General features: G+C 42.8%; 2 protein-coding genes, 1 long non-coding RNA gene and 1 pseudogene across 4 annotated transcripts; 3 read left to right on the top strand and 1 right to left on the bottom strand.

Moving 5' to 3' along the window:
- The first annotated feature begins 14,466 nt into the window (after positions 1-14,466).
- Positions 14,467-37,897, top strand: LOC120052734 (splicing factor, arginine/serine-rich 19-like). Of its 2 annotated transcripts, XM_038999817.1 has the most exons (9): positions 14,609-14,629; positions 15,009-15,104; positions 15,205-15,876; positions 15,992-16,095; positions 16,226-20,005; positions 20,145-20,227; positions 32,588-32,875; positions 34,142-34,270; positions 36,729-37,897. In XM_038999817.1, the coding sequence occupies exons 3-9, from the start codon at positions 15,782-15,784 to the stop codon at positions 36,876-36,878; spliced, it is 4,629 nt and encodes a 1,542-aa protein (XP_038855745.1). In that variant the 5' UTR covers positions 14,609-14,629; positions 15,009-15,104; positions 15,205-15,781; the 3' UTR covers positions 36,879-37,897. The 2 variants fall into 2 exon arrangements, with proteins under 2 accessions (XP_038855746.1, XP_038855745.1); XM_038999818.1 differs by lacking the exon at positions 15,205-15,876 and having other exon boundaries at positions 14,467-14,629; positions 36,729-37,896.
- Positions 37,898-49,378: 11,481 nt separating this feature from the next.
- On the top strand, positions 49,379-51,720 carry LOC120051933. The gene is made up of 3 exons (XR_005477339.1): positions 49,379-49,422; positions 49,939-50,030; positions 50,228-51,720. It is a non-coding gene; the product is annotated as an uncharacterized LOC120051933 (long non-coding RNA).
- Positions 51,721-54,371: 2,651 nt separating this feature from the next.
- On the top strand, positions 54,372-61,847 carry LOC120051932 (serine-aspartate repeat-containing protein F-like). The gene is made up of 6 exons (XM_038998816.1): positions 54,372-55,355; positions 57,514-57,710; positions 58,133-58,201; positions 59,205-59,256; positions 59,410-59,446; positions 61,814-61,847. The coding sequence occupies exons 1-6, from the start codon at positions 54,833-54,835 to the stop codon at positions 61,845-61,847; spliced, it is 912 nt and encodes a 303-aa protein (XP_038854744.1). The 5' UTR covers positions 54,372-54,832.
- An 8,046-nt stretch (positions 61,848-69,893) lies between these two features.
- LOC120052151 overlaps positions 69,894-72,089 on the bottom strand; it is a 5,473-nt pseudogene continuing 3,277 nt past the window's right edge.

Raw genomic sequence — 72,089 nt, 5'->3', positions numbered from 1 at the left:
ATAGAAACCTTTTTTAAGCTTAATAAGTTTTGCAGGTTCCGATAACCTTTTGCAATAAAAATCACGGTCCTTAGCTTTGATATTATACCAACTATGGGGGTATGTAATCTCGCTGAGACCTACTTCCCAAGCCTCTGATAACTCTATAGGCTTTGGAAAATTGGTTGTATAATTCGAACTCTGATTATTACGATATATCTGTGCCGACGCATTACTGGGGAGAGTCAGGTAGAAGCCGCTGTGTTCCATGATGCCCAACTGTGTACACGCGACTGATGCGCTAGTTATCATGACTAGGGGTTTAAATTAATCCCCGTTGCCTCCACCACATCATGCTCCAATACCCAACTGTTGAACTTTTGAGGCCAGTTTTTCCAGCGGACCAGCAACCATTTTTTACCCTTTTCTCTCTTCTGATCTAGAATCTCCTCCACGTGAAAGACTTTGTCTTTACCCAACTGGACCTTCTGTAATTCCTTCTCATAAAAAGATCCCTCTATAAGATCCCCGTCATAATCTTTTAATTTGTAGACCGGGGGAATGCGTGGCAGACATTCTGTAACGGTAAACAACTCCGAGCTAAAGCCTTGTTCGTATTTTTTGTCGAAAACACCCCTCAACTTTGATATACGCACCAAGTCACCCACTAGGAATTTAAAAGTCATTTTTTTCTTACGGCGAAGTGGGAACAAACCATACATATTTTTAAAGACTTGAAAAGAGTTTTCCGAAGAGACCTCAGAGGGCTTCATACGTATACTCTTATGGAAGCTGTGGTTGTACCCGTTTACTAAATCCTGAACTATGTCTGTATATCTGTGGGTGTTGTGAGCTGTAAAATATCGCCACATCCGCTCTTTCAAAGTCCTATTAAAGCGTTCCACAACCGAAGCTTTCAAATCAGAGCCTGTAGCAAAATGTACTATATTATACTTATTCATTAGCTTCTGAAATGTTTTATTAAAAAATTCTTTTCCGCCATCCGTCTGCACTTTCTTGGGTGCGCCTCCTGCCTTCAAGATCGATTCAAAGGCCCTGGTCACCTCTGCCCCGCTCTTATTTTTTAACACCCTTACATAGGCTAATTTAGAGAAAATATCTATAACCGTTAGCATGTAGCGCTTTCCATCATTTTTATCGGCCAGGGACTGCATGTCACATAGATCCGCCTGAAATTGGGATAAGGGGTGCGTAGAAAAAACTCTATTTCTTGGAAATTGTTTTCTTACAGGTTTATGTAGAGTGTAGGCATCTTGCTCGGATAACCATTCATTCACTTTAGCATCGCTTAACAGACTACCTGTTTCTTCGACTATAGCTCTCTGTAAACGCTCTTTACCCCCATAAGACCCGGGGTTAGCGGGATTATAATATATGTTTTTCAACAGCTGCTCAGCCATCCTTCTTGCCTCTCTGAGGTACAATAACGTTAATGAGCCACTTTCATATAACGACAACATTTCAGTTTGTGAATTTTTATTTTAAGAATGCAACAAGTATTACGTATACAGACAATTCAGGATTTGTTGCAAGATACAAGTCCCAGTTTTCTCAACAATCACAGCATGCAACACCCTGTATATATGGTTTAGATTTACAGTTTTGTGTCGCTGAATTTTTAAAACACACACGTCTGATATATAAGTATATAAACAACAAATATGATACACATTCACATTAAAGGGTGGTTCAAACAAATAATGTAAAATCTTAGCCAAAGTTATTTCTAGTTCTTCAGAATCCTCAACAAGCCTTGATACCATATGTGTCCATTGTAAACTCTCGCCCGTATGTCGGACCTGTTTCATGATTTGCTCCATTTTCAGCAAACGCTCTACATTAGCCCAGGTATTGTGTGTCGTGTAGAACGATCCCTTGTTCACTTTATTTTCAATAATCTGATGCATAACATATGTAAGGTCTCTCAAAAGAAAAAAGGTATTTATTCGCTCAAACATCGTAGACACATAGTTACCCATAGCTCTAAATAACAAAATGTCACTCGGTCTCTTGGGATTTATTGAGCCAGAAAAGCATCACATCAGCCACCACAGCTTCCCGGTATTTGTTGTCGTCCACCAGGGTGTGTCGGATTTCTTTGAGTTTCTCGTGGATGAAGATGGCCTCCTTCAGTTCATGTAGGAAGGCTTCGGTTACCCCGTAAACTCTAGGGATAGACGGCACAATACCCATAGACTCCAGGGCGATGACCAGCGCTGGTATAAAACGGCAGGACCACAGTCTTTTCACCAGCTCCTCAAAATGATTGAAAAAGTAGTATCTAGGCGGGTCGTAGAGGCAAGGATGACGACGCTGGCTGGGATGATTGATCTCACAGCCGATGCATTTTTCTCGTATATATTCGCCAATCACCACGTCTAAAAGTGTAGCTACAGAGGCCTTGATGGTATCCACAAAAATAGTACTGGCCACCCCATCAAACACATCCTCAGGCTGTGTAAATGTCGGGGGTGTCACGGGTCTTGCCAGGGGTGCGTAGAGTGTAGGGCTTCGTGGCATAGAGTCTTTAGTGTCGGGCCCCCATGACGTAGTGGCTTCCTCGTAGATGGTCTGGAGATCCATGGTGTATGCTGAAATGAAGAACTGGCTGCTTTTTTCTTTTTATTGTAGAACAAGGCCATTGGGTATCTGGGGGGGGCGTGGTTAAAGCATCCGCTTACTTAGTTATCTTCTTGAGGCTCTTTTGCATCGTAATCTTTACGATTCGTATATATTATGCACTTCTTTAAATGAACAAGGCTCTGCCGCTGTTGGCTCTGTACAAAGAGAGCATCCAACGGTTGCAACATTTTCAATTCCGTTACATCCCAACTTTTAAAAGGAATAAGCAGACGCAGTCGGGTATCCCCAGTCAGGCCACCACCCCTAATGTTGTGGTTTCGGATTGCCTCGTTGCCGATATAGAACTCCACGCAGCCGCACGGTCGTCCATTCTGTCTTTGTATTTTCACCCTGTGAAATATTTGTCCTGAGGAGTCAGGGGTACCTTCCCAACGGGTCTCGTGGCCCGTGAACACACTATACCCCTTGGTGATAAGGCTCAGTTCAGGACACACAACCTTGCGAAAAACCGACCAGTCTTCAACACCATATTCCAAGCCTACAGTCTGGTCTGTATATTCTTCTCCTTCAGCTACCGTATAGAGGGTCACTCTACAGGCCAGGTAATCAAACCGATACCCCCACTGCTGACCATTAGACATCAACACTTGATCTGTCAGAGCATTTGCTGGAGGTATTTGGGTTCTATACACATTTAAAAAACGTTTTTTTGGCGCATCATATATTGCGGGTTGATACTTTGCCCTTGCTCTATGGGCAACCCGAGGGCCTGCTTCAGTTGTTACAGTCATCACTTCTTTGTCACCGATCCCAAAATCCATGTTTATTCTTAAGATCTTGTGCACTCTTAAACAGGAATTGTTCTGGGGCTTTATAAGGGGCATTAACCACCCCAAACCGTGAGAAACAGTAACAGGTTGACCTGACACCTGGTCACTTACTTACCCCCAACCCTACCCCCCTAACCACCACGTTGTCCTGACCTGAAACCCAAATATTGGCATGCACCCTTCTACACGCCATTGGGTCATAAATCATTACATAGGGTCATAAATCAGGCTTGGGTCATAAATCATTACCGGTTGACCTGACAACTGGACCCTTACTCACCCAACCAGCCCCCACCTAACCACCAGGCTGGCCTGACCGGCAGCCCTTGGGCATGCACACGTCATCAGGACATAGGGTTCACATAGCGTTCACATAGGTTCACATAGGGTCATCAATCAAAATTTTGACGTGTGACATCTACTTTAATCTCTCTGGCGAGGTACTGGCTAGCGGAGTAGAACACTTGAAAAAGAAAAGGAGAGCCGCACACTCCAGGAGATCAGATGCAATAATTGAATAACCTAATATCCAACGTTTCGACAGACATGCTGTCTTCATCAGGACAGCGTTTCTTAGCCAGTTGAAATCATGAATCAGCTGGCATAATTGTTATGGATACAGTACATTAGAAAAGTATTCAGACCCCTTGACTTTTTCCACATTTTGTTACGTTACAGCCTTATTCTAAAATTGATTAAATAAATGTTTTTCCTCATCAATCTACACACAATACCCCATAAGCAAAAACATAATTTTTTTGAATTTTTTGCAAATGTTTTAAAAATAAAAAACATAAATAACTTATTTACATAAGTATTCAGACCGTTTACTATGAGACTCGAAATTAAAGTGCATTCTGTTTCCATTGATCATCCTTGAGATGTTTATACAACTTGATTGGAGTCCACGTGTGGTAAATTCACGTCTGGAGGAAACCTGGCATCATCCCTAAGGTGAAGCATGGTGGTGGCAGCATCGTGCTGTGGGGATGTTTTTCCGCGGGAGGGACTGGGAGACTAGTCAGGATCGAGGGAAAGATGAACGGAGCAAAGTCCAGAGAGATCCTCAGGAACTCAGACTGGGGTGAAGGTTCATCGTCCAACAGCACAACGACCCTAAGCACACAGCCAAGACAACGCAGAAGTGGCTTCGGGACAAGTCTCTGAATGTCCTTGAGTGGCCAAGCCAGAGCCCGGACTTGAACACGATCAAACATCTCTGGAGAGACCTGCAAATAGCTGTGCAGCGATGCTCCCCATCCAACCTGACAGAGCTTGAGAGGATCTGCAGAGAAGATTGCGAAACACTCCCCAAATATAGGTGTGCCAAGCTTGTAGCGTAAAACCCAAGAAGACTCAAAGCTGTAATCGCTGCCAAAAGTGCTTCAACAAACTACTGAATAAAGGGTCTAAATACTAATGCCATTTTTTAAAATAGATTTTGCTTTGTCATCATGGGGTAATGTGTGTAGATTGATGAGGGAAAAAAATAATTTGATACATTTTAGAATAAGGCTGTAATGTAGCAAAATGTGGAAAAAGTCAAGGGGTCTAAATACTTTCCAAACTCACTGGAGGTGTGCAATAAATACAAAATGGGTGAGACAAATGCATCAATCATGACATGATATATAGGGAAAACAGCAGAACACATTTTATGGAAAAGGTTTTATGTCTAGTTCCTCGTTTAGACCTCTTAGAGACAGATGTTGTGGAAATGTATCCAAAAGGACTCTCGTCTCAGGAGGAAATTGTCAATATCTCCCCCCCATGTTGCATTTTCACATGTTCAATGCCCAAGCTGCGCTTTGCCTGGCAAAAATGCACAGCAAGGAACACTCCTGTGTTCCGTGATTCTTGTTCTAAGCGCTCTCTGCGTCTTTCCCGCATAAGCAAATCTGAATGCACACTTTGTGTTGTTGCCTTTGATTTGAAACCTCCTTTCCTGCTTACTTAAAGGTAGATGTAGAAAAGGCACAATTGTGAGGATAGTACATGAATTACTACGACAATTGGCCTACTTTTCTGAAATGTATACCTACCACCTTTCAGAGGGGCTGAAAATCAATGATATGGAGAGAGTCTTATTCAACAATTTTAGATAAAGTTATGTGGAAAAAGGACGGGGGGGGGGATACTTATCCCATGGGTAAAGAAACTCAAAAGGGGTGATGTATTAATTAACAAAAATTTTGATCTGAATGTGCAAATTGTCCAAACAGATTCGCAAAGTAGACGGATGATGTTTAGTATGTTATTGGACCATAAACAGACATGGCTCCAGTGGAGATTTTAGCATGTAAATCTTGGTAGGGCAAAACAATTTAAATGTGGGATACATGCCAACAAAGCCACTACACAACACAACACTAAACAATACATTAATTGCACTATAAAGGTGACAAACGGTGCCCACAAACTGTTAGGGCCTACATAAAGCTGTCCCAACAGCAGAGTCCCAACAGCAGTCCCAACACCCTACCACTGTTATACCTCAGCGGAGCCTTGTCTGGCAGAGAAACAGTCCATTCAGCCTCATTTAACTGCCTTTAAAAAAAACATAGCTAATATGGCTGACTTGCTTAAACAAATGTGGTTTCTACTGACAATTGAGATGTACAAGCTATGCCATAAGGGGATGACAAGCGGATAAGAGGCAATCAGAGCGAGTGACGTCGCCGATTGAAATGTTATTAGTGCGCACCCCGCTAACCAGCTAGCCATTTCACACCGGTTACAGAGGCGCATGGGCTACTAACAGCTTACTACACAACATACTTTCTTAGCTACAGTATACATATCTCTCTGGCATATTACATCATTTACGCAACAGCATACAATACATTTTTGGACTCACCTTGTTGCGCTGTGCTCACTTGAACAGGAAGGTGGCGCGGCAGTCCTTCGTGGGCAAATTTTGTCATCCAACTTTGTCATCAAAGTCTAGCATTCTCTGGATTGATGGTGCTTTCAAGACAATTGGGAACTCCAACAAAAAAAGTTTAATCATGATGACGTCATTGATCTTCAGGTCTTAGCTCTAGAAAGAAGCCTGAGTTCTGTATTTACAATTCCGAATTGGATGACCGTTCAAAAAATATTTTCCCAGTCAGTCGCAGCTCGTTTTTCCCGAGTTCCCATTTGTCTTGAACTCACAAAAGTCAGATTTTGCAATTCCGAGTTAACAGTTGTTTTGAGCACAGCACAAATCATGCTTTATTGACAACATAGCCGATGTTGAATGTTTATAATTTTAAACTAGGAAAAGAGACCCTTAATCTTAGACTTGGGACCACACATCCACTCCACTGAATAGCATGCTTATGGTTGCTTTGCAATGCTTGCAGTTAGCCACTGATTCCTTACAAACCATTCATTCATTGTTGAATTTGCGAGCACCGATACGTTTTATCTACAATTTCTCATCATATGACAAGGATTAAAAAGGATTTGCCAGTAGATTGTTGACTTGATTCATGATGACTGCTAGCTAAGATTTTGAAAGTATGATGTTGACATGTCCAATCAAAGCTACTGTAGATATGTGATTTGACGTCATTTTATCTGTGGCCAATGACCTTGAGCCTTCTTGGATGGGCACTTCTAATGTAACTCTATGGCAGCACCCAAGGGGCTTGAATTTTGTAGCTCTACCCTTAGACTTGGTGGTGACATAGTGTCCCCATGAGTGACAGAACACTGAGCCAATCACGGCACAACACTCCGGCACAACATTTGTTGATATACTCAGAGGACCGTCATTAGCATGTTTTAACCACTCCTACAAAAATGGTAGATATCAGATACTCAACAAGAATGTCTGATTTCATCATTACTGAAACAGGATCCAATTGGAGGCCCCTTACACTTCAGTGTTATGATGCAAAAATGTTTATGAATTAAAAAGGTATTGTCGGATATTATTCATCCTAAATCAGAGGTTTTTTACATGGACAATTTTCCATTGGTGGCGGCCGCCGGACCCAACGTCACCACCAACCGAAAAGCCAGCAATCCCTGATGCTTCATTTGGCGGCTTCAGCATTCTGTAGGAACCGACGATGATGATGATGATGATGATGATGAGAAGCATGTACGGAGAGTGAACATTTAATTTTTCCACAGCTGTGGAACATGACAGGAACAGTGTCAGAACCTGGTAACACAACGACATAAGACAATTAATGCTAAAGCGGGGAACAGAGCTGGGGAACAGACAAATATAGGGGAGGTAATTACACAGGTGATTGAGTCCAGGTGAGTCCAATGAATTGCTGATGTCCGTGACGAGGGAAGCAGGTGTGCGTAATGCTGGGCAGCCTGGCGCCCCCGAGTCCCAGTGAGGGAGAGCGGGAGCAGGAGTGACAAAAGTAGAAATCAAGTTGGAGATGGATGGGAGGGATTAAAAACAAACAAAAGATAAGGTGCATTGTGTCCGTATAACGTATAGTTTTTATAAGCTGGAAGTAGAAGCCTAAGTGTTTTTGTCCATAAGTTTATCCATTAGTTTACTCCAATTAGGGTTAGTAAAAAATAATAAAGGAAAATATATTTAAAAAGATATGTATGTGTACATGTATATATATGAATTGTGCAAACAGATTACTAAGCAAACAGATTGTTTTGTATACGAATAGAGACGTTGGAAGGATTTTGGTGTGTCTGTGTAACCATAGAAGTTGTCCCCGGTGTTGTGTATCTGATGACGTCAGAGTAGTATGAGTTGTTAAATTCCAGATATAGTCCGACAGGCCAAACATGTACTATTTCTGTCACTCGCGTCTCAGGAGCGAGTGATTCGGTCAGTATTAATTTCTAGAGCGAGGGCATAGATCCTCTGCTAATTAGGAGGATAGATCTATTCGTTGACCGCTCTTTGACAGCGTGGGTAGGCCACAGGCGTATCCCTTTTTAAAATTATAGCGCGTCCCGGTTATATAGGGCTAGCAAAGAAGAATGCCAAATGGGTTGAATGTGAGAGGTCAAGAGTAAACCCCCTTCCCGAAGTGTAAATTATCCTCTTGTGTACTTGAAACAGTATATGAACAGCTAGCTGTGCATGAGATGCTAAAGATAACAAAGGGAGAGCAGCCATTTTGTTTTCCCTGTGTCACGTTGAAATTCCTCCGTCTTGGGCGAAGGAAGTCCCGCCCCTCTGTACTTCTGTTTGATTTCAGCGATCAGTGACCCCTGGGGGTGAAGAATCGCCAGTAATTTATTTTATTTTATTATATCTATGTGACACCCAATGTTGTCTCAGATTTATAACAAGTGGTTACTCTTCTGATATCCAGCCAATCTCAAATGATTGGACATTGTTGTCTCATTCAATTTAACTAAGAAATACAATTGCCAGACTTACCTTTTTCAAATGGACATTTTGAGTAATATCCAAATTGATTTGTTTCTACAAATTAGACAATTTAAACTTTTCCACATTAACCTTGATACAGCTACGCTTTCAGGTTAATTAAAGATTAATTCCCAAAATAGCCTATACATGTTTGATTTCTCATTAGCATTGATTAATCAATAAAATGTGCTTTTGCAAAGCTCATTGAGTACAACTCCCCAGTACTACCCAGTACTGACGGAAGTCCCGCCTTCGCGGGAATCCCATGTGGTTTCAGCCCTAGGGACAAGTGACCCTGGTGGTGGATGTACCCTCACATTTGAACTACTTGTTACACTTATGATAATCCAGCCAATCTCAATTGATTGGATATCATCGTCTCATTCAATTGAATAAGTTAAGTTGTCGAACATACCTTTTCAGGTTCTTCCAATTAAATGAGACATTTTAAACTTTTCCATATTAACCTCGATGAACCAACTTCTCATGTTAATTAAAGTTTAATTCACAGATAGCCTATCCAGGTATGATTAAACATGGTCATTGATTAATCAATTCTATTTGCTTTTGCAAATGCATTCACGTCCAACTCCCACATTACTGATGCAGTATTGACTGTTCATTAAAGTCTATAAATAGATTAAAATCGTTTTGCCACTTTTAACGACTAAATACGCAAACTTTGAAAAAATAGGAACATTTTTCCTCTCAAATGTTCTAATAATGTGCAAGCTATCAGAGGGGGTGGTCCCCACTCCCCCGCTAATTAGTGAACCCTAACCCATAAAAGGATTGATCGCTGACCTCAACAGCAATACCAACCCTATCTATGCCATTAGCAGAAAAACAGTAGAAATCACGAACAAACGCTCACTAAAATCAACCATTGGATGCAGGCCTTGTAAAGGTTCTCTCCAGTTTAGCCCTGATGTATTGCCATCCAAGATTGGTTCTCTCCAGTTTCGCCCTGATGTCTTTCCATCCAAGATTGGCATCGATCCAATACCGCAGTGAACAAATGAAGCACGAGCAGGAAACGGTAGACATAAAAGGACAGGTGGAGAGAACCGGGAAACGAATGACAAAAGCAGAAAAGGGAATAATATTGCTAGCTATGGAACTGCATTTGAAAGCTGAACAATTAAAAGTTATTGCAAAAGCTTATGATGACGAACAAGCACAAACTTGTCAACAAAATCATCTTCTACAGGAACATAATACATTTCTAAAGAAACAACTCGATTTAGCCAAAACTAAATACGACGATGTCCACGCGAAACTCATCAGATTTATCTAGTTATCTACAAACAGCAGCGCGCAACTTGATAACATGCATGCAGTTTTGTTGAATGTTACTCAAAGTAACAATGTTCTAGTCCAAATGCTGCAGACTAAAGACGATCAATTAATGAACACCATGACTAAGTTGGATGACAAATCAGCAGAACTCATTGAAGTCGCTGACCAAATGAATGATGAGAGAACTCAGGTGAAGAAGATGGAAATATTTATTTCTAAGCAAGAGGAAATCTCATCACTGAATCTCTCGCTTCGTACTCTAGACCTCTAGCTGCAACGGAGCAAGTGTGACACTCACGTGTCCAAAATCAGTACTCTAAGCGCTCAAGTGGACTCTACTATGGAGCAGAATACCACCCTTAGGTACCATCTGGTGGAATTCCAGAACGGTCACTACCCAACCAAGCAACCGGAGCTCGGTACTCAAAGGAGTGAAGATTATAGAAGGTTTCAGACTGCCTCCCTCATGTGGCCCTCAGTCTTCTCCTCTTGGCCATTCGGCACAGAGTAATATGGCGCCTCTTCGACAAAAAAGCCAAAGCTTGGCTTCTTCTCTTGGCTATTTCCCCACAGGATGAAGTCGACCCCCTCCCCCCGCTTGGCACGGAACGCCTTGACAAACTCGTGAAAAACTTCCCCACCTTTGACCCCGTTCCAGGTCAGCCAAACAATACTGACACGTTCCTAGAGGATAGAGGATGCCTTGGATAGCTACCCAAACACTACGGGTTCTGACAGGTTTAACCTGTTGAAGCTAACGTCGAATAGACACACGTATACAGCAGCAACACATGCAAAACGACTACGCTGAACTTGCCACAGCTTTGAAAGTAGAATTCAAAGCTGTTTGGGAAAGTTTTTTAAACTTTCCCAAACAAATGCCATTTTGACCCCTTTCCCAACATTTTACAGAAAAAAATATCTGCTATATGAAATCTTCCCCTACATGTCTGCTTTTCAAGTACGAAGTCGGATTTCAAATCGGGGCTACCAATCTGTAAATAGAGCTATTTTCGTAACCCATCGCATGTCTTTCTGGCTTCGGTAAAACATGTAAGAAGTTAGCAGATTCATTCAATTCAAAACAACTATTATTTTGACCACTAAACCAAAGAGTTTGACAAAAATATATTGGATTAAAACTTCCTCTACTTCTCTGCTTGTCAAATGCGGAGAAGGTTTGTTCAGTATGCAACTTACGTTACAGCAGTTTTACTAAATGCACTACCATGTGTTTTTTAGAACTTAGCAGATTCATTCATGGGGCGGCAGGGTAGCCTAGTGGTTAGAGCGTTGGACTAGTAACTGAAAGGTTGCAAGTTCAAATCCCCGAGATGACAAGGTACAAATCTGTCGTTCTGCCCCTGAACAGGCAGTTAACCCACTGTTCCTAGGCCGTCATTGAAAATAAGAATTTGTTCTTATCAGACTTGCCTAGTAAAATAAAAATGCAATACCATGTGTTTTTTAAACTTTCCCAAACAAATGCCGTTTTGACCCCTTTCCCAACATTTTACAGAAAAAACCCATCGCATATCTTTCTGGCTTCGGTAAAACATGTAAGAAGTTAGCAGATTCATTCAATTCAAAACAACTATTATTTTGACCACTAAACCAAAGAGTTTGACAAAAATATATTGGATTAAAACTTCCTCAGAGAAGGTTAATTCAGCGTATAGGAGGTCTCCTCCTTGGGTTTTTTGTCTGCCGAAACGTACAAGTGTGACAGACTGACATGGCGGGTATGGGCACATGGTAATCAACTGAGACACCGGATCCTCATACGTTACGAGACTCGAGGAGTTTGCCTGATCCTAACCCACTATGTATCTACAAGGACGCTGGACGGAACTCCAAGGGCGGATGCATGACAACCGTAGAGGGCTTGCCTTCTGGGTTTTTGTCTGCTCAAACCAATGGAAGTTCAATGACTAACCACTCGACAGGGACACATAGCAACCAACTTGAGGGCCGGACCTCTAGTCAAATCCAGCTGGATTTGACTAGACATGGGATAATTGGGAGCTAGGATCCTGGAAGGGAATAACTCTTAATTATACTCATGATTGAAAACATCCAGGACAAAAAGACAGACGGACACGGAAGTAAATACATAGACAACATGGAGCCAAAAAAGAAGGATACGATGGGGAGTAACTCCTAGGTTGAACTATGCTTTCAACTTCCGTTTACAAACAGACCTTGAAAAACCTACCTAAACCTAACTCTAATCCTAACCTTAACCCTAACATTAACCATTCTAACCCTAACCTCAACCATCCCTTAACCCTAAGGACGGACGGTTTTAAGCCCAACCAACCAGGGCATTTCTACAAGTGGGCAACCATGGGGTCTACAACTTTGGCCGGGTGCGCCCGGACCCCCGTGGCCCGCGCGTCAATGCTGTGGAGTGCACCCATTCCCCTACTTCGGCTTCCAAGTGTCAGAGATGGAAGTGGTTGGCTACTGAAACTACTATGACCTGGAAAACTACTGCAATACTTAGGAACGCTGTTGCTGTACTAGTTTGAAGCCCAAAGGCCAACAAGCAAGGAGAACCACAGAACACTTTGAGACACATTTAGCATGGGTTTACACCAGTGCAAAGTATATACAGTAAAATGATATGGGGGTCAAAAATGTTTGAAAGTCAATTCACATGTGAACAATAAAATAGTGTGTAGTCCTAATTATTTGTTAAACATAAATGCATGATATTCAATCATCGAAACGGGAAAAATTATAATCTTCAGGAATAAATACACATGTAGATTTTACGGGAAAAGTATTTATTTTGAGCAGGATCTTTCAAATAGCATTTGGAAGGTTGTCATCCCCAAAAGGTTGTTACTTCCTGGCTTTGCTAGTGGGAGATTTCCGAGGAAGTGGACTGGTGTGAATTGTATTGGAAGGTTGGAAGGCCCAGCTGCGTTGTTGTAGGCACGTTATTGGGGACATGAGCAGAACTCCACAAGGGAAAATGGAGTCCTTAGAGAAAACAAGTACAAGATGGGTGTCAGGGATGGAGCGGCCGTATTATCATAAGGAGACGTGTACTTGGAAAACGGAGAAGGAATGGAGGGAAAAAGAGAGGGAGAAAATATCTAAGAGAGTGAGGGAAGAAGAGGGTGAGCTTGAGTCGGATAAAAATAGTGGAAAAAAGGGAGATGGTTTGTCAAAGAAGAATGGTAGAAAGTGTAAGCAGAGGGAGCTGAAGACAGGAGGAGAAATGGAAGTGAATGAGGGTGAAGTATCGGAGGTGGTAGGTGCGGTAAAGTTATCAGAGACTGAGGTATGCACCGAGGATAAGGATGAAGAAGAGTCTGTGACAGTAGGAGTGAAGTTTATAGAAAAAGTGGACTCTTGCCTTTTGGCTGATCCATTTGTGGTTTCACGGTGGGTGAAAAAAGAGTTGGGTCATGTGGAATCGGTGAGGGTAACTAGAAGTCATCTAGTGATAATTGTTTGTGTCTGTTGGGCAGAGGAAGAATGCCCTCGAAGTAAAACGAATGGGCGCAAGAAAAGTGAATTGTTTCGTTCTCAAGAAAAGGGCACGAATGAAAGGAGTGATAACTGGGGTAGCAGTAGATATAAATGTTTGGGGGCAAAGATTCCCGGTGTATGTGATGCTTGTCGTTCGATGCGACACAGATAGGGTGGCGAGAGTGGGGAAACAGAAGAGTCATTGTCTGTTATTTTGAGTTTTGAAGTTGAGTCTGCCTGACAAAGTGAAGTTAGGATATATAAGTTATCCTGTACGAGCGTATGTGCCGAATACATTAAGATGTTACAGGTGTCAAGCTTATGGGCATGTGGCAGCAGTGTGTAGAAGGAAGGGTCCAAGGTGTGAAAAATGTGTAGAAGGGCATGAGACAAAGGAATGTGTAGTATTGGGGAAAGTAGTGGAATGTGTTAATTGTCAGTAAGATTGGATTTTTAGCATTTATAGCAATGGTTATTAATTGTACTGCAGGGATGGATCAGAAGTGTCAGAAAATTGAGGTTGTGGTGGCAGCTGCAGAGAGGTATTTCGGTGTGCGAGACTTGACAGCAGAAGAGTTACAGGATGTGTTAAGTGGTGATGTCCCATCCTTTCAGTGTGATGACATGAGGTAGGAATAAATACATTCAATTAGTGGAGTAGGAGGGGTGTTAATTTGATTTAATATAATTTTGAAATTTGTGAGTATAGTGTTAGATGGTAGGGTACTTATTTAGTACATTTTTCTTTTTCAAGTAAAGTATAAGGGAGTTGTACTCCAGTCTAGTAGGTAGCGGTAATGAAACAAATTGGATGCCAACCGCCGTTAAACCGCATAGAAGAAGAAGAAGAAGTCATCCCCAAAATTAACCCGATCAACGAAAAACGTCAATTCCCGTCGGCCCTTGTTTCAAGTGAAGGGAAGTAAAATGTCGGCGATGGATGGGATGGGCCTCTTATTGTGCTTTTAACAATATCTCAACCTTTAATAGTGTATTTTAAACGCACATTTCACGTTTTAGAAAATAAAGGTTATTTGAAGATTGTGGATTTAAACGGACAAAACATATAACTGGATCTAAGGTATGTATTTGACTGGTGTAGCTAGGAGGAGAGCTAACGTTATCAAACCTGGCTAGCTAGCTAACGTTACTGTTATTTCTGGCAGGTCTGGCTAGCTAGCGACGAATCTGATTCCAGTGAAAACGTGACGATTATAACTAGTTTTCAGTGATCAAGTGTATTTGCTAGTTAAGTTAGTTTATGTAGTTTACCAGCCAGGTCAACTGGTGTTGCAAGCAACAGACGAGAGTGCGGCATGATCCAGGTATTTTGCAACAGCTAACGTTAGCTTGCCTCTGCCAGTTAATGCAATGGCTAATTAGATAGCTAGCTAACATCGCAATACACGACACTGCAAGATTCTTCAAAATTTGATTTGACTTAAGTTATGTATCATCAGACAAAGACTCCAGAGAAGGATGAAGAAAGGAGTAGGACGAGGTTGACGTGTTACCAAGGTGATAGGGAGAACCCAGATGACGAGCCTAGCGAACTGGTGAGTGTTATTGTGTGTGTGTTTTTTTTTAAAGCTCTTCCATTGACTGTAGCAGCTATTAATGTGTGTGTTTGTTTGTCTGTCTGTCCCCTTCATATAGGGAGCTGGCATTACTGCAACCCCCGAAACAACGAAGTGGCAGAGACGGGGGTCACACACTATAAAATTCTTCCCTTGGTCGTGAGGATTCGCGATACCACACTGTCTCGCGAAAAAGATGTAATTAGATTAGCTAGAACGAACTGTTGCTCAAAGCCGCCGCATAAACGTTTAGAGTCAGACATTCACGCTTGCCATACAGAGTTGAAATGTCAAGCCAATACATTTTGAATTGAGTAACATTGCTTGTCAACTTCAGAGCTGTAATGATTTGACGCTTTGGTTAAGGTCAAGTACAAATGCATGCTAGTAGTAGTCATCGCTCTTGTACACATTCTAGCTGATGCGAAATGTCATCACTGGTAGGATCTCATTGGCTATTGCTGATCACCGTTCTCAACTTGTCGTTAAACATCTCACTCTACAAGAGCAGTGCAGATTTTATGACAATAAAATCCAACATTTTAGAACATATCGGGATGTCTCAAAGACGGATCGGTAGCCCTCAGATTTCTTTTCTGACTCGCTCACATTAAACGAGCATCGGTGACAGCTGCGAGCTTCGAGTAGGCAACACCATGGGTATTTTGTCTCCGATTTCAAACTTGTCTGGGACAGCTAAATTGGGGTCAAAATCACATGCCTGGCTAAAGAGAGGATGTCAGAGTGAAAAGTAAGCTGAAATGTATGGAGAGTGAGACACCCTATATAATGAATTACATAACAGGGAATTTAGATGTGCCAGTTCCACTGTGCGTGGTTTCATGAGTGATGTATTTGTATTCCAGTTCTGACCTTGTAGTGGAGTTGACAGCTGAGGTGAGAGTGGAAGGCTCGTCACTGCTCAGTCTCCTGTCCACTGTCACCCCTGGTATAGGTAGCAGGAAGACAGGTAAATACTTTGTACCAACTCTAATACACACATACAGTACTCTACTTCCCCCAAACACACACACACACTTGACAGATTGTGGGCCCCAGGTAGTTGATAAAGGCCTAACATTTCTTGTCTCATCTTTCAGGGTTACTCTTTGATCCCCGGCCCTCAGTATCCCTCCTCCACCCACAACCCCAGGCTCCAGGGAGTTCTGGATTACAGCTTACCCCAGGACCAGCTCCCATCCTGGCCATGGACTTAACTCAAATCCCAGGCCTTAAAGGGATGCCTGCTGTCCCTCCTCCTCACGGGATCACAGAGACTGCCAAGAGCCCCCTGCCCTCCTCCACATCTTCCTCCTCTCCCGCCTCCCCACCTTCCTCTTCATCCTCCTCTCCTGGTGCCGTGGCAACCAGCTACCACAACGATATCCAGGAGGGAAGGGCCAACAGCATGATGATGGGTGACGTGGTGTCCTCCACTTCCGCCTCCCTGGCTCCCCCCTCCTCTCACTCTGATCCCTCTTTCTCCTCCTCAGATCCCTTGTTATGCCTATCACCCCTTGTGGGCACCGACGGACAAAAAGAGCTCGAGACGGAGATCTACGACCCATTTCACCCCACGGAAGGAGAGAGGGAGGAAGGAGCGGCGGAGGAGGAAGGGGAAAAGTACGACCCCTTTGATCCGACCGGCTCTCCCCCCTCAGAGAGAGAGGAAGAGGAGCAAGAGACGGGGGGAGGGAGGGAGAGAGGGAACAGCGTGAGCAGCAAGGGGAGCGATGCCAGAGGGAAGAGAAGGAAGGCAGAGACGGGGAGGACAGGAGGAGAGGAGAAAGACAATGCTCCTCCAGACTCCACGGACGCTTTCTCTGTTCCCCCGCTCTCACCGCGCTCCCTCCCTCTCCCCCTTCGGAGGAGGCTGGACCGAACCAAAGAGCCCCGGGTGAAAGTACGGGACAGGAGAGAGAAGGCGAACCACTCGGACCACTCTGAGATTGAGGAGGGTGAGATCGTTGGGGCCACCGAGAGGGATGGAGGAAAGAGGGAGGAGAGAGGCCGGGAAGGAGTTCTTCCTCTCGTCCTCCCCATCTCCTCTGGCAGTCCTTTCCTCCACAGGGGAGCCAAGCCGGAGAGGATCCTGAGGGTGTTGGACGGGGATAGCTTTGTGTCGGTGCGGGCTGAGGGGGACTGGGCGGGGCCGGTGATGCCTGGCAGGGAGGATGGGGAGCCCATGGAGGAGGAGGAGGAGGAAGAAGAAGAAGAGGTGGTGGTGGTCGGGGCGGGAGATCTGAGGAGGAAGCTGGTCAGCCGGCGTAAGGCGAGATACCGCTCCTCCTTCCCCTCTTCCCTCTCGCCTCAGCACCTCCCACCGTCTCCTCACACCGTCCCTCTGGCCCCCTCCCCGCTCACTGCCGAGAAGGACAAGAGCCGCAAGTCCTCCAAGAGCTCCAAGGAGAGGGAGCGGCGCAAGCGAAAGGAGTGCAAGGTAGAGGAGGAGGAGAGGAGGAGGAAGAAAAGGAAAGAAAAGGATGGTGGTGGTGGTGAGAGGAAGGAAAGACACAGGGAGAGGGGGCGGCGGAGTGAGAAAGAGAAGAAAACAAAAGTGGAGGAGAGAGGGAGGAGCAGCAGAAGCGACAGCAGGAAGAGGAAGAAGAGACGACGGAGCACCCCGGAATCTTCAGCACGCCCCCGCTCACAAAACACCTCAGTGCAGCAGGCCCACGGTGGCCGCTCCTGGTCAAACACTTCAGAGGACCGACACAGAGAGAGAGACAGGGACAGAGACAGAGAGAATAACAGAGACCGGTACAGACACAGAGATGGGGAACGAGATGGGGAACGAGACGGCGATCGAGACGGCGATCGAGGCAAGGACAGAAAGAAAGACGACACCCGGAGAAGGGAGAGGGATGGACACTCTAGCCGGATAAAGAGGGAAAGAGAGCGAGACGGCGTCCGCAAATCGACCAGCCGAGAAAGAGGCAGCTCCAAGAGGTCCAAAGGAAGCATAGAACCAAGGCACCGGGAAAGGGACAGGCACCAGGACAGAGAAAGGCACAGTGAAAGGCACCAGGACAGAGAAAGGGACAGGGAGAGACGTCGAGATGGTCGACCCGTGGTGCCGCCATCCATCCAGGATCTCAATGGCTCTGACCTGTTCGCAATCAAGCGCACCATCACGGTCACCACGACCACCACCACCACTCTCCCCGGATCCCCCCCACTGGCTCCATCCTCCCCCTGCAGCCCCTCCCAGGGCTCCGAAAAGCCCCACAAGAGGAAGAAGAAGAGCCGTCGGCGCTCGGACGAAGAGTTAGACAACAGCATTGGCCGGCGTGGGAGCCTTTCCCTCTCGCCGCCGTCACATTACCATGGCTATGACTCGGACCACTTCTCAGACAAACTGGAGATAGACATGCGCTCTCTGGACGGGGAGGCTCTGGATTCAGACTACCCCTCTATAGAAGACTCCCCTCCCCAGCTTCTGGAACCCGCTGCCCTCAGCGCCAAACCCAAGACCGCTACCAAACCTGGACGCCACCACTTCAAGAAGAAATCACGAACGGGCAAGAAAGCTGGTCAGTCCAAGTCGTCCTCTTCCTCCTCGGTTCGACCCAAAGGCAAGGGGCTCTCCACCTCCTCACTATCCCCAACCCAGGCCACCCCCGGCCTGGCCTCCGCCCCAGCCACCCTCCCCTCGGCCAAACGAGGGCGGAAGATAGGGAAGGAGAAAGAGCGTGGGGAAAAAGTAGGAAAGAAAGAGTCTGGTCGGTCTGGCAGGTCCAAGAAATTAAGTGGGGGTGGGAGGAAAGCCAAGCTGCAGTCAAAAGTGTCAGTGCTGGTGCGCGAGGGCGTGAGCAGCACCACGGGGGGCCCGGTGGGCTCGGGGAAGGTGGGCATGGAGCTCCTCGGGGTGGGCGGGCCAGTAGGGGGCTCTGGGTTGCCAGTGGTGGGAGGCTCCATTGCCGTGGTCTTTAGGAGGGACAATGAGAGCAGGTCTCCGTTCCTCAAGCCCTGCTCTGAGCCTCTATTGCTAAGTGGACGCAACAAGGACCTGGGGAAGGTGGGCAAAAGCAGTTCCCTGGCCGTTCCACCTTCCTCCTTGCTGGCTAATCCCACGGTGGCAGCGCTGAAGTCCAAGAAGGCCAAGCCCAGCTCTACCACCTCCACATCCTCCTCGGCGTCTTCGCCCTCATTGTCCCTAGCAACCAAGCGTAGGAGGCGGCTGGCGAAGAAGACGCGGGGAGAGAAAGGCTTAGCCAGCGGTTTGACGGACGTGGATGGCGCTATGGCCAACTGTAGCTCTGAGGGCTGGGGTGGGTCTTCCTCCGACATCCAATTAGGAGTGGGGGCTAAACCCTCCAGTCCGCACTCTGGTCCAGCTGGTCCAACCCCTTCCTCATCCTCTTCATCATCCTCTTCCACCAGTGTCCTCCCCCCGTCCTCCTCACCCCCCCACACCCCTCCGCCCTCCCTCACCGCCTCACGTGATGTTCGGGAGTCGTCTCCTGACTCTCAGACAGTGGACAGCAGCTGTAAGACCCCTGAGCCCTCTTTCCTACCCGAGGACTGCCCCGCTCAGACCCAGAGCACCCTCAACCTGTCCCCCCCCAGTCCCTCGTCCCTACCCTCCTCCCAGGGGGGAGGCCTCTCACAGTACGGCCCCTCCAACATGAAGCCCGTCCCTCTAGACGAAGGCCCCAAATCCCTGGCCTCACCCCCTTGTTCCTCCTCATCTGGCTCTGCCCTCGCCTCGCTCTCCCTTCCTCCTTCCTCCACAGACCCCTCCTCCTCTTCCTCCTCTTCTGTTTCTTCCTCCTCGGCCAACAAGCTGCCACCGCCGCCTCCTCCCCCTCCTGCTGCCCCTACCCTCCCCTGGAGTCTGCAGACAGGAGTGGACTGCACGGCCGGAGGAGTTTTAGCATGTAAGTCTCTGTCAGTAGCATTCATTATAATAATGTCAACAAGTGGAGTTTTGGTATGTTTTTGTGTATTCCTGTTGCTACTATGAAGTGTATATAATATGTATAAGGTTTTACTAACCCCATGCTCTCTGTATTTCAGTGACAGCTCTGCTGTTTAAGATGGAAGAGGCCAATATCGCAAGTAGAGCCAAAGCCCAGGAGTTCATCCATGCTACCAGCCAGGTGTGTGTGTCTGAGTAATTATATTCTGTTATCTGTGTGTGTGTGTGTGTGTTTGTGTGTGTGTATATATACAGTACTAGTCAAAAGTTTGGACACACCTACTCATTCCGGGGTTTTTCTTTTCTTTTTACTCTTTTCTACATTGTAGAATAATAGTGAAGACATCTAAACTATGGAATAACACATATGGAATCATGTAGTAACCAAAGAAGTGTTAATCAAAATATATTTTATGTTTGATATTCTTCAAAGTAGCCACCTTTTGCTTTGGTGACAGCTTTGCACACTTTTAGCATTTTCTCAACCAGCTTCATGAGCTAGTCACCTGGAATGCATTTCAATTAACTTATTAATTTATCCCAGATGCTAATACATGCATATTATTATTACTATTGGATATAAAACACTCTGAAGTTTCTAAAACTGTTTGAATGATGTCTGTGAGTATAACAGAACTCATATGGCAGGCAAAAACCTAAGAAATAATCCAAACAGGAAGTGAGAATTCTGAGACTGGTCAATGTTCAACTCATCGCCGATTCAATTCCCTGTGAGATATGGATCTGTTTGCACTTCCTACGCCTTCCACTAGATGTCAACCGTCTGTAGAACGTGGAATGAAGCCTCTAGTGTGATGTGGGGCCGGATGGGAGGAGTTTCAGTCATTGGTCTGGCAGAATGCCAGTTCCTGGTCACGCGCTTTCCTCATGATATCGCCTTGCATTCCATAACTTCTACAGACATGAAGGAATGCTCCGGTTGGAACGTTATTGGATATATATGATAACAACATCCTGAAGATTGATTCTCTACTTAGTTTGACCAGTTTTTTCGACCTGTTATATAACTTTTTGAGGTTTTCGTCCGAGTTCGCCTGCATTTGCGCGAGCGTTTGGACATGTGCACTAAACATGCTATCAAAAGTAGCTACTTAGACATAAGTAATGGACATTATTGAACAAAACAACAATTTATTGTGGAACTAGGATTCCTGGGAGTGCATTCTGATGAAGATGATCAAAGGTAAGGGAATATTTATGATGTAATTTCGTATTTCTGTTGACTCCAACATGGCGGAGAAATGTTATTATGTTTGAGCGCCGTCTCAGATTATTGCATGGTGTGCTTATTACGTAAAGTCTTTTTGAAATCTGACACAGTGGTTGCATTAAGAACAAGTGTAGATTTAATTATATGTCAAACATGTATCTTTCATCAAAGTTTATGATGAGTATTTCGGTTATTTGACGTGGCTCTCTGCAATTTCTCCGGATATTTTGGAGGCATTTCTGAACATGGCGCCAATGTAAACCGAGATTTGTGGGTATAAATATGCACATTATCAAACAAAACATAAATGTATTGTGTAACATGATGTCCTATGAGTGTCATCTGATGAAGATCATCAAAGGTTAGTGATTAATTTGATCTCTTTCTGCTTTTTGTAACTACTATCTTTTGCTGGGAAAATGGCTGTGTTTTTCTGTGACTATGTACTGAGCTAACATAATTGTTTGGTGTGCTTTCCACATAAATCCTTTTTGAAATCAGACATGTTGGCTGGATTCACAACATGTGTAGCTTTAATTTGGTGTCTTTCATGTGTGATTTCATGAAAAATAGATTTTTATAATAATATATTTGAATTTGGCGTGCTACATTTCGTCTGGCTTTTGGCCAAGTGGGACGCTACCGTCCCACATATCCCAGCGAAGTTAACAGGTGTGCCTTGATAAAAGTTTTTTTTTTTTTTAAGTATCCACCCCTTTTTTTCAATTTTCGCCTAAAATGACATACCCAAATCTAACTGCATGTAGCTCAGGAAGCAAGGATATGCATATTATTGGTACCATTTGAAAGGAAACACTTTGAAGTTTGTGGAAATGTGAAAGGAATGTAGGAGAATATAACACAATAGATCTGGGAAAAGATAATACAAAGAAAAAAACAACCGTTCTTTTGTATTTTATTTGTTCCATCTTTGAAATGCAAGAGAAAGGCCATAATGTATTATTCCAGCCCAGGTGATCTACATTTTGGCCAAAATCTACATTTTGGCCACTAGATGGCAGCAGTGTATTTGCAAAGTTTTAGACTGATCCAATGCACCATTGCAATTCTGTTAAAAAATTTGTATGAAGACTGTCCAAATGTGCCTAATTTTTTAATAACTTCATGTTCAAAATTGTGCACTCTCCTCAAACAATAGCATGGTATTATTTCACTGTAATAGCTACTGTAAATTGGACAGTGCAGTTAGATTAACAAGAATTGAAGCTTTCTGCCAATATCAGACATGTCTATGTCCTGGGAAATGTTCTTGTTAGTTACAACCTCATGCTAATCGCATTAGCCTTCGTTAGCTCAACCATCCCATGGAAGGGACACCGATCCCGAAGAAGTTTTAAGAAGTTAATGCGTTTGAGCCAAGCAATTGTTGTGACAAGATAGCCCTATTTGGTAACCCGCCTCTACCATCTGTTCTATTGGCCAACATGAAATCACCTGGAGAATAAACTGGATGAGCTCCGTTCAAGACTATCCTACCAACGAGACATTTAAAACCTGTGAAATCGTATTTTTCACAGAGTCGTGGCTGAACGACGACACGGATAATAAACAGTTGGCTGGGTTTTCCGTGCATCGGCAGGACAGAACAGCTACGTCCGGTAAGAAGAGGGGTGGTGGTGTGTCTATTTGTCAATAACAGCGGGTGCACGATGTCTAATATTAAGGAAGTCGAGGTATTTCTCACCTGAGGTTGAGTACCTTATGATAAGCTGTAGACCACACATTTTTTTTGGTAAATTTTTATTTTACCTTTATTTAACTAAGCAAGTCAACCAAGTTTATCTATATTTTTCGTAGCCGTCTATTTACCATCACAATCCGATACTGGTACTAAGATCGCACAAGAAAATGCTCATCCAGAAGCGGCGATCCTAGTGTACGGGGACTTTAATGTAGGCAAACTTAAATCCATTTTACGTAATTTCTACAAGCATGTCACATGTGCAACCAAAGGGGGAGAAACTCTAGACCACCTTTACTCCACACATGGAGACACACACGTACAAAGCCCTCCCTCGCCCTCCATTTGGCAAATCTGACCATAATTCTATCCTCCTGATTCCTGCTTACAAGCAAAAACTAAAGCAGGAAGTACCAGTGACACGCTCAATACGGAAGGGGTCAGATGATGCGTATTAGAGGTCGACCAATTAATCGGAATGGCCGATTTAATTAGGGCCGATTTCAAGTTTTCATAACAATCGGTAATCAGCATTTTTGGACACCGATCATGACCGATTACATTTCACTCCACGAGGAGACTGCGTGGCAGGCTGACTACCTGTTATGAGAGTGCAGCAAAGAGCCAAGGTAAGGTGATGGCTAGCATTAAACATATCTTATAAAAAACAATCAATCTTAACATAATTACTAGTTAACTACACATGGTTGATGATATTACTAGTTTATCTAGCTTGTCCTGCGTTGCATATAATCGATGCGGTGCCTGTTAATTTATCATTGAATCATAGCCTACTTCGCCAAACGGGTGGTTTAACAAGCGCATTCGCGAAAAGTCGTTGCACCAATGTGTACCTAACCGTAAACATCAACGCCTTTCTTAAAATCAATACACAAGTATATATTTTTAAACCTGCATATTTAGTTAATATTGCCTGCTAACATGAATTTCTTTTAACTAGGAAAATTGTGTCACTTCTCTTGCGTTCTGTGCGACGCAGTCAGGGTATATGCAGCAATTCCTAACAAAGACAGCCAACTTCGCCAAACGGGGGAGGATTTAACAAAAGTGCATTTGTGAAAAAAGCACAATCGTTGTACGAATGTACCTAACCATAAACACCAATGCCTTTCTTAAAATCAATACACAGAAGTGTATTTTTTTTTAAACCTGCATATTTATTTAAAAGAAATCCAGGTTAGCAGGCAATATTAAACTAGGGAAATTGTGTCACTTCTCTTGCGTTCTTTGCACGCATAGTCAGGGTATATGCAACAGTTTGGCCGCCTGGCTCGTTGCGAGCTAATTTGCCAGAATTTTACGTAATTATGGCATAACATTGAAGGTTGTGCAATGTAACAGGAATATTTAGACTTATGGATGCCACCCGTGAGAGAAAATACGTAACGGTTCCGCATTTCACTGAAAGAATAAACGTTTTGTTTTCGAAATGATAGTTTCTGGATTTGACCATATTAATGACCTAAGGCTCGTATTTCTGTGTGTTATTATGTTATAATTAAGTCTATGATTTGATAGAGCAGTCTGACTGAGCGGTGGTAGGCAGCAGCAGGCTCGTAAGCGTTAATTCAAACAGCACTTTCGTGCGTTTGCCAGCAGCTCTTCCCTGTGCTTCAAGCACTGAGCTGAGCTTATCAACTCCCGAGATTAGGCTGGTGTAACCGATGTGAAATGGCTAGTTAGTTAGCGGGGTGCGCGCTAATAGCGTTTCAATCGGTGACGTCACTCGCTCTGAGACCTTGAAGTAGTTGTTCCCCTTGCTCTGCAAGGGCCACGGCTTTTGTGGAGCGATGGATATCGATGCTTCGAGGGTGGCTGTTGTCGATGTGTTCCTGGTTCGAGCCCAGGTAGGGGCGAGGAGAGGGACGGAAGCTATACTGTTACACTGGCAATACTAAAGTGCCTATAAGTACATCCAATAGTCAAAGGTATATGAAATACAAATGGTATAGAGAGAAATAGTCCTATAATTGGGAATATTGAGGGAATATTGGGAATACTGGGAATATTGAAGACTCATGTTAAAAGGAACCACCAGCTTTCATTATGTTCTCATGTTCTGAGCAAGGAACTGAAACTTTAGCATTTTTACATGGCACATATTGCACTTTTACTTTCTTCTCCAACACTTTGTGTTTGCATTATTTAAACCAAATTGAACATGTTTCATTATTTATTTGAGGCTAAATTGATTTTATTGATGTATTAAGTTAAAATAAGTGTTCATTCAGTATTGTTGTAATTGTCATTATTACAAATAAATAAATACATTTAAAATTGGCTGATTAATCGGTATTGGCTTTTTTTGGTCCTCCTATAATCGGTATCGGCGTTGAAAAAATCATAATCGGTCGACCTCTAATTCGGATGCTACGCTACAGGACTGTTTTGCTAGCACAGTCTGGAATATGTTCCGGGATTCATCCAATGGCATTGAGGAGAAAACCACATCAGTCATCGGCCTCTTCAATAAGTGCATCGACGACGCCGTCCCCACAGTGACTGTACGTACATATCCCAAACAGAAGCCATGGATTACAGGCAACATCTGTACCGAGCTAAAGGCTAGAGCTGCCGCTTTCAAGGAGCGGGACAATAATCCAGACGCTTATACGAACCACTATGCCCTCAGATTAACCATCAAACAAGCAAGCGTCAATACAGGACTGAGATTGAATCTTACTACGCCGGCTCTGACATTTGTCGGATGTGGCAGAGTTTGCAAACTATTACGGACTACAAAGGGAAACCCAGCCGCACGCTGCCCAGTGACGCAAGCATACCATATGGGCTAAATGCCTTATGATGCTCGCTTCGAGGCAAGCAACACTGACGCATGCATGAGAGCACCAGCTGTTCCGGACATATGTGGGATCACGCTCTCCGTAGCCGATGTGTGCAAGACCTTTTAAACAGGTCAACATTCACAAGGCTGCGGGGCCAGACAGATTACCTGGACATGTACTCAAAGCATGTGTGGACCAACTGGCAAGCGTCTTCACTGACATTTTCAACCTCTCCCTGACTGATTCTGTAATTCCTACATGTTTCAAGCAGACCACCATAGTCCCTGTGCCGAAGAAAGCGAAGTTAACCTGCCTAAATGACTACCGCCCCGTAGCACTCATATTGGTAGCCATGAAGTGGTTTGAAAGGCTGATCATTGTTCACATCAACACCATTATCCCATAAACCCTAGATCCACTCCAATTCGCATACCGCCCTAACAGATCCTCAGATGACTTAATCTCAATCGCACTCCACACTGGCCGTTCCCACCTGGACAAAAGGAACACCTATGTGAGAATATTTTTCATTGACCACAGCTCAGCGTTTAACACCATCGTGCCCACAAAGCTTATCCCTAAGCTAAGGACCTTGGGACTTAAACACCTCCCTCTGCAACTGGATCCTGGACTTCCTGACGGGCCGCCCCCAGGTGGTAAGGGTAGGCAACAACACATCTGCTATGCTGATCCTAAACAGGGGGCCCCTCAGGTGCATGCTAATTCCCCTCCTGTACTCCCTGTTCACCCATGACTGTGTGGCCAGGCACAACTCCAACACCATTAAGTTTGCTGATGACACAACAGTGGTAGGCCTGATCACCGACAACGATGAGACAGTCTATAGGGAAGAGGTCGGAGACCTGGCAGTGTAGTGCCAGGACAACAACCTCCCCCTCAACATGATCAAGACAAAGGAGCTGATCGTGGACTACACGAAAAGGAGGGCTGGACGCGCCCCCATTCACATCAACAGGGCTGTTATGGAGCGTGTCGAGAGTTTCAAGTTCCTTGGTGTCCACATCACCAAGAAACTATCTTGGTCCAAAACACACCAAGACAGTCGTGAGGAGAGCATGACAACAAATTTCCCCCTCTCAGGAGACTGAAAAGATTTGGCATGGGTCCCCAGATACTCAAAGTTCTACAGCTGCACTATTGAGATCATCCTGACTGGTTCAAATCAAATTTTATTGCGAACATAGACATGGTTAGCAGATATTATAGCGAGTGTAGCGAAATGCTTTTGCTTCTAGATCCGACAGTGCAGCAGTATCTGAGGGGTAATATCTAACAAATTCCACAACAAAACCTAATACACACAATCTAGTAAAGGAATGGGATGAGACTATATAAGTATAAAATATATAGATGAGCAGTGACCGAGCGGCTAAGATGCAATAGATAGTTAAGGATACAGTATATATACATATGAGATCAGTAATGCGAGATATGTAAACATTCTTAAAGTGGCATTATTAAAGTGACTAGTTCCTTTTATTAAAGTGCCCAATAATATCAAGTCTGTAAGTAGGCAGGCGCTTCTGTGCTAATGGTGGCTGTTTAACAATCTGATGGCCTTGAGATTGAAAAACAGCTATCTCTCTGTCCCAGCTCTGATGCACTTGTACTGACCTCGCCTTCTGGATGGAAGCGGTGTGAACAGCGAGTGGCTTGGGTGGTTATTGTCCTTGATTATCTTTTTTGCCTTCCTGTGACATCGGGTGTTGTAGATGTCCTGGAGGGCGGGTAGGTTGCCCCTGGTGATACGTTGTGCAGACCGCACCACCCTCTGGAGAGTCCTGCAGTTGTAGGCAGTGCAGTTGCCGTACCAGGCAGTGATACAGCCCGCCAGGATGCTCTCAATTGTGCACCTGTAAAAGTTAGTGAAGGTTTTCGGTGACAAGCCACGTTTTTTTCAGCCTCCTGTGGTTGAAGAGGCGCTGTTGTGCGTTCTTCACCACACTGTCTGTGTGGGTGGACCATTTCAGTTTGTCCGTGATATGTACACCGGGGAACTTTAAAACTTTCCACCTTCTCCACTGCTGTCCCGTCAATGTAGATGGGGGGGTGCTCCCTTTGCTGTTTCCTGAAGTCCACAATCATCTCTTTTGTTTTGCTGACATTGAGTGAGATGTTATTTTCCTGACACCACACTCCGAGGGCCCTCACCTCCTCCCTGGAGGCTGTCTTGTTGTTGTTGGTAATCAAGCCTACCACTAGTGTCGTCTGCGAAATTTATGATTGAGTTGGAGCCGTGCATGGCCACGCAGTCGTGGGTGAACAGAGAGTACAGGAGAGGGCTGAGAACACACCCTTGTGGGGCCCCAGTGTTAAGGATCAGCGGAGTGGAGATGTTGTTTCCTACCTTCACCACCTGGGGCAGCCCGTCAGGAAGTCCAGGACCCAGTTGCACAGGGTGGGGTCGAGATCCAGGGTCTCAAGCTTAATGATGAGTTTGGAGGGTACTATGGTGTTGAATGCTGTGCGGTAGTCAATGATCAGCATTCTTACATAGGCATTCCTCTTGTCCAGATGGGATAGGGCAGTGTGCAGCGTGATGGCGATTGCATCGTCTGTGGACCTATTGGGGCGGTAAGCAAATTGGAGTGAGTCTAGGGTAACAGGGTGGAGGTGATAAGATCCTTGAGAGAAGTGAGTGCTACTGGGCAGTAGTCATTTAGTTCAGTTAGCTTTCTTGGCAACAGGAACAATGGTGGCCATCTTGAAGCATGTGGGGACAGCGGTCTGGGATGGGGTTGATTTGAATATGTCTGGTTGAATCAGCGCCTGGTATGGCAACTGCTTGGCATCCAACCGCAAGGCGCTACAGAGGGTTGTGCGTACGGCTTAGTACATCACTGGGGCCAAGCTTCCTTTCATCCAGGACCTATATACTAGGTGGTGTCAGAGGAAGTCCCAAAAAATTGTCAGACTCCAGTCACCCAAGTCATAGACTGTTCTCTGTGCCTACGCACAGCACCGGAGCACCTAATGTAGGTCCAAAAGGCTCCGTAACAGCTTCTACCCCCAAGCCATAAGACTGCTGAACAATTAATCAAATGGCCAACTGGACTATTTGCGTTGACTCCCCCCATAGCCACCTTACCCCTGCCTACATTTACAAATTACCCCTTGTATATAGCCTCATTGTTGTTATTTTATTATGTTACTTATAGTAAATATTTTCGCAACTCTATTTCTTGAACTGCATTGTTGGTTAAGGTCTTGTAAGTAAGCATTTGACAATAATCTCTCTACACCATTGTATTCAGGTCAGTATTCAGGTCGTGACAAATAATATTTGATTTTCAAGCAGATTTAAGTCAAAACTGTAACTAGGCCACTTAGGAACATTCAATGTTGTCTTGTTAAGCAACTCCCGTGTACATTTGCCTGGTGTTCTAGATTATTGTCCTGCTGAAAGGTGAATTTGTCTCCAAGTGTCTGTTAGAACGCAGACTGAACCACGTTATCCTCTAGGATTTTGCCTCTGCTTAGCTCTATTCCGTTTCTTTTTATACAAAGAAAATCCCTAGTCCTTTCCGATGACCAGCATACCCATAACATGATGCAGCCATCACCATGCTTGAAAATATGAAGAGGGGTACTCTGAGGTGTTGTTAGTACCAACATAATGCTTTGTATTTAGGACAAAGTTAATTTCTTTGCCACATTTTTTGCTGTTTTACTTTAGTGCCTTGTTGCAAACAGGATGCATGTTTTGTAATATTTTTTTGTACAGGATTCCTTTTCACTGTCATTTAGGTTAGTATTGTGGCGTAACTACAATGTTGTTGGTCCATCCTCAGTTTTCTCCTATCACAGCCTGCAAATGTTTTAAATTCACCGTTGGTCGAGCCTCCCGAGTGGCGCACCTGTCTAAGGCACTGGCGTCACTAATGGTTCGATCTCGGGCTGTATCACAACCGGCCGTGATCGGGAGTCCCATAGGGCTGCGCACAATTGGCCCAGCGTCGTCCGGGTTAGGGGAGGGTTGGGCCGGGGGGACTTTACTTGGCTCATTGTGCTCTAGTGACTCCTTGTGGCGGGCCGGGCGCCTGCAGACTGATCTCGGTCGTCAGGTGAAAGGTGTTTCCTTCCACACATTGGTGCTTCTGAGTTAAGCGGGCGGGTCATGTTTTGGAGGACGCATGACTCGACCTTCGCCTCCCGAAACCGTTGGGGAGTGGCAGCAATGAGACAAGATCGAAATTGGAGGGGATTCAAAATATTGTTTTATCACCATTGGCCTCATGGTGAAATCCCTGAGGGGTTTTCTTCCTCTCTGGCAACTGAGTTAAGAAGGACTCCTGTATCTTTTTAGTGATTGGGTGTATTGCTGCACCATTCAAAGTGTAATTAATAACTTCACCATGCACAAAGGGATATTCAATGTCTGCAAGGCATTGGAAAACCTCCTGGTCTTTGTGGTTGAATCTGTGTTTGAAATGCACTACTTGACTGAGGGACCTTTTCAGATAATTGTATGTGTGGGTTACAGAGATGATGATGTCATTCAAAAATAATGTTAAATGCTATTATCAGCCGGGCTAGACAATCTGGACCCTCTCTTTCTAAAATGATCTGCCTGAAATTGTTGCAACCCCTATCACTAGCCTGTTCAACCTCTCTTTCGTATCGTCTGAGATTCCAAAAGATTGGAAATCTGCCGCTGTCATCCCCCTCTTCAAAGGGGGAGACACTCTAGACCCAAACTGCTACAGACCTATATCTATCCTACCCTGCCTTTCTAAGGTCTTCGAAAGCCAAGTTAACAAACAGATTACCGAACATTTCGAATCCCACCGTACCTTCTCCGCTATGCAATCTGGTTTCAGAGCTAGTCATGGGTGCACCTCAGCCACGCTCAAGGTCCTAAACGATATCATAACCGCCATCGATAAAAGACATTACTGTGCAGCCGTCTTCATCGACCTGGCCAAGGCTTTCGACTCTGTCAATCACCACATTCTTATCGGCAGACTCAACAGCCTTGGTTTCTCAAATGATTGCCTCGCCTGGTTCACCAACTACTTCTCTGATAGAGTTCAGTGTGTCAAATCGGAGGGCCTGTTGTCCGGACCTCTGGCAGTCTCTATGGGGGTGCCACAGGGTTCAATTCTCGGGCCGACTCTCTTCTCTGTATACATCAATGATGTTGCTCTTGCTGCTGGTGATTCTCTGATCCACCTCTGTGCAGACGACACCATTCTGTATACCTCTGGCCCTTCTTTGGACAATGTGTTAACTAACATCCAGACGAGCTTCAATACCATACAACTCTCCTTCCGTGGCCTCCAACTGCTCTTAAATGCAAGTAAAGCTAAATGCATGCTCTTCAACCGATCGCTGCCCACACCTGCCCGCCCGTCCAGCATCACTACTCTGGACTGTTCTGACTTAGAATATGTGGACAACTACAAATACCTAGGCGTCTGGTTAGACTGTAAACTCTCCTTCCAGACTCATATTAAGCATCTCCAATCCAAAATTAAATCTAGAATCGGCTTCCTATTTCGCAACAAAGCATCCTTCACTCATGCTGCCAACCATACCCTCGTGAAACTGACCATCCTACCGATCCTCGACTTCGGCGATGTCTTTTACAAAATAGCCTCCAACACTCTACTCAATAAATTGGATGCAGTCTATCACAGTGCCACCCATTTTGTCACCAAAATACTACCCACCACTGCGACCTGTACGCTCTCGTTGACTGGCCCTCGCTTCATACTCGTTGCCAAACCCACTGGCTCCAGGTCATCTACAAGTCTCTGCTAGGTAAAGCCCCGCCTTATCTCAGCTCACTGGTCACCATAGCAGCACCCACCCGTAGCACGCGCTCCAGCAGGTATATCTCACTGGTCAAAGCCAATTCTTCCTTTGGCCACCTTTCCTTCCAGTTCTCTGCTGTCAATGACTGGAACAAACTGCAAAAATCACTGAAGCTGGAGACTCATATCTCCCTCACTAGCTTTTAAGAACCAGCTGTCAGCAGCTCACAGATCACTGCACCTGTACATAGCCCATCTGTAAATAGCCCATCCAACTACCTCATCCCCATACTGTATTTATTTATCTTGCTCCTTTACACCCCAATATCTCTACTTGCACATTCATATATATATATATATATATATATATATATATATATATATATATATATATATATATATATATATATATATATATTCTGCACATCTACCATTCCAGTGTTTAATTGCTATATTGTAATTACTTAGCCACCATGGCCTATTTATTGCCTTACCTCCCTTATCCTACCTCATTTGCACATACTGTATATAGACTTTTTCTACTGTATTATTGACTATATGTTTGTTTATTCCATGTGTAACTCTGTGTTGTATGTGCCGAACTGCTTTGCTTTATCTTGGCCAGGTCGCAGTTGCAAATGTGAACTTGTTCTCAACTAGCCTACCTGGTTAAATAAAGGTGAAATCCATGCAACGTATGTGACTTGTTAAGCACATTTTTGTACCTGAACCCCCTGAAGAGGTTGAATACTTATTGACTAAAGACACTTCAGCCTTTCATTTCTAAAAACATAATTCCACTTTGACATTGTGGGGTATTGTGTGTAGGCCAGTGACACTAGGTCTCAATTGAATCCATTTTAAATTCAGGCTGTAACACAACAAAATGTGGAAAAAGTCAAAGGAGGTAAATACTTTCTGAAGGCACTGTATACGTGTTACATATTTGTCTTGGATTGTTTTGAAGGTGTTCGATATCTGACCAACCGTTTCTCATCATAGCTTCCATCTCTCTCTCTTGCAGATTCTCTCCCAAACCAATCAGAACCATTCATCGCAGCATGCCCCTTCGTCTTCTTCCTCCTCCCATGTTCTTCCTTCCCCTGGCCCCACCCCTGCCCAGTTCATCCTGCACAGCGCTCTCCCATTGGTGGGCTGCACCAAAACCCCACCCAGCCACCTGCACCATGGCATGTCTTTGGGTGGTGGCTGTGCCCAGACCCCGCCCCCTCCCATGCCCTCTGGGTTCTCGGGAGGGTCCGGAGACTTCAGTGATATAGGCTGGGACAACGAGAGCAAGGACCCTGACAAGGTAGCACCATTAAAAAACATGTCTTTCTACCGCTCCCATATCTTCCATTTACTGATGTGTGTGTGTGTGTGTGTGTGTGTGTGTGTGTAAAGGAATAAGGTCATGTGACTATCAGTACAGTACTGCATAGTGTTGGCACAATACCAGAATGTTGACTTCATTACTGATACTAGGTTTAGTATCACGATGCTCGATACCAAAACAATACCGCGGCAAAAAAAGCCAAAGTTACAGAATGGCACATGATCCAGACAGATATGCTCAGCTACTGCTCTGTTCAAACGTTGGGCATCTTTTGAGTTCAATATCAACACATTTGTTTACAAACATTTTTTTCAGAGACAGCCATGTATGCATTAATTAATCAATTATGCAATCAGTTTGACTTTGTTTTTACCTATCTAACTACATAATGGTAATAATTTATTTCAATGGTAAATACATCTGTAGCATATCCACAATACAGGTGAATGCATATTCAATAGGAGTGTGTGCATGCATTGAGTTATTGAGCTTGTTTTTGGGTGATTCCATGGGGCTACAGATGACAAACCATTTCCCTTCCATTTTGGCACATTTTATTGTATTCATCAACAGCATTTGCATAGAAGTAGCTTTTTTCATAAAAATGTTTGTCTCTTTAATGAGTAATGATGTCATTCACGAGGCAGTCAGTTCGCTGAAGCAATAGATCATCTTTTGGAGAGATGAGAAAGAGACCAAATAAGTGAATCCATAAAGTTTTTATTGGCAATCAGCTATGAAATCAATATATTATGCCTTAGTTTGCATATCATCACAAACACAGTCTAGGGTAGTGAATTGATGTTAGCTTTAGCTGTCACCTAGCAAGGAAAGTTAGCCTACAAAGCTGGACACTATCGGTATATTCTTCCATTGTAAAGGGTTCTAGCCTGTATCGACTTTGTTTTGCGAACAGTAATTAACAGTTTCAACATCTACATGCCTTGTCGCATTATTCAAGTCTGTTAACTTCTGTGCAGTATGAGTGGGAGCTTATATGATGCAGCCCAGACTCCCAGTGCAGGCTAGCAAGTGGAGCAGGCACTGTGAGCTCTATAATAAGGGGTCGACTGTGCTGATAAGAACGGCTTGATCCGTGAGACACATTTGACAGAAGTACCGAAAGTAACAAATTCTACTGCAAAACAGTTTTTCATGTTCTGGTATCTAAAAAGTACTGACGTTTCGGTATACCGTGCAACACTGGTACTGCACCTCTTATTTTATTTATCTCGCTCTCAGTACCTGAAGAAGCTCCACACTCAGGAGCGTGCGGTGGAGGAGGTGAAGCTGGCCATTAAGCCTTACTACCAGCGTAAAGACATCAACAAGGATGACTACAAGGACATCCTGAGGAAGGCAGTGCACAAGGTAACCCAGCCCTCTAACCATAAACCTGCTTTAGCTGCATTACTTTGTTATTACATGGTTTAGCACAATGTTATTAGTGTTATTACATAGTTTAAGTACGCTGTTATTACGTGGCACAGTGTTGTTACGTGGCTTAGCACAGTGTTGTTACGTGGCTTAGCACAGTGTTAACTTTGTTATTCGATGGTGTAAAACACCTTATTCTATGAATGACTTGATAAATGGTTGGATAAGCAGTTGAATCAGGTGTGTTAGTGCTGGGCTGGAACAAAAAAGTTGCTGCTCAGCAATGGTCAGGCTTTTGGGTTTAGGCTGTAGTGTCACTCCGTAACGGAGTGTAGGTGCATTTTGTTCCATAGGAATAACAACCTGTTTGTGACATTTTAAGATTGGCTAACACAATGTTAAAAGATTGGCGTAATTATTAGACTGAGTGGTGTGGTGTCGATACAATTACTTTTGACTTGTTTGTGAATGTTTTATAGAATTTCCACAAACACGTGTGGGCAGTTGTTGGAAGTAGACTTCATAAATAAGGCCAGAGGGAGTGTAGTATATTTAAGCAGTAAGGCCCGAGGGGGTGTGATATATTGGCCAATACACTGAAGAAAAATATAAACACAACAGGTTAAGTGTTGGTCCCATGTTTCATGAGCTGTAATATAATATATATTTTTTAAATAACATATGCACAAAAAGCTTATTTCTCTCAATTTTGTGCCCAAATTTGTTTACATCTCTGTTAGTGAGCATTTCTCCTTTGCCAAGATAATCCATCCACCTGACAGGTGTGGCATATCAAGAATCTTATTAAACAGCATGATAATTACACAGTTGCACCCTGTGCTGGGAACGATAAAAGGTCACTCTAAAATGTGCAGTTTTGTCACTGCCACAGATGTCTCAAGTTTTGATGGAGCATGCAATTGGCATGCTGACTGCAGGTATGTCCACCAGAGCTGTTGCCAGAGAATGTAATGTTCATAAGAACCATAGACCATGTGTAACCACGCCAGCCCGGGACTTCCACATCCGGCTTCTTCTCCTGCGAGATCGTCTGAGACCAGCCACCCGGACAGCTGATGAAACTGTGGGTATGCACAACCGAAGAATTTCTGCACAAACTGTCTCAGGGAAAGCTCATCTGCATGGTCATAGTCCTCACCAGGGTCTTGACCTGACTACAGTTTTGGCATCGTAACTGACTTCAGTGGGCAAATGCTCACCATCGATGGCCACTGGCAAGCTGGAGAAGTGTGCTCTTCACGGATGAATCCCAGTTTCAATTGTACTGGGCAGATGGCATACACCGTGTGTGACATTGTGTGGGGGAGCGGTATGCTGATGTCAATGTTGTGAACGGAGTGCCCAATGGTGGGGGTGGGGTTATAGTACGGGCAGGCATAAGCTACGGACAACTAACACGATTGCATTTTCTCTAAGGCAATTTGAATGAACAGAGATACTGTGATGAGATCCCGAGGCCCATTGTCGTGCCATTCATCTGCCGCCGTCACCTCATGTTTCAGCATAATAACGCATGGCCCCATGTCGCAAGGATATGTACACAATTCCTGGAAGCTGAAAATGTCCCATTTCTTCCATGGCCTGCACACTCACCAGATATGTCACCCATTGAGCATGTTTGGGATGCTCTGGATCGACGTTTACGATAGCGTGTTCCAGTTCCTGCCAATATCCATCAACTTCTCACAGCCATTGAAGAGTGACAACATTCCACAGGCCACAATCAACAGCCTGATCAACTCTATGCGACGGAGATGTCTCTCGCTGCATGAGGCAGATGGTGGTCGCACGAAATACTGACTGGTTTTGTAATCCACGCCCATACTTTTTTTTGAAGGTATCTGTGACCAATAGATGCATATCTGTATTTCCAGTCATGTGAAATCCATAGATTAGGGCCTAATTAATTAATTAAATGTATTTCCTTATATGATCTGTGACTCAGTAAAATCTTTTAAATTGTTGTATGTTGTGTTTATGTTTTTGTTCAGTGTGAGGCCAGTTAGACATACTGCCAAATTCTCTAAAACGGCATTGGCCTAGGGCTGTTCTTATGCACGATGCAAAACTATATATTGGCCATATACCACAAACCTCAGAGGTGCCTTATTGCTATTATAAACTGGTTTCCAACATGAAAAAAGGACAGTAAACAAGTATTTTTGCATCATACCCGTGGTATATTGTCTAATATACACAAGGCTGGAATACTGTTTCAGCCATTAAGCATCCAGGATGCAAACTACCCGGTTTATAATGCAGAATATGTAACTATGTTCCAACACAGTAACAATTGGAAGTTGTAATTACGTTACATTGTAAGTAATTACAGCCTAGAGTAATTACTGTGTAGTTAGTTTAACAGCAATTTGATATAGTGTGTTTATGACTAATACCGATCTGTGTGTGTGTGGTTGTCTCTGCTTCTCAGATCTGCCACAGTCGAAAGGGAGAGATCAACCCGGTCAAGGTGAGCAACCTGGTCAAGCTTTATGTTCAGAGGTACAAGTACTTCAGGAAGCACGGTCGAAAGATGGATGAGGAAGTGAGGGAGGACAGAGAGATGGATTCCTCCTATTGATTGGACAAGTGGGCGCTCTCACCCTACTCCCATTGGTTCTGCTGCCCACTCTTTGCACGTGACTGGGCCCACTGAGGCTGTAGAGTGACATTTGTTTTATTCATCTCCCTATTTGCTGTCCCCATGTAAACTCGTAACCCCCTGCTCCCTCTCTCGTCTCCTGTGTGTCTTGCTGTACAGAAATATTGAGTAGATATCCGCAAAATATACACGCACTATATGAATAAATAAAAAATGACAATGTTATGGGAGCGATGCAGAACACGCATGCATACACACTTACACGTGCGCACACACACATACTGTACATACTGTAAGTACACTACACTGACTCTCCTTTCTCTCTGTGTGGTATAAACCTGTCAAATAGTCAGGTTGTTGGTCGGCTGGTTTAAATATAGAAATTTGACACTTGATTTTCTGTTCCTGTCTTTTATTTGAAGTCTGTACTCTGAGGGGCGGTTTCCTGAGCACAAGCGAGTTCGCTTTTAAGTCTAAGATCAGGCTTAATCTGTGTCCGGGAAACCAACCCTGAAGGTTTTTTGTACTCTGATCAGTGCTTAGGCAGAGAGCGAAATAAATGAACGCAAGGTGTCACTGTCCTACAAGCTATGGATTTACAGGCTTGCAGCATACCCGTCACTGACTGAGTGAACTGTTTGTAATAGATTCTTTATAAGTGCTGTTTCTGAACCAGGCTTAAATACTGTAGGTAATGTAAGAATGTAAACACTTTAGTTAAAAGAAGAGCCGCTTTGCAGCCTAAAGTAATTATACGCATCTGTGTATCTCTGTGTATCCCTCTCTGTCATACACAGAGGCTGATCTAGGATCAGTTTTATCCACACAATCCTTACGCTACCCATTTAAAGTAGGGAACTGCAAAACTGACCATAGTTAGATTTTAGGTGCAATTTGACACTTACTCTGTGCTTAGTCTATTTGAGTCTCCATTGGTTTCTATTAGTGTTAGTGAGTAATTTTTCTAGTCCATGGCCACAAATGTGATATCCGTCAATAAACGGGCATCAAATTAAACATTGAAAGCATATGCCTTGTGACGTCAGAGCTGACTGTTAAAAGCAACCATGAAAATGAAGTACCCCTGCGACTTGATGAGTTTACACATTGGAAGTTGAAGCTATGTGGTGAGTCAACGCGTGTTGGGTGCCTGGGATGTGTGTACTATGTTGGATGTATCATCGCGCTTGTTCCTTTCATTGTCAGGTCTCTGTTAGTGGGTGAACACTCCTGTCAGTTTATCTCTACAACTGTTTGACCAGTCAGGCAGTCAGAATTGGAACCAATGGAATAGTCCCAAAAGAGTCGACTCCAACCAACATCAAGAGCACCTCAAAACTATGTAAGTATGTAATTATTAAGGCTGTCAGAGTTGATCAGTTTTCATCAACTTTGACTAAGGCCCAGTTCCTTCCCTTATCAACCAAAAGCATGAAACCCTAGGCCTACACTGAGTTCACCAAACATTATTCCTAATATTGAGTTGTACTTGCACATCCCCTTATGCCTTCAGAACAGCCTCAATTCGTCGGGGCATGGAATTTACAAGGTGTCCAAAGCGTTCCACAGGGATGTTGGCACATGTTGACTCCAATCCTTCCCACAGTTGTCAAATTGTCTGGATGTCCTTTGAGGGGTGGACCATTGATACACACGGGAAATTGTTGCACGTGGAAAAACCCAGTAGTGTTGCAGTTCTTGACACAAACCGGTGCGCCTGGCACCTAATACCATACCCAGTTCAAAGGCACTTAAATATTTTGTCTTGCCCATTCACCCTCTGAATGGCACACATACACAATCCTTGTCTCAAGGCTTAAAAATCCTTCTTTAACCTGTCCTCCCCTAATCAGTTTAATACACTTTTTGACATTTTAATGCACCATTTTATTTTTCTAACGATTAATCACATTATCTGAAAGTGTTGGAAATACATTGAAAACATCCAAAATACATGAACACTATACAGCAAAAATCTACAAGTTGGCATTGAGGTTAAATAAAGTGAGCTTTCTCAATTTACCTAATTTGCTAACCGTTACTTTAGACAAAATCAAGACCTCACTATACGTGTAATGTTTTTTTGTATGAACTTGGACACTTTTCAACCAATCCTATTCATCTCCAGCACTAAACCAGTGTCTACATATGTGAAAACGGCACATTTCTATCAGGGGCAGTCGCCATACCCTAGCTCAAGGCCAAAAATGTAAAGTAAGCAACAACAAAGTAGGTTAAAATAATTCCAATCCTGATTAAAATGCCTTTAGGACCATGCAAAGCATCACTCGGAGAGCAGCTGTCAGCCTCCAGCCTTTTTTCTCACTTTTAGAAATTGGAGACCGTGCCAGTTTGTTTTGCAAGTCAGCCATTTAGGCAGTGCGCAAATTGCTTTGAATTTGATGTCTCCATTTGAACTTGTAAACCTTGTAATCTGATAGCCAGGGGTTAATTGAATTGGGAGTAGGGCAATGTTCCCTCTTTGTTTCGGTACTGAGCAAATTTAAGGTCGGCTGAGCACAAACCTGAACGTTGTGAAAATGATGTGCAACTTCCAGCAGACTTTTACTGAGAACACTGAGGCTGTACCCTCTAAGGTACAGTTTTAACAATGGCCAAGTAGGCTACTGTGGCTATTTGATCATAATGTAGGCCTACCAGTGGCATACCATCAAAAACAATTGAGAAAATGCATCCTAAAACATTTTGACATGAAAATAGCTGTAATATCATTCAGCCTACAGTAGCAGCTAATGTGTGGTGCTCAATGTAGGCCTACATTCCATGAGACTTTTGGAAAAAAACATGCAGGGCTTGACATTAACCTGTTTTCACTTCTTCTTCAGACAAGGAGATGACTGAAAATGTTGTGTTTGATGCAAGAAACCACTTTACAAAATAAAATGCATTATTATTCCCATACCATTATTACAAAAAAATCGGACAAATTATGCTACCCTCTGCCTATTGTCTACTTAGCTTAATCAAGCATGTCTCAAAATGCAACACTGCCCCTTTAAGACAAAAGACTGTCTTTTCAAAGATGTCTAGAGATCTTTTGATCTTTGAGATCAGTTTTCTGCTCTTGTAGGAAGCAATCACTCCCCTATTGCATTTGCACAAGCCGGGGAAACATTTGCACAAGCTGCCCCCTTGTTGGCTACTATGTTGCAATATCTACAGTCGAAGTCGGAAGTTTACGTACACCTTAGCCAAATACATAGAAACTCAGTTTTTCACAATTCCTGACATTCATTCCTAGTAACAATTCCCTGTCTTAAGTCAGTTAGGATCACCACTTTATTTTAAGAATGTGAAATGTCAGAATAATAGTGGAGAGAATGATTTATTTCAGCTTTTATTTATTTCATCACATGCCCAGTGGGTCAGAAGTTTACATACTCAATTAGTATTTGGTAGCATTGCCTTTTAAATTGTTTAACTTGGGTCAAATATTTTGGGTAGCTATCCACAAGCTTCCCACAATAAGTTGGGTGAATTTTGGCCCATTCTTCCTGCCAGAGCTGGTGTAACAGAGTCAGGTTTGTAGGCCTCCTTGCTCGCACACGCTTTTTCAGTTCTGCCCACAAATCTTCTATGGGATTGAGGTCAGGGCTTTGTGATGGCCACTCTAATACCGTGACTTTGTTGTCCTTACGCCATTTTGCCACAACTTTGGAAGTATGCTTGGGGTTCATTGTCCATTTGAAAGACCCATTTGCAACCAAGCTTTAACTTCCTGACTGATGTCTTGAGATGTTGCTTCAATATATCCACATAATTTTCCTTCCTCATGTAGCCATCTATTTTGTGAAGTGCACCGGCCCTCCTGCAGCAAAGCACCCCCACAACATGATGTTGCCACCCCCGTGCTTCACGGTTGTAAAGGTGTTCTTCGGCTTGCAAGCCTCCCCCTTTTTACTCCAAACAAAACAATGGTCATTATGGCCAAACAGTTCTATTTTTGTTTCATCAGACCAGAGGATATTTCTCCAAAAAGTACTATCTTTGTCCCCATGTGCAGTTGCAAACCTTAGTCTGGCTTTTTTATGGCGGTTTTGGAGCAGTGGCTTCTTCATTGCTGAGTGGCCTTTCAGGTTATGTCGATATAGGACTCGTTTTACTGTGGATATAGATACTTTTGTACCTGTTTCCTCCAGCATCTTCACAAGGTCCTTTGCTGCTGTTCTGGGATTGATTTGCACTTTTCGCACCAAATTACGTTCATCTCTAGGAGACAGAACGCGTCTCCTTCCTGAGCGGTATGACGGCTGCGTGGCCCCATGGTGTTTATACTTACGTACTATTGTTTGTACAGATGAATGTGATAACTTCAGGCGTTTGGAAATTGCTCCCAAGAGTGAACCAGACCTGTGGAGGTCTACAATTGTTTTTCTGAGGTCTTGGCTGATTTCTTTTGTTTTTCCCATGATGTCAAACAAAGAGGCACTGAGATCGAAGGTAGGCCTTGAAATACATCCACAAATGCACCTCCAATTGACTCAAATGATGTCAATTAGCCTATCAGAAGCTTCTAAAGCCATGACATCATTTTCTGGAATTTTCCAAGCTGTTTAAAGGCACAGTCAACTTAGTGTATGTAAACTTCTGACCCACTGAAATTGTGATACAGTTAATTATAAGTGAAATAATCTGTCTGTAAACAATTATTTGTCATGCACAAAGTAGATGTCCTAACCGACTTGCCAAAACTATAGTTTGTTGACAAGACATTTGTGGAGTGGTTGAAAAATGAGTTTTAATGACTCCAACCTAAGTGTATGTAAACTTCCGACTTCAACTGTATATTGATTACAAGATTCTCCTTCTGACCTGCTAAGCCCTTCACCTCTCAGACCCTCTTCTCCCCTACCAACCTACACAAGCACTCCATTCCACCACAGAAGGCCACCTTGTCATCCCCAGGTCCAAGCTCCCTCTCTCCAGCCATCCATGACTCTGACTCCTTCAGTTCTTCCTAAAGCCCCACCCTTTTGACAAGGCCTACCCATAAGCGCCCCTCACATACATACATACATACATACATACATACATACATACATACATACAAGCAAAACAATACACTACAAAGACATTCCCCTCTGCACCATATTGATCACCATCTAACCCAAACCGTTACCCTACCCCTTACCCTAAATCGGGTTTGTATCCAAACCCCTACCCTCCCCATACACAGATACATCACACTCTTTCCCTTCTTTGAGCCCACAATTCTTTGTTCATGTTTTTGTTTAGTCTGCTGCTGTTTTGTTTGAAATGCACTGCAATGTCGAAAGAAAAACAAGTTTGAAGTGCTATGGAAAAATAGCTGGGAATTTTTTTATTTATTAATTCCTGGTGATTTTTTTTTTTTTTTTTTTTTTTAACAGAATGGACTTTATTTGTGGGTATAAAAAAAAAAGGTAAAATCACCAGGAATTCATAAAACAATTAGTTCCCAGCTATTCCCACAACTAAAAAACCTTTTAATATTTTTCAGCCCTGAATCGAACTCTGTGTGTACCCCCCTTCAGCCTGTAGAGGGGGGTACACACACTTTGTTGGCTATGTGTATTCCCCCCAATCTTTTAACTGTGTTTCACCCACACGTGTGTGTGTGTGTGTGTGGGGGGGGATGACTTTAGTTCTGGATTTTAAAAAATCTGTAAAATCACCAGGAATTCATCAAAAAATTTGTTCCCAGCTATTTCCACAACTAAAAACATATAATATTTTTCAACTTGAATTGAACTCTGGACATTGGATTTGTATGCTTCAAGACTAACATTTCACCACTCTCCATTGTGGATAAAGGATTATGATTTAAAAAAATATTAGGACAATTTATATTGGAAAATTTTGCCACTACAGCCGTTATCCTCGCAAGGGAGGGTGCACAAAGTATTGAAAACAGGGACCCGTGCCAATCATTTTCACACCTTTGTATCTTTTTGAGATATTGTTGTGTTACTTGTTAAACAAAATCTCTTTCTCTAAGCAATTGTATTAGTATAATATTCATAATTTGTTAACACAATACAAATACTGAGCTATATTGTATGCTATGTCATATTTTATGTTTTGTGTGTGAACCCGAGGACGAGTAGCAGCTGCATCAGAAAAAGCTAATGGGTATCCTAATAAATAAATATATGGATTTTGTGTGTTGTCCATCCCTGTGACCAAGGCGTTTGTTGTGTGTTATAGAGTGGTCCTACGAGTTTGGCCGTGCTGTATTGGCTGTGGTGTTTACCCTCTGTCTCATCTACATATTCACCATCCACAAACAGCTGGGACCCAAGATCATTGTTGAAAAAATTGTGAGGGCTTTCTAAGAAGAAAGAGAACACTGTGCACTGCAGTGTGTCTAAGTAATATACTTAGACATTGGGTTGTTGTATCTGTCTCATTATGGCGACTGTGAGAGCATAGACCGTGCCATTGACGCCATCTTCATTTTGAAGCGGTCAATTTTCTTCTACTACTTCTAAGAGTTGGCAAACAAACTGAAAGGGTGCCAAAAATTGTGGATAAATTAAGATGAATGACTCAAGCCATACACCATTGAAATTTTCAAGGTTCCTGTCTGTGTAAGTAGGTGTTCCCTCTCTCACGTGAGAATGCTTTCCCGCGAGAGCGAACTGCTGACTTTGGTCTACTTCTCTGGGGCACCGCCTCCGCGGGGTGGGGTAATAAGTAGGCCCCACCCGGTCAGATAAAATAAGGGAGAAGGATGTCTCGCTGTATCTGTCTCTAAGGGTTGCTTACAGCCACCTAGAGTGTGTTGTTTGAACAGGTATAAAGCCAATGTTTGCGAGTTACTGCCACCTGCAGTTATGAAAGTTATGCTCACGAGTATAATTAATTGGCTGATCTCTTCTGATGACCTGCATGGTCCAAGTGATCCTTCCTTAACCCATAGGAAGTCTCACCCAATTGACTACTTAACATTGGTGAAAGTCCTTAATGGCGCTGGCCATGCTGAAATGGGATTTTGGGCACTAGAGTCTATCTATATGGTCTAGATTGAAGTGCTGGTTTAGGCAGGAACAACTAGTATTCAAAGAAAAGTGTAAAAACTGCACACAAAAACTGTGATATTCCCGAATGTAATATTCTGTTCCCCTCCTGATTGGCAGATGAAAGACATCTTCTTTTTCCTCTTCTTCCTGGCGGTGTGGCTCATAGCCTACAGCGTAGCCAATTAGGAGCTGCTCTACTCCTACGACCTTCGTCCTTGTTGGATATTTATCAGAGTGTTCTACAGGCCATACCTCCACATATTTGGATAGATCCCCATAAACAAAATTGATGTTTTTTTAGGAATGTGGTTTGCATGTGTATGTAACATAGTATATTCTCACTTAGTGCATTCATTTTAAGATAGCTAACTGTAAATCACTCTCGATTAGAGAGTCTGGTAAAGGAAACTATTTGTATATACAGTACCAGTTAAAATTTGGACACCTACTCATTCAAGGGTTTTTCTTTATTTTTTATTATTTTCTACATTGTAGAACAATAGTGAAGACATCAAAACTATGAAATAACACATGGAATCATGTATGAACCAAAAAAGGGTTAAACAAATCATAATATATTTGAGATTCTTCAAAGTAGCAACCCTTTGCCTTGATGACAGCTTTACACACTCTTGGCATTCTCTCAACCAGCTTCACCTTGAATGCTTTTCCAACAGTCTTGAAGGAGTTCCCACATATGCTGTGCACTTGTGTGCTGCATTTCCTACACTCTGCGGTCCAACTCATCCCAAACCATCTCAATTGGGTTGAGGTCGGGTGATTGTGGAGGCCAGGTCATCTGATGCAGCATTCCATCACTCTCCTTCTTGGTCAAATAGCCGTTTACACAGCCTGGAGGTGTGTTGTGTCATTGTCCTTTTGAAAAATAAATGATAGTCCCACTAAACACAAACCAGATAGATGGCGTATCGCCGCAGAATGCTGTGGTAGACATGCTGGTTAAGTGTGCCTTGAATTCTAAATAAATCACAGACCGTGTCACCAGCAAAGCACCATCACATCTCCATGCTTCACGGTGGGAACCACACATGCAGAGATCATCCATTCACCTACTTGATTTGTTTAACACTTTTTTGGTTACTACATGATTCCATATGTGCTATTTCGTAGTTTGATGTCTTCACTATTATTCTACAATGTAGAAAATAGCAAAAATAAAGAAACTCTTGAATGAGTAGGTGTGTCGAACTTTGACTGTACTGTATTTCAATATCTTACATTGTCAATAGATATCGCTTTACTACCCCCTCCAGGTTTGGTGAATGGACCAACCAGACCCTCAAGACTGCCATTGGCAAGTCCCTTGATTGGTACCAGGAAGGGTGGGAGAACAACCTGAAAGTAATTATCTTTGCACACAACAGCAACATTCAGGCCTCCACTGAGTACGGACGGGAGCCGCAGCTGTTGACTGAGGTAAACAATGCAATTGTATATACAATTAATGCATATACTCTATAGTCTTTCAAATTTGTGATTGACTTAGTGTTGTTTTTTTAAAATTATGTTTTAATTATGTTTATTTAGAATACATTGTATGCTAACTGTTCAACTGGAGTTAGCATGCTAGAATCCCTGCTATTTATGACCAGACACGGTAAAAATGTAATTCCCACCACACGTCATTACCACCACATAATGAACTGTGATGGTAAGGACAGAATGTGGTGGTAATGACAAAATTTGTACTTACCTTAAGACCTGAAAAGAAAAACAAATTACATATATGATCATGGTTAAGTTGAAATTGAACAGTAATTTGCTAAATTACATGTGTTATGTTAGGATGATTGAGTGATTTTGATGTCTATTTATGTGACCTACTATGGTTATTACTGACTTTATTTATTTATTTTTTATGTTTCTATAAGATGCCCCCTAAATCAACCAAGGAGAGGACAAGGACATACAGTTGAAGTCGGAAGTTTACATACACCTTAGCCAAATACATTTCAACTCAGTGTTTCACAATTCCTGACATTTAATCCTAGTAAAAATTCCCTGTCTTAGGTCAGTTAGGATCACCACTTTATTTTAAGAAAGTGACATTTCAGAATAATAGTAGAGAGAATTATTTATTTCAGCTTTTATTTCTTTCATCACATTCCCAGTGGGTCAGAAGTTGACATACACTCAATTAGTATTTGGTAGTATTGCCTGGGTCAAACGTTTCGGGTAGCCTTCCACAAGCTTCCCACAATAAATTGGGTGAATTTTGGCCCATTCCTCCTGATAGACCTGGTGTAACTGAGTCAGGTTTGTAGGCCTCCTTGCTCGCACACGCTTTTTCAGTTCTGCACAAAACATTTCTGTAGGATTGAGGTCAGGGCTTTGTGATGGCCACTCCAATACCTTGACTTTGTTGTCCTTAATCCATTTTGCCACAACTTTGGATGTATGCTTGGGTTCATTGTCCATTTGAAAGACCCATTTGCAACCAAGCTTTAACTTCCTGACTGATGTCTTGAGATGTTGCTTCAATATATCCACATAATTTTCCTTCCTCATGTAGCCATCTATTTTGTGAAGTGCACCAGTCCCTCCTGCAGCAAAGCAACCCCACAACATGATGCTGCCACCCCCATGCTTCACGGTTGGGATGATGTTCTTTGACTTGCAAGCCTTCCCCTTTTTCCTCCAAGCATAACGATGGTCATTATGGCCAAACAGTTATATTTTTGTTTCATCAGACCAGAGGACATTTCTCAAAAGTACGATCCTTGTCCCCATGTGCAGTTGCAAACCGTAGTCTTGCTTTTTTATGGCAGTTTTAGAGCAGAGGCTTCTTCCTTGCTGAGCGGCCTTTCAGGTTATGTCGATATAGGACTCGTTTAACTATGGATATAGATACTTTTGTACCTGTTTCCTCCAGCATCTTCACAATGTCCTTTGCTGTTGTTCTGGGAATGATTTACACTTTTCGCACTAAAGTATGTTATCTCTAGGAAGACAGAACGCGTCTCCTTCCTGAGCGGTATGACGGCTGCGTGGTCCCATGGTGTTTATACTTGCGCACTATTGTTTGTACAGATGACGTGGTACCTTCAGGCATTTGGAAATTGCTCCCAAGGATGAACCAGACTTGTGGAGGTCTACAAAAACAATTCAGAGGTCTTGGCTGATTTCTTTAGATTTTCCTTTGATGTCAAGCAAAGAGCCCTTGAAATACATCCAAAGGTACACCTCCAATTGACTCAAATTATGTCAATTAGCCTATCAGAAGCTTCTAAAGCCATGACATCATTTCTGGAATTTTCCAAGCTGTTTAAAGGCACAGTCAATTTAGTGTATATTAACTTCTGACCCACTGGAATTATGATAAAGTAAATTATAGGTGAAATAATCTGTCTGTAAACAATTGTTGGAAAAATTACTTGTGTCATGTACAAAATAGACGTCCTAACCGACTTGCCAAAACTATAGTTTGTTAACAAGAAATGTGTAGAGTGGTTGAAAATCGAGTTTTAGTGACTCCAACCTAAGTGTATGTAAACTTCCGACTTCAACTGTACTCTCTATATTAAAAGTATGTGGACACCCCTTCAAATTAGTGGATTTGGCAATTTCTGCCACACCCATTGCTGAAAAGTGTATAAAATCGAGCACATAGCCATGCAATCTCTATAGACAAACATTGGCAGTAGAATGGTCCATACTGAAGAGCTCAGTGACTTTCAACATGGCACCATCATAGGATGCCACCTTTCCAACAAGCCAGTTCATCAAATTTCTGCCCTGCTAGAGCTGCCAAGGTCAACTGTAAGTGTTGTTATTGTGAAGTGGTAACATCAAGGAGCAACAACAGCTCATCCACGAAGTGGTAGGCCACACAAGCTTACAGAACGGAACCACCAAGTGCTGAAGCGTGTAAAAATCGTGTCTGTCCTGTCACGTAACACTCACTACTGAGTTCCAAATGGTATTTAAATATCAGTTTTATATGAAATGTCATTTCCACCACTCTGTCATTACCACAACACTAAGTCATTACCATCAAGGTACATATTTTAGAAGTAAAGGTGCATTAAATTACAATTGATATTGATGATTTTTCCCATATGTGAACCTTAAATGCTTGTTCTCAATATTTTACATTCCTTCAGAAATGATCTTAAGATTTTTATGTGGTAAATACATGTTTCTGAGTATCATCAAGGCAAATATGGACATTTGGACATGACAATGATTAATACACTGAGGGGAAATGAGCAGGGTACATATGATTTAAGAAAACTTCCAAATAGTAAATCAATAACATGAAAAAAATACATTTCATGAGAAATATTATATAAAATACCATATGCACAATTTCGGTAATTTCCTTTTCAACTAAAATAGCACATTTTATGTCGTGTTGGTAATGACATTTCCCCTCGGTAATTTGGTGAAACGATAAAAAATCGTTATAGTCTTAAATAGTATGGTCTCAGCCACTATTAAATCTTGTATCCAGACAGTGAAGAAAATATTCAGATAGATAAAAAGCAGTTTCAAGAGGTTTCATTTTCCAAAACATTTAACATCCTAAAGTTACCAACCACAAGGAGGTACTAATGAGCTATGCGAGATATGTATATTTTTTTATCATAATAGAGGACTACTGAAATTGTATTATTTTGGTGTAGATACGGAAAGGGCAGGTTAAAATAAAAACATAACACCCAGACAAGCCAGTGTATGTATCAAACTGATTCGCATATGAATGGAGTAGAAATTAACTGACTTCGTGATCTGTAAGGTTAGTAACTTTAATGTGTCAGGCAGATTACACAATTTTGCGTCATTTCCGAAACGTAGCAACGTTTAAGACATGGATTTCATGTAATGTTAACAAGGTACCAAAAAGTAGTTTGAATTAATGTCTTTATTTTATTATCTAAACAAAACTTGTTTAAACAGCGAAATTGTTGCATAGCGATGATGAAAAGAATGTCGTTTAGGCTGTAATGATCTCCAAAATTCAAATTATTAGGTCATCTCACCGTTGATATAGCAACGGACGCTAATAGTTTATCGAATATCCTTCCTGTTTGGCCCTGTCTGGGGGTATCATCGGATGGGGCCACAGTGTCTCCTGACCCCTCCTGTCTCAGCCTCCAGTATTTATGCTGCAGTAGTTTATGTGTCGGGGGGCTAGGGTCAGTTTGTTATATCTGGAGTACTTCTCCTGTCTTATCCGGTGTCCTGTGTGAATTTAAGTATGCTCTCTCTAATTCTCTCTCTCTTTCTTTCTCTCTCTCGGAGGACCTGAGCCCTAGGATCATGCCTCAGGACTACCTGGCATGATGACTCCTTGCTGTCCCCAGTCCACCTGGCCGTGCTGCTGCTCCAGTTTCAACTGTTCTGCCTGCGGCTATGGAACCCTGAACTGTTCACCGGACGTGCTACCTGTCCCAGACCTGCTGTTTTCAACTCTCTAGAGACTGCAGAGATACTCTTAATGATCAGCTATGAAAAGCCAACTGACATTTACTCCTGAGGTGCTGACTTGCTGCACCCTCGACAACTACTGTGATTATTATTATTTGACCATGCTGGTAATTTATGAACATTTGAACATCTTGGCCATGTTCTGTTATAATCTCCAACCGGCACAGCTAGAAGAGGACTGGCCACCCCTCATAGCCTGGTTCCTCTCTAGGTTTCTTCCTAGGTTTTGGCCTTTCTAGGGAGTTTTTCCTAGCCACCGTGCTTCTACACCTGCATTGCTTGCTGTTTGGGGTTTTAGGCTGGGTTTCTGTACAGCACTTTGAGATATCAGCTTATGTAAGAAGGGCTATATAAATACATTTGATTTGATTTGAATCCCATTCTGACGAAGAGGACGACACTATTTGCCCTGGGGACATTATTTGGCATGACAGGCCCAATGTGCCTCCTCTGGTTTCTCTCTCTGCATTTGGATTGCTGCTGTTGTATCTGCCTGCTGAGCACTGTACAGAGCCAATCTGTCATGGTCACCCCTCTTACCCCCTCTCTCTCTCTCTCATTCCCAGTTGTAGTTCTGTTCTAGTGCCCTCTCCTGGATGACAGAGGCTCTCTTTCAGAGTAACTTGATAAAGCCCACATGTCCTCCACCCGCTCTGAGGTAAGGTTGCATACAGATATATTTAATACATACAGTATATATGATATAGGTTACATATGTTATATTTCTATGTAAGGTTGCCTCCTACCTCAGAGACCTTTCCAGTCAAAATGTAAATGAACTTTATTGATCCCCAGTCAATTTTATTACTTAGTTTTATGTACTAATTTCAGTTTCTGTTCTGTTTTCTCGCTCAGATCTGACCCATGTCTGATGGAGAACAGTGAAATCTAGACACTCGCACACACACCTCTTAGCAATCCATCGATGTCGATGATGACGAATGTTCCTCTTGTGTTCCTCCTGTGGTTCGGGGAAATGCCAAAGATGGACTCGATGCTCATTCAGCCATCCTTTCAATGTTGTTTTTCAACTTTGATTATTTGAACTGCTGCCATTTTGTATGTGGACTATTGTTGCTCTTCTATGTTACTTTGTTGTTCCTATGTTGGTCTAGAAATCTTGTTCCTGTGGCTTATAGAATGAATGGGCAATCTGTTCTCAATGTAATATGTACAAACATTTTTAAAGGTGCAATTCAAATATCTCTACCCCCATAATGACATGACCAAGTACAAACACATTCAACCTGACACAAATACAAAAACATAGATTGTATGTTGGTTTTACACTTGAAAAAATGCTCCACTAAGCGAGATTCAGCCTTAACCCATGATAATCGACAACATTGTTTTTATTAAGGCAATGTCGGAGGTGTAACTGCATTGGAGCTGTCCGGCATTATAGCTATCACGGACATTGCCATTGGATGTGCAGACACAGTAGTAGTAATCGCATGCAGCCTTGTTACAAGCCGTCAAATCGGTGAGCAGCTGCTCTTGTGATCATTGTGAAAAAGCCACACCTGCCCATCTCGCATTATAAGTTCAGAACAAGAAAGTGTAGGCTATATAGAAACAATTACTCTCAATTTGAAAAATCAATAACTAAATCATGAGGATTTCTATCATCCTAATCGAGGTGTAGATTACGTCTCAAATTCCAGTGATTGAACTTGTAAACAAGGCTGCATGGGGATTTCTCTTAACGCTCCACTCCATGCAGCCAATGGCAATGTCCGCTTTAGGTACAATTTGATATTGAGGAAAAAAATGGCTGCATTGGACCTTTAAATGTAGCTATCTGGAGTCTTTGGACCCTTTTACTCCCTTTGTATAGCAGAATATTTGCTTGCTAAATAACCTTTTAAGTACCTCTGTAAATTCTTAAATTTTTCAATGGTGGATTGCTGTATACAGTTTAAGCACAGGAATTTCACCAGTATATGTGGTGATAAAACACATGAAAGTTCAGACTGTTACAACTGCTGCAACCGTTAGTGCTCTATTTGGAAACTCGGAAGTGATTTTCCGCTAGTGGTGTAAAGTAGTTAAGTAGTACTTTCATGTATTTTTACTTAAGTAGTTTTTGGGATACCTGTACTTTACTATTTATATTTTTTACTTCACTACATTCCTAAAGAAAATTCTATACTTTTTACTCAATATGTTTTCCCTGACACATACATAATACATAGCAGGACAGGAAAATTGTCAAATTCACACACTTATCAAGAGAACATCCCTGGTCATCCCTACTGCCTCTGTTCTGATGGACTCACTTAACACATGCTTTGATTGTAAATTATGTCTGAGTGTTGGAGTGTGCCCCTGGCTATCTGTAAATTAAAATAAACAATAATATTATGCTGTCTGGTTTGCTTAATATAAGGAATTTGAAATGATTTATACTTTTACTTTTCATACTTAAGTATTTTTTAGCAATTACATTTACTTTTGATACTTAAGTATATTTCAAACCAAATACTTTTAGACTTTTGCTCAAGTAGAATTTTACTGGGTGACTTTCACTTTTCCTTGAGTGATTTTCTATTAAGGTATCTTTACTTTTACTCAAGTATGTTATTTGGGTACTTTTTCCACCACTGTTTTCCGCTTCAGCCGATCCTTACAGGGAAAGAGCTTGGTTCATGTTGTTGGAGGTGAATGAATGGAGTTCTTTACATATGTTGGATCGTTACTTGATCACCCTGTTGCAGGAGAACTTTCCTGCAATTCAGGAAACGTAAAACTTGTATATTTGAGGTTTAAAAAGGTTTCTGAGGTTTGTTATTTCCACTTCGAAATTTCAGACTTGATTTTCCCGAAAAATGTATCAACCCCTACAAAAATGCCCATTAATTATAATCCACATAATACTTCACATTTAATGTTGCTGCAGGAATATTTTCCTGCTGTAGCAAACTGGCTCAAATTAAGATCCTACATCTGTAGCGTCAGATCTTTCTAACCGACCAAAGCCTAAATGTGTACTTTAGAACTGGGTTTTACCGACTCCTACTGCCTTTTCACCCCACAACAACCATATTTCTACAACGGGTATTAATAACCAGCTATTTTAAAATATCAGTTTGGAGTTATTAGCACCTTTTGTCCGAGTAGACGTGCTGTTAACTGAGTTGAGGAAGGCTGCGGAGGGCTACTGTCCACATTTGCCCTCAGCTGTGGCCTTTTCCCAGGGAGCACCTGGTAACCTGAAGGACGGTTAGGTGACATTCACTAATTTCAGAGATAGAGCTCAAATTTTCATGGAACGTTGTACATTGAAGTTGTTATTAAAGATGCCAAGTGTTAAATATTTGGTTCAAGCGTTTCTAACCCAGCTTGAGGCAGGTCATGTATACTGCAGCTCATCCAAATGGAGAGAGAAATATGTCTTAGGCATGTCTGCATACATCTCCACTTTCAGCTACATTGCAGTCCTCGCCATGCAGTCTTCGGTGTTGCATATCTCTCCTCTTGTTCATCTGCATCTCGTATCACTCTCTTTCTCTACTTTGGTGGTCTCAATCGTAACTGTTTCACACAGTAATGTAGAAGTCTGGGTTGGTAGCAGTGAGAAATGGGGTGGGGACCATAGGGCCAGATTCACTAATCATTGCAGAAAGTTTGCACCTATTATTATCCAATCGGAATATAACAGAGTGTTGAACAAAAGATTAAATAAAGGGAGGTGCAACAAGTGCAAAAGCTTTGGTTCAACTTGGCCCTGATTGGTTGGGTTTGGCTTCATTTTGGAGGCTTTGCAGATATAGTTTGCAGAGGCTCCTCTTGCTGATATCTCATGGGGAGCAGCTGGAGATGTGGAAGAGGGGATTATGAAAGGAGGGGGATAGAGAAAGAGAGAGTGAAAAAGAGGGGTAGAGAGAGGGTGGTATAGAGTGTCAGAAGGGAGGGGAAGAAAGAGGAGAGAGAGAGAGAGAGAGAGAGAGAGATGGTGGTATCTTCAGTGTCAGTCAACTCACAGTGCCAGGGAGGGTCACATTACACTGACTCTGGGAGTGCAGGGTTTTAAATAGAGGGGCTATTTTGGGGGCTACATGTTCAGGAGGGGCTGAGGGGTACCGGGGAGAGGGTGTACTCAGAAGGAAGGTAGTGGAAAGGCTATATGGGTTGAGTGTGAAGACCAGGCCATTCATTGTTGATCATTGTGCCTGCAATGCTTGGTAATGTGTGTGTGTAACCAAGGGCTGGCTCATTGCTTGTTCCTACAGTGCTGGAATTGTGAGAGTGGTGGGTTGGTGTGCATATAAAAATGGTGGGTAAAAACTGAGTGGAACATTTGGTACAAAGCTAATTGGCATAGGCATTGACATTGGCAAATAGTTCCCAATTGGGGCAGCAGGGTAGCGTAGTGGTTAGAGCATTGGGCTACTAACTGAAAGGTTGCAAGTTCAAATCCCCCAGTTGACAAGGTACAAATCTGTTGTTCTGCACCTGAACATGGCAATTAACCCACTGTTCCTAGGTCGTCATTGAAAATAATAATTTCTTCTTAACTGACTTTCCTAGTTAAATAAAAAAAATTGATTGCTGATATGTCTTCTCTCAACACTGTTTGCTTGTCTCACCAACGTGCTCTTTTCTCTCTCCCCCTCACTCGTTCCACTGATATAGTTCTGATATCACCCCTCACTCTCTCCTTTGCTATTTCAATTCTTCCTCCTTCCACCTCCCTTCTTTCACGATATATGGTCATCCTGGCCTGAGCCTCCTTCTCCCACCGTCCTCTCTAAAGTTAAACTTGAACATTTGATGACGGCAAAAAAGCAAGCAATATCTGCCCCTCTCTCTCGCTATCTGCCTCTCTTCCCTGTTCATTCCATTTTAGACGGTGCAAGCATGGTCAACGGTGGAGCATTTGCCCCTGTCACTCAGCCTAATTGCCCCCCTTCCTTCTCATCTTACCCCCCGGGTTGGTCTCTCTCTTCTCCTGCCCGTCCCACATTAGTGCCGTCTGTGTCAGGTCTGCAACGGGGTCTCTTCAAACTGTGCCATTTTACTGCATGCTTAAACTTTAAAGGGTGGAGTAAACAAGCACTATTTAAGGAGGACAAGAGGGTTACTTTTTTTTCTTCCAAAGGAGGACACCTACCTTTTTCCAGGAGGGATTTGGTTTATCGTTGTGTTGTGAGGAGTTGAGAACAAGTGTCTGGATTTCTACTTGGAATATCCCCGTTCAACTGGGCATTACATAGGCCTATTGTGTGCACTTCTTTATAACTGGTGCCCGTTCCCCATTGCTCTCCTTAGGGTTTGTGTGTGTGTGTGGGTGTATTGTGTGTGTGGGACAGAAAGGCAACAAACTCTGGGGGTGTCAGTGTGCACGTGCTAAACCATTGCACTGCAAAGGGAGTGATCCCTCATTTATCTGGTATCATCCCTCACTCTCCTCGTTTATCTATCGTCCCTCACTCTCAACCCTTTGTTCTGAGATTAATCATGGCCTCCTTTAAGACGTGGCTCTTGGGACTGTTCCTAGCCCTGCTCTGCACCTTCCAGACCCCTCTTGCCCCTGGCGTCAAGGCTCAAGACCTGCCGCTGGCCCCCCAACAGGATGTAGTAGCTGATGACGAGGGGGAGCATGCAGCGGATGTAGGGGGAGATGACGACGACGATGATGATGATGATGATGGGGACAGTAAAGAGGACGATGAGGATGATGACGATGATGACGACGACGACGAGGATGATGACGACAACGATGATGACGACGACGACGATGATGATAACGATGATGATGACGACGACGACGACGATGATGATGACGACGATGATGACAACGATGATGACGACGACGATGACGACAACGATGATGACGACGATGATGATGACGATGATGACGATGATGATGATGACGACGATGATGACGACGATGATGATGACGACGATGATGACAACGATGACGATGATGATGATGCTTCTGCCGCAGCTGATGATGACGATGACGACGACGACCACACGGGTAAGTTACGTCTTTTCACTTAAATTATGCTGCATTCTTTACCCACCTTCCCTCGCCATCATCTCTGTGTGACCCTAACCCCACTCCGCTCTGCCTGTCTGAAACTATATCAGAAGAGAAAGGGAGAGGGGAGGGGCTTAGCCACACCTTGGCCACTCCCCTCTCCTTACCTCTCCATGCCCTGCAGAACCTCTCCTTGTCAGTTAGTTCTCAGCTCAGCCTGTCACTCAGTTCAGCTGTCCAATCAGAGTAGATATAGGAAAAGAGACTAGTACAGAAGTCCCTCCTTCACCCCTTTACAGCTGTCCATTACCTTTGCTGTGTCTGTCTGACTCTCTCTGTGTTCTCTTCCCTGCTTAAATAGAGTTATGAACAAAAATTGAACTGGCCCGCCTGGAGTCCCAACTGTGTGTCGTCCTTCGTACAGTACACTAGATATGAACCTGGGGACTACAGAAGCATTGTAATGATGAGTTAAAGGAGATTTTTTTTAATTTTTTAATTTAAAAGTAACACAGAGACTTGATAGAATCAGTCATCGGATCATAGTATAATTCAGATCTTTTGATTTGTGTCTTGTTTGAAATAATGGTTTCTTCTTTTTCACTCCGTCCTTCCTTTCTCACGGTTATGGATTGGATTGACCTGTATTTGTGTCTCCTCCATGTTAACCTACAGAGAAAGAAAGAGAGACAGTGATGTAGAAAGAGGAGGCTTGATAGAGATAGACAGACAGACAGGAGGAGGAGGAGGTGGAAGGGGTGAGGGGTGAGGGGAGGCAACAGAGGGCTAAAGAATTCATTAATTTTACTAGATAAGAGTAGTAAGGAGTGGTAAAAGTAATAGTGTCAATAGAGTTTCTCTCTTTCTCCACATCTCTCAATCTCTCTCTTTCCCTGTAGAGCTTCCTTCTTTGTCACTATGTTGAATAGTTCCAATGAAATGAATGTACTGTATATACAACCCTGGTCTATGTTTTTACGTCATCTTTGAATGCATATTAATAACACATCTGTGAATGTATCCATTAATATTTTGTAATACTCACTCAAGCGGTTCTCAGACTATTATATTTGTACAAAGATAATCATTCACATACTGAGAACAGAAACTTCCGTTATTTTCTTAAACTAATTTAAAATATTTATATGGCCATTCGTCATTTGTCACTTTAGAGAGGATAATTGGAATATGAATTATTCTTATAATACATTAATTTGTATAATTGCATATGATACCACTTTAGTTAGATTACATGTCAGATATCAGAGATTTTACACCAGATCAAGCAATGTTTGTGTGGGCTACCTCTAGCCTGGTACTCGACGTAGATGTTGAGGTTTTTCATATTTTGGAGAAAAAAATAGTATTTGGAAAAAGAGAGAAATATATCTGTTTTATGTAGCTAACTGACAAGACATGACAATTACTCCAGAAGTTGCATGAATAGAAGTGTTTGACTTATTTTTGTGTGGATTTTTTTGTGTTTTTGTTTTTTGACTGTGAAACAACCCCTTTCTGTGAAAACAGTGACAAAATATCACCTCTGATCATGTCTCTCTAACCCTACTTTCAAATCATAGAATAAATCAATTGATCATGAAGAGTTGCATGGATGTACTTCTGTTGTTGCCTGGAGTCATGGGTTTGGTGACTGACTACACGCATGGAGTAAATCTGTGTAATATAAAAAAAGTGGGAGATAGTACTGAAACAAAGTCTGTTTGAGTCAAATGAACAGGAAAAGTTAAAATGTTAATCTTACTGTGGAATGGTTTATTGTATGGTCATACTGTGTGAACCTATATATATTTAAAATAACTAGACTTTTCTTTATGGGCATTTGTGATTATAATCTACCTATGTGTATTTGTGTGTACAAAGCATGTTCTGTGAGGTAGTCTGTACATTGTAATGGTTTGTGTATGTGGTTAGAATTTGTGTGTGTCTACAGAATATGAGCGTGTAGAACTAGTGTATGCATGCGGGACTGTATGTAGGAAATGAGTTTTTGTACAGTATGAATGAACTCTACACTGCCATTCTGTTACACTACTACCTTGCTACACAAACAAAAATACATTCATGAACACCATCACAGAAAATGTACAGATACACACATACGTGTTAGGATGGGAAAGAACAACTTATTTTACAGAGGCTGACGGTAATGATGATGATGATGATGATGATGATGTACCGGCTGCAGCTGATGACGATGATGACGACAATGATGATGATGATGCAGCTGATGATGATAATGACGATGATGATGACGATGAGGAAGAGGAGGAGGACGATGACGGTCAACTGTATCACAAAGGATCCCTATGTTCATACTGTGAATACTGTGAGGTAGGTTTCACCATCTAGATAGAAACACCAGTTTGGTTACATTTATTGGTAAAACAATTTGCACCCTTTTAATATGTTTCCCCCATCCTTGTGTAACGGACGTGAAATGGCTAGCTAGTTAGCGGGTACGCACTAATAGCGTTTCAATCAGTTACGTCACTTGCTCTGAAACCTAGAAGTAGTGTTTCCCCTTGCTCTGCAAGGGCCGCGGCCTTTGTGGAGCGATGGGTAACGATGCTTCGTGGGCAACCGTTGTGGATGTGTGCATAGGATCCCCGGTTCGCGCCTGTGTCGGGGCGAGGGGACGCCGTAAAGTTATACTGTTACACTTGTTAAAAATGTAAAAAATTCTCTCTCCCTCACATTTTCCCTCTCTCTCTCTTGCCCTCCCCCATATCTTTATCTCTTTCTCTCCTTCTCAGCACTGTGACACCTGCAACAAGTGCCCATGTGCAGAGGGAGATAAGTCTGCCCATTGTGACACCTGCCAGGTAAAATTACCTTCCCATTCAACCACTAGTAACCTACACCCTCAGAAAGAAGGGTTCCAAAAAGGTTCTTAAGCTGTCCGTGTAGGAGAACACTTTTTTGGTTCCAGGGAGTAGCCTTTTTTGGTTCTAGGTAGAACCGTTTTGGGTTCCAATTGTAGAACCCCACAGAGGGTCCTACATGGAATCCAAAATGGTTCTACCTGGAACCAAAAAGGGTTCTCCCTGGAACCCCAAAAAATGTTGCTTCCAGCGACAGTATGAAAATGAGACGCACTGGATATTGAACCCAGGTCATCTGTGCACCATAAGACTTTGCATTATAATTAGCTTGGGAAGTTAACACAAGTCTTCAGGTCCTAGGCAAGGTTACAACAGAGCCAGTCAAAACCTAGTCTCTCAAATCTCTGGGAGCTCTCTACGCTTCGCACGCTCCATACAGCGGTTGTGAGAAGAAAGACTAGTCAAAATCAAGCTGACCAAATCATCATCAAACCTCACTGTTACCCTTGAACTAAGCAGAAATCAGATATGATCTAGATATGGTGACTTAGGCAGAGCCTTCCTTTGGCATGCAGAATTCTATGCAGTGCAGCTCTCTACACTTAAAGACATCATGACAACCACATAACTCTGTTATAATTACTACTGCATAATAAATCAGGACTATGGCTGTAATCGGGAACGTGGCTGATGAGAGGGTTGTAAAAAATTATGACGCCTGTGACTGTAAGACTGGGTGACTCTCGAAAGATAATTTGATAGTGGGGTTCCCTTTTTTATCATAACGATGAGTTGACTCTAATTTTGCATTTGCATGCTCCTCGGAAGTAGGAAGCTGATCTTAATATGATGATATTTTTTTACATCAAGAGGGCTGGTTATGATGCAATGACAAAGTCAGATCGGAGAAGCTCCTCCCTCCAGTTATGTCCTATGATGTTATATCCTCCTTTATTTCTTATCCTTCTCTAATGCCTTACCCTTTTCCTGCTTATTTCTTTAGATGTGCAACTTCTGCTACGTGTGTCCCATTTGCAGCACACTTTGCCAACCAGGTAAGACAGGGGTGTGGGACTGTTTGATAAAGAATGATTGTATGAACTGCTTGCAAAAAACAGTTGACATGTCATTAGCCACTAGAGGAATGTTTGAGGTTGAAAGCCAGGCAGCAGAAACATCAGCGTCACTGTATGTTTTTAATCCCCAAGGTGGTTTTCTGGACGAGCTGACTGGATCAATCTATAAGTAAGACACAGTTACACGTTCACAGTGACATAACACCCTTTTGAATGCCTCAGCTATCAACATTCCATTTGACACAGAATTACGTTTATTCTCAAAATTACAAATAATGTCTATCAGTTACTGCAGTTAATGCAGTTACTACAATCTTCCATTAGCATTGAGTCACTACATGCCGCGCCCACTGCCACTGAGGCTGCTTCTAACAGTACGGCTCGTATCGAATGGACGGAGAAACAATTATCCACACAATGTGGAAAGATGTCTTCGGCTACACACATATAAAAACAGACATTAAATGCCAGCCATTTGTTAAAAATAGTTACGTTTATTTCACAGTGACATGCCAATTAGCTAACATTACTGCCTTCTGAAAGCACCAGGACAAGCCAGTGCAAATGACCAGTGCACACTGGTGTTGTACCGAGGTGCCTGCCGACCTGAGGGGCTTCCCACTGGGCAGCTGTATCCTGTTGAGCACTGCTTCTCACAGTTAACGTTACGGCGAGGGAAGTAGCTAGCTACAGTGTCTTTTGAAAGTATTCCTACCCCTTGACTTATTCCACATTTAGTTGTGTTAGAGCCTGAATTCAAAATGGATTAAATGGATTGTTTTTCTCACCCATCTACACAACATACCCCATAATGAGAAACTGAAAACATGTTTTTAGAAATATTTGCAATTATATTACCATGAAGTCTAAGGAACTGTCCTTAGATCTCTCAGATATAATTGTGATGAGGCATATATCTAGGGAAGGGTAAAAAACAATTTCTAGAGTGTTGAAAGTTTCCAAGAGCCCAGTGGTCTCTATCATATGGAAATTTAAAAAAAAATGGAACTGCTTAGAGGTGGCCGTCTGACCAAACTGAGCAACTGGGCAAGAACGACCTTGGTCAGGGAGGTGGCCAAGAACACAATGACCACTCTGACAGAACTACAGAGTTCCTTGGCTGAGATGGGAGAACCTACCAGAAGGACAAGACTCTCTACAGCACTACACCAATCTGGGCTTTATGGGAGAGTGGCCAGACGGAAGCCACTACTGAGAAATAGGCACATGACAGCATGCTTGGAGTTTGCAAAAAGGAATGTGAAAGACTGGGATCATAAGGCAAAATATTCTGTGGTCTGATGAGACAAAAATGTAACTCTTTGGCCTGAATGCAAAGCGCTATGTCTGGAGAAAACCAGGCACAGCTCATCACCTGTCTAACACCATACCTACCGTAAAGCATGGTAGTGGCAGCACCATGCTATGGAGATGCTTTTCAGCAGCAGGTACTGAGACTGGTACGAATAAAGAGGAACAATGAATTGAGCCAAATGCAGGCAAATCCTTGATGAGAACCTGCTTCAGATTGCAAACTACAGACTGGGGTGAAGATTCATGTTCCAACAGGAATGTTAACTTAACCAAGTTTGAGAAAAGCTGCATGGAAGAATGGTAAAAAATCCCCAATCCAGATGTGCAAAGCTGATACAGACATACCCAAGACGACTGAAAGCTGTTATCGCCACCAAAGGTGCTTCTACAAAATATTGACTGTGTGAATACTTATGTAAATGAGATATTTCTGTATTTCCTTTTCAATACATTTGCAAAAATTTCTAAAAACATCTTTTCACTTTGCCATTATGGGGTATTGTGTGTAGATTGGTGAGAAAAAATATATAGTTAGCAAATCCAAATGGCAAGCTATTGTAACCGATGTGAAATGGCTAGCTAGTTAGCGGTGGTGCGCGCTAATAGCGTTTCAATCGGTGACGTCACTCACTTTGAGACCTTGAAGTAGTGGTTCCCCTTGCTCTGCAAAGGCCGCAGCCTTTGTGGAGCGATGGGTAACGATGCTTCGTGGGTGACTGTTGTTGATGTGTGCAGAGGGTCCCTGGTTCGTGCCCGGGTCGGGGCGAGGGGACGGACTAAAGTTAAACTGGTACATTGATGCTGTTGACCCGGATCACTGGTTGCTGCGGAAAAGGAGGAGGTCGAAAGGGGGGTGAGTGTAACCGATGTGAAATGGCTAGCTAGTTAGCGGTGGTGCGCGCTAATAGCGTTTCAATCGGTGACGTTACTCGCTTTGAGACCTTGAAGTAGTGGTTCCCCTTGCTCTGCAAGGGCCGCGGCTTTTGTGGAGCGATGGGTAACGATGCTTCTTGGGCGACTGTTATTGATGTGTGCAGAGGGTCCCTGGTTCGCGTCGGGGCGAGGGGATGGACTAAAGTTAAACTGGTACACTATCACACCCAAATGCACATGCACCTCACCCTGTGATTCTTTCAATAGGCCTACCCGTGTGAGTAGAAATGTGAAGACTGATGCGCATTAAAATCAATAAACCAACCACTTGTCTCCCTTCATCCGTTAGGACTGTAGCCGACGTCTTCGAAGCTGACAAATAAGCCCCTGTCGCCACCATGTGGCCAAGGAAGATGCTGCAGCCAAGGGATTGTATTATCTCTTAGATTCACTGTCATTATTTTCACTTTTAATAAGTTATAAATAATTTTTCTGTCATTTTTGTTGTTGACTGAGAACACCACAAACATGCAAACTGGATATAGAGATATTGGATAGATTGGATACACATATTGGATATAATGGATAGCCTATAGAAGTTGTAATGAGAATAACTTTAATTTAGCTACTTGTGTATTATTGTTAGATGACAGATTTATGGTATTCTTCTCAGGAACATGCATTCGTATTTTAAAGTCATATCTGTGTTTCTTAAACACAGTGGGGTTGTATGAAATAAACTAAAGGGGAAGTTTTAAACATTTGTGCTGTACTGTTTTTATGTGCACTGTCATATCAAATGGAAAATGCATCTAGAATTAGGCTATAATAGAACAAAATATGTTGGCAGATATGCACAAACATTGGGTATTTTATCATTTCAGCTTCAATTGGAAGATTCATATTTTGTAATGGGGAATATAAGCGTAGAGTGTAAATTGTTGACTGCCATTGAGTAGAATGTACAGTATATACTAAACAAAATATAAACGCAACATGTTGGTCCCATGTTTCATGAGCTAAAATAAATTGTCCCAGAAATTATACATCTCTCTCAAATTTTGCACACAAGTTTGTTTACATCCATGTTAGTTAGCATTTCTCCTTGCCAAGATAAACCATCCAGCTGACAGGTGTGGCATACCAAGAAGCTGATTAAACAGCATGATCATTACACAGGTGCACCTTGTGCTCGGGACAATAAAAGGCCACTTTAAAATGTGCAGCTTTGTCACACATCACAATGCCACAGAAGTCTCAAGTTTTGAGGGAGCATGCAATTGGCATGCTGACTGCAGGAATGTCAACCAGAGCTGTTGCCAGAGAATTTAATGTTCATTTCTCTACCATAAGCCACCTCCAACATAGTTTTAGAGAATTTGTGTATGGCGTCATGTGGGCACGCATAAACTACAGACAATGAACACAATTGCATTTTATCAATGGCAATTTGAATGCACAAAAATACTGCGACAAAATCCTGAGGCCCATTGTGAGGCCCATTTTTTATAGGTATCTGTGACCAACAAATGCATATCTGTATTCCCGGTCATGTTAAATCCATAGATTTTTTTTCAATAGACTGATTTCCTCATATGAACTGTTAACTGAAATTGTTGCATGTTGCGCTTATATTTCTGTTCAGTATATGTCTTTGGTCTTCACAGGTCAACATAATTGGGGTAAAATACTATTACTGCATAACATTTGAACATCCCTCTAATATACACTGCTCAAAAAAATAAAGGGAACACTAAAATAACACATCCTAGACCTGAATGAATGAAATATACTTATTAAATACTTTTTTCTTTACATAGTTGAATGTGCTGACAACAAAATCACACAAAAATTATCAATGGAAATCAAATTTATCAACCCATGGAGGTCTGGATTTGGAGTCACACTCAAAATTAAAGTGGAAAACCACACTACAGGCTGATCCAACTTTGATGTAATGTCCTTAAAACAAGTCAAAATGAGGCTCAGTAGTGTGTGTGGCCTCCACGTGCCTGTATGACCTCCCTACAACGCCTGGGCATGCTCCTGATGAGGTGGCGGATGGTCTCCTGAGGGATCTCCTCCCAGACCTGGACTAAAGCATCCGCCAACTCCTGGACAGTCTGTGGTGCAACGTGGCGTTGGTGGATGGAGCGAGACATGATGTCCCAGATGTGCTCAATTGGATTCAGTTCTGGGGAACGGGCGGTCCATAGCATCAATGCCTTCCTCTTGCAGGAACTGCTGACACACTCCAGCCACATGAGGTCTAGCATTGTCTTGCATTAGGAGGAACCCAGGGCCAACCGCACCAGCATATGGTCTCACAAGGGGTCTGAGGATCTCATCTCGGTACCTAATGGCAGTCAGGCTACCTCTGGCGAGCACATGGAGGGCTGTGCGGCCCCCAAAGAAATGCCACCCCACACCATGACTGACCCACCGCCAAACCGGTCATGCTGGAGGATGTTGCAGGCAGCAGAACGTTCTCCATGGCGTCTCCAGACTCTGTCACGTCTGTCACATGTGCTCAGTGTGAACCTGCTTTCATCTGTGAAGAGCACAGGGCGCCAGTGGCGAATTTGCCAATCTTGGTGTTCTCTGGCAAATGCCAAACGTCCTGCACGGTGTTGGGCTGTAAGCACAACCCCCACCTGTGGACATCGGGCCCTCATACCACCCTCATGGAGTCTGTTTCTGACCGTTTGAGCAGACACATGCACATTAGTGGCCTGCTGGAGGTCATTTTGCAGGGCTCTGGCAGTGCTCCTCCTGCTCCTCCTTGCACAAAGGCGGAGGTAGCGGTCCTGCTGCTGGGTTGTTGCCCTCCTACGGCCTCCTCCACGTCTCCTGATGTACTGGCCTGTCTCCTGGTAGCGCCTCCATGCTCTGGACACTACGCTGACAGACACAGCAAACCTTCTTGCCACAGCTCGCATTGATGTGCCATCCTGGATGAGCTGCACTACCTGAGCCACTTGTGTGGGTTGTAGACTCCGTCTCATGCTACCACTAGAGTGAAAGCACCGCCAGCATTCAAAAGTGACCAAAACATCAGCCAGGAAGCATAGGAACTGAGAAGTGGTCTGTGGTCACCACCTGCAGAACCACTCCTTTATTGGGGGTTTCTTGCTAATTGCCTATAATTTCCACCTTTTGTCTATTCCATTTGCACAACAGCATGTGAAATTTATTGTCAATCAGTGTTGCTTCCTAAGTGGACAGTTTGATTTCACAGTGTCACGTTCCTTCCTTATTTCCTTTGTTTTGTCTTTGTTTAGTTGGTCAGGACGTGAGCTGGGTGGGCATTCTATGTTATGTGTTTCTATGTTGTGTTCATTGTCAATTAGCCTGATATGGTTCTCAATCAGGGGCAGGTGTTTTACGTTTCCTCTGATTGAGAACCATATTAAGGTAGGCTGTTCTCACTGTTTGTTGGTGGGTGATTGTTCCTGTGTCAGTGTTTGTACCACATGGGACTGTTTTCGTTCGTTCGTTCGTGTGTTCATTCCTGTTCGTGCGTTCTTGTTTGATGTTCTCAAGTACAGGTCTGTTCACATCGTTTATTGTTTTGTAGTTTATCAAGTGTTTTTTCGTGTTCATCTTTCTTTTTGAATACAAATATGTATTCAACCCACGCTGCGTTTTGGTCCGATCCATGCTCCTCTTCAGACGAGGAGGAGGACGAGCGTTACACACAGAAGTGTGATAGACTTGGAGTTACATTGTGTTGTTTAAGTGTTCCCTTTATTTTTTTGAGCAGTATAGTTTTTGGGCAAATCAATATTTTTACGTCAAGTAGTATTCACATAGGCAAGGTTGTGTAGTAACGGATTACATGTAATGGGGATTATGTAATCCGATTACAAAAATGAAGTAACTAACCAGCCCGGATTACTTTAAAAAAAAAATGTCATCGGGATTACAGTTAAATGTATTAAAAACATCTGATCATATTTAGGATTACTTCATCTAACATCAATAGGAACATTTTATTTTGTCAGCATTGCTGTCATGTCACGCACCCTAAAGACTTCTCACATGCTCTCAACTCGGCAAGAATCTACTGTCCTGGTGATGGCTTATTTTGTATTCCAATTGAATGAATGAATGAATGAATGAATGAGTAGGTAAGGCTGCCATACCATTTACACCTGGCCCACTGGTCAATCAGACAGTCGTATGGACTCCATAGAGCTGCTGCTTGATGCTTAGTTTGTAGCCTATTTACAGTGTATTTTCACTCTGTCTCTGAATAGTGGGAGAGAAAATGCTTTCTGATTGCTCAACATTTCAAACACTGTGTTGAACACATGCTGTTAATGTTGAAAAGAAGAGGGTACCAAGCTTTCTGTTGGTCAACATTTTATTTATCAGCTTATATTCGAGCGAAGGGTACTCAAGTCAGCCATTCACGGTGAGTGCATAGGCTACATTAAATGTAATGTTAAATAGGCCTATCAATTACAACGCAAACTATCAGCAATAATTAGACTATATTTAGAGTTGGCGAACTAACAACTTCCTCAGGTGCTGAATTACTCCCAAATGAATTATCTTATGTGATATTAGTGTCCAAAAAGATGTAGGAAAATTAATCTCTATATCTTTAATTTGATAGGCTTATTGTGAAACCATCTAAGTATCATAATTTCTGCTTGGACATGTTTATTAGTAAAAAAAAATGTTCATGAAATCATACAATTTTAGTAGTCTAGTACACTTAGAATTAAACACATTGAATGGGTTTTGATATGATCATTAGACTACAATTTCTTTCTATTTTCTGACCCCGCAATACAATTGTGGCATGACCAAATCATAGGCTTGTGCCACCAATTGAAAATGTTAGGAAAAAGTAGATATGGAGCCCTGTGTACGCTCTCACACATAGAATATACAATATGTAAATTATAAGAGCCGTATTTCACACTAGTCCCCAAATTGAAAATAGTAATGTTACTAAATGGAAAAATTAGTTACATGTTTTTAAAAACCTAAAAAAAGATGCCTGGGTGTTATACATTAAAGTAATTCTAAAGTAATCTGATTACGATACTCATTTTGAATAATCAAAAGGATTATGTTACAGATTACTAAATTTTTTATGTAACTGTAATCAGTAACGGATTCCATTTTTCAGGAAACTGCCCAACCCTGAGCATAGTCCACTAAATTATCCTAATTGCACACAGAACTGAACCAGCGCCTCTGCAGAATGTATATTGTGGCAACCCCGAGATATCGTAGAGCAATGGGAGATTGAGCTGGTGCCGTGCGTTTACACAGATCTTATAATTCACATATTATATATTCGGGTGAGAGAATACACAGGGCTCCATACTAACTTGAACTAATTAGCATGTCCAAGCAGGAATGCATGATACTTTGACGTGCAACCTTAACCAGTGATTGTCATACATGTTTGGTTTGACAATAGGCCTACAATTCAAAATAGGGTTCCAGAATTTTCAGATTTTTTTTCAATATAGAGATTAATTTGCCTACATCTTTTTGGGCACCAATATCACATAATATAATTTATGCAGGACTAATTGACCATTGAGGAAGTTGTTAGTTTGCCAACTCTAAATATAAAGAGTTTCATTAAAAAACGCTATAGATTTTCTGAAATTATTAAAGAGATTGGTGTGTTTTTTTTAATATCTAATCATGCCATGACATGATTAGTCATGACATCACTTGATGGTTTCATTTCAGAGACAAATAATCATGTTTTTTTGCTAAATTCTATTATCCGCCTCATTCTCAGAGAAATAAGTAGTACTGCTCGATTTTATACAGTCAAATGTAACAAATAACTACATTTTTAATAAATAACTGTACACATGTCTAATCATGTGACAATTTTAAAAAAATGTAAAAACGATTTAATACAGTAATATGAGATCTGTATTTGGCATTTTAGTCATTAGCAGATGCTCTTATGCAGAGTGACTTACAGTAAGTTCGTTCATCTGAAGATAGCTAGTTGAGACAACCACATAACCCTAACATTACATGTACAGTACCTTTGGAAAGTATTCAGACCCCTTGACTTTTTCCACATTTTTTACGTTACAGCCTTATTATAAAATATATAAAATATTTTTTTACATCATCAATCTACACACAATACCCCATAATGACAAAGCAAAAACAGGTTTAGACATTTTTGCAAATGTATACATAGGTATTCAGACCCTTTGATATGAGACTCGAAATTGAGATCAGGTGCATCCTGTTTCCATTGATCATCCCTGAGATGTTTCTACAACATGATTGGAGTCTACCTGTGGTAAATGAAATTGATTGGGCATGATTTGAAAAGGCAAACACTTGTCTATATGAGGTCCCACACAGTAGACAGTGCACATCAGAGCAAAAACCAGGCCATGAGGTCGAAGGAATTGTCCGGAGCGCTCCGAGACAGGATTGTGTCGAGGCACAGATCTGGGGAAGGGTACTAAAATATTTCTACAGCATTGAAGGTTCTCAAGAACACAGTGGCCTCCATCACTCCCCAGCCAAACTGAGCAATCATGGGAGTAGGGCCTTGGTAAGAACCCGATGGTCACTCTGATAGAACTCCAGAGTTCCTCTGTGGAAATGGGAGAACCTTCAAAAAGGACAACCATCTCTGCATCACTCCACCAATCAGGCCTTTATGGTAGAGTGGCCAGACGGAAGCCACTCCTCAGTAAAAGGCACATGACAGCCTGCTTGGAGTTTGCCAAAAGGCACCTGAAGACTCTCAGTCCATGACAAACAAGATTCTCTGGTCTGATGAAACCAAGATGGAACTCTTTGGCCTGAATGCCAAGCGTCACGTCTGGAGGAAACCTGGCACCATCCCTACTGTGAAGCATGGTGGTGGCAGCATCATGCTGTGGGGATGTTTTTCAGCGGCAGGGACTGGGAGACTAGTCCGGATCGAGGGAAAGATGAACGGAGCAAAGTACAGAGAGATCCTTGATGAAAACTTGCTCCAGAGCGCTCCTAAGCACACAGCCAAGACAACGCTGGAGTGGCTTCGGGACAAGTCTCTGAATGTCCTTGAGTGGCCCAGCCAGAGCACGGACTTGAACCAGATCGAACATCTCTGGAGAGACCTGAACAGCTGTGCAGCGACGCTCCCCATCCAACCTGACAGAGCTTGAGAGGATCTGCAGAGAAGAATGGGAGAAGCTCAAGAAGACTCGATGCTGTAATTGCTGCCAAAGGTGCTTCAACAAGGTACTGAGTAAAGGGTCTGAATACTTATGTAAATGTGATATCAGTTTTTTTATTTTATTAAATTAGCAAAAAATTCTAAAAACCTGTTTTTACTTTGTTATTATGGGGTATTGTGTGTAGATTGATGAGGGGGAAAAACAGTTAAATCAATTTTAGAATAAGGCTGTAACGTAACAAAATGTGGAAAAAATCAATGGGTCTGAATACTATCCGAAGGCACTCTGTATAAGATTATGGAAAGTATGATTATGGAGAGGCTAACTTACTTCCTGGAGAGCAGGGGGCTAGTATCGCCACATCAGAGTGGGTGCAGGAAAGGGAGGGGAACTATGGACCTAGTGCTCTGCTTAGAAGCAGAGGTCAGGAAGGTCCAGGTGAAGGAGACGGTTGTGGCTGTTTTTTTCTCTGTGTAGAAGGCATATGATATGATGTGGAAGGAGGGGTTGCTAATCAAGCTTGAGCTTATATACAGGATACGAACATTACATTTACATTTGAGTAATTTAGCAGACACTCTTATCCAGAGCGGCTTACAGGCGCAATTAGGGTTAAGTGCCTTGCTCAAGAGCAGAACGGAAGGTCTTTCCAGGTGAGGGTGGGGAAGTCTAACAGGCATGTATTTGGTGGATAACAGTACACCGCAGGGGAGCATTGGTGAAGCAGTCTAAGGCACTACATCTCAGTGTTAGAGGCATCACTACAGGCCTGGTTCGATTCCAGGCCGTATCACAACCGGCTGTGATTGGGAGTCTCACAATTGGCCCAGCGTCGTCAGGGGGAAGGCCGTCAATGTAAATAATAATTTGTTATTGTGTGTGTGTGTGTGTGTGTGTGTGTGTGTGTGTGTGTGTGTGTGTGTGTGTGTGTGTGTGTGTGTGTGTGTGTGTGTGTAACCTTTATTTAACTAGGCAAGTTGGTTAAGAACAAATTCTTATTTACAATGACGGCCAAACCCGGACGACGCTGGGCCAATTGTGCGCCACCCTATGGGACTCCCAATCCTGGCTGGTTGTGATACAGACTGGATTCGAATCAAGGAGTCTGTAGTGACGCCTCAAGCACTGAGATGCAGTGCCTTAGACCGCTGCGCCACTCGGGAGCCCAACTGACTTGCCTAATTAAATTAAAAATAAAATTTACTCCCTGTAATGTAGGATAGGTCTATGCGTTGCACATGTCACCAAGTACAGTTGTCAGTTGTAACAGGATGTTATTTGGTTTTCGTATGGGAAGTCGAGGTGTGAGGTTGGGGGAAGGTGTGAGAAGGTCAGAGAGGAAGGGGCGTGAACGGGTGGGGGTGTGCACTGCACGATAGTTGCAGTTATGAGGGTGATTAGATGTAGGGTGAGGGTAAAAAGGGGTACACAGATGGCGGAGGTGTGAGTTTTAGAGGGGGACAGGGATGGGGGAGGGGTGAAGAGGACACCTGGCTAGGGGTGCTTTGGAGGGGATAAGATTGTGTGTGGAAGTGGAATAAGAAACATGTATAAGAGTGTACAGGTATGGGGCTTTTGGTTTGGGGTAAGGGTGAGAGTTCAGGCAGTAAGACTGGGGAGATGCGTACCTTGTCTGTGTCTGTCTCGTGGATGAGGTGCTTAGCCTCATTGTCAGTATGGTCAATATCTCCTGGCAGGATCCACTGAGCTACCTCATGGTTATCCAGGAAACCATCCTGACAACACAACACGCATAGAGAGCTGTTACAAACCATCCTGACAACACAACACGCATAGAGAGCTGTTACAAACCATCCTGACAACACAACAGACACAAACCTGTTAACTTAGTATGTCCACAGAAAGAGGGGGGTGTGTGTGTGTGTAAGTATTGACATAGCTGGTCTGAGGGGTAGGGTACCTTAAGTGTACTGACTTAAAAAGTGATGTTATAATGATGTTATAGTAATGTATAAGGAGAGGATGTTGTTAAGGTGATCCAGTAGCAGCAGACTAGTGTACCTTGTTATTGTCTCTAAACTCTGTGAAGTGTTTTTTCTCCATCAGCACCCAGTCTGGTTGGTTCACTCTCTCCATTCTCAGGTGTGAACATGTCCCCTGTGGTGGAAAGAACAGGTTACAGCTTATACAGTAGGTGTTGTAATTCTAAAGTCTATTCCAGGGGTTATGAGCTAGTTCAGGTGTACAACAAAATTGTGAAATGTCTGGGGGGTCACCGAGGAGAGGTTTGAAAACCACTGGTCCATTCGCTGGGGAGAAAATCACTTTCAAAATCATGCCTACTGTGCACCTCTGGGTTATCTTCTGTTTGTGTATGCATACTAGCACTTTTCATTTAACATATACAGTTGGTTGTGGACCCAAGAATATCACTCATAAATCAGTAATAAAAAAAATGAAATATTTGTTGTTCTCATAAAATGTATAAAGAACCAGATATTATGTTTGGTTGATGACATATTGTATGCTATCTGTTTGGAAAGGATAGTAGGTTGAAGGAGAGACTAACCAATATATTCGTCAAGGGTGATCTTTCCATTACCGTTCTTGTCAATGTCTTCTACTGTTCCCTGAAGGGAAACAGAAAAAAATGTGTTGTTTAGAAGAGGGCTGGAGAAAAAAAGTGCACCACCTGGATGTTCCTCAGAATTTGATTGATCCTGTGACTATTGACTGATCCCAGTCCTCTGACTGACCTGTATGACAACGGTCTTCATGTGGTCATACTCCTCAGGGTGAAGGAAGGCAGTGAACTTGACCTTGGTGGCGATGCCGTCCCCGTCGCGGTCAGCTGTCCTAAAGCGCCTTTCGTCTCTAGTCAGCATGGCCTTGTAGCTAGCCTTGTCATCCACGTCGTCAAACTACTCATCTGCAAGGGAGCGGAGGACATTCTCAGTCAAGACATGGCTTTGTAAAGCAAAGATCAGGGTCTGTATGTATCAAGCATCTCAGAGTAGGAGTGCTGAGCTAAGATCAGGTCCCCCCTGTCCATGTAATGTTACTTATTATGATCTAATAGGCTAAACTGATCGCTCCTACTCTGACGCTTTATTCATACTGGCCCAGAACTACACTGTCAGTGTAAATACTCTTGGGTTGTGTACTGCAGTCAAAGTCAAAGTCTAGCCTACTAAAACCTTTTGAATCAGAGTTTATCAGTGATATGTGTCACTAATTTACCCTCTCTACTACAGATTATCTCTACTTTTAACTCCAAAGGGAAAAATGTGTTAACATGTTCTGTTTTCCACCTGTGTTTGTTTCTTTGTATCAAGGATAAAAGACATGGATATTGTGGTAACCCCTTCCCCTGCCTTTGTATTAACAACACGAACCTAAGATGACACCACTATCAAATAGCTGTATAGACACTACTATACTGTCATGTTGAGCTCTCTCCTCTCATTCCCATCTCATTCTTGGATTGTGTTT

The sequence above is a fragment of the Salvelinus namaycush genome, chromosome 8, assembly GCF_016432855.1.
Source record: "Salvelinus namaycush isolate Seneca chromosome 8, SaNama_1.0, whole genome shotgun sequence".
Lineage (NCBI taxonomy): Eukaryota > Metazoa > Chordata > Actinopteri > Salmoniformes > Salmonidae > Salvelinus > Salvelinus namaycush.
This window is presented reverse-complemented; position numbering and strand designations above follow the sequence as displayed.

Bases quoted from the DNA above. Each gene is read 5' to 3' on its own strand.
- LOC120052734 (XM_038999817.1), top strand. From the start codon at position 15,782: ATGGGTATTTTGTCTCCGATTTCAAACTTGTCTGGGACAGCTAAATTG. The intron at 32,876-34,141 runs GTAGCACCATTA...TCTCGCTCTCAG, and splicing joins AGAGCAAGGACCCTGACAAG to TACCTGAAGAAGCTCCACAC. The intron at 34,271-36,728 runs GTAACCCAGCCC...TCTGCTTCTCAG, and splicing joins TGAGGAAGGCAGTGCACAAG to ATCTGCCACAGTCGAAAGGG.
- LOC120051932 (XM_038998816.1), top strand. From the start codon at position 54,833: ATGGCCTCCTTTAAGACGTGGCTCTTGGGACTGTTCCTAGCCCTGCTC. The intron at 55,356-57,513 runs GTAAGTTACGTC...CTTATTTTACAG, and splicing joins TGACGACGACGACCACACGG to AGGCTGACGGTAATGATGAT. The intron at 59,447-61,813 runs GTAAGACACAGT...TTCATCCGTTAG, and splicing joins CTGACTGGATCAATCTATAA to GACTGTAGCCGACGTCTTCG.